The sequence below is a fragment of the Apteryx mantelli genome, chromosome 1 (assembly GCF_036417845.1).
Source record: "Apteryx mantelli isolate bAptMan1 chromosome 1, bAptMan1.hap1, whole genome shotgun sequence".
NCBI classification, from domain to species: Eukaryota; Metazoa; Chordata; class Aves; order Apterygiformes; family Apterygidae; genus Apteryx; species Apteryx mantelli.
The window spans coordinates 38,152,542-38,224,630 of NC_089978.1; positions in this window are offsets into that span (position 1 = coordinate 38,152,542).

The window sequence follows — 72,089 nt, forward strand, 5'->3', positions numbered from 1 at the left end:
CTTTCCATGAAACCCAATGGGAAAATTCATGAGATAATTGATTTTCTGGGTTGGAGTCTTAAGGTATTTCTGATTTTATTGAATATCCAGAATATTGCAGAATATTCTGCAATATATTGCAGAAATCATCGTGCAATAATATGTATGGTGGATGATACAGGGAAAATCATGTAGTCACATGTTCACTTTTAATTAGCTATGTAAGTTGCAAAAACACTCCCCCAATACTTCCTCTCTTTTACTATCATTTTACTATCATTTATTTATTACTAAATAAATAGATAATATAGTCTTAGGTATAGGTTATTCTATAATAGTAACCCTTTATAGTACATAAGTGTAATTTATCTTTTAGTGGCTCCTGATCACCATAGCTATTAATAGAGTCAAAGACTGTGACTTACTCAGGGAAATGACCTCTCCTGTTAAAATTTGACAAACTAAATGGACCAGAATATAGTGAGGAAAACTGAATTGCTTAAGGTCACACAGCAAGTATATGACAAAGATGAGTAAAGAATCAAGGATCTGTTCATTTTGGCTAGTGATCTCACACCGCCCCAAGCGTAAGCCTTTCTCCATTATCAGGCCTCATAACGTGCTTTCCTAGAGATTTCCAACATTAATTAATCTCTGTTGTGTGTTCCATTGATGTCCAAGAATTTTCTAAGGCATAGCTACGCGTGCCAACTACCACCCTTTGACATACAACCCTAGAGTCCTTCAATAATTTTATGCTAAAATAACAGGCATAAATACCTGCAGATTTTCTCTCAAAAACATTCAAGTTGCAATCTTGTAAAGATTTGTATTAGTGCTTTACTTTGCACTTTATGAGCAATGGAAGTCGATAGAGCTGAATATGTCATACAATGAAAGAAGCTAAACACCTATATCTGACTTCATTGCAAGTTACAGATTTATACATTATTTGATGTTTATATTCTAATAGTGAGGTACTATAGTATTCATGACATTACAGATTAAACATAGTGTGAGATCAGCTTTCATGATCATGAAAAGGAACTCAGACAAATTTTGCTAGTTATTTGAACCTGATTGTTTGTAGAGAAGGAGAGATAGTAGCCTTTCTGAATGCACAGCCTTCATCTGATAGCTTATAGGTATGTTGATGATTCATACAAAATGTTGGAATTTAATTTGCTGTATAAATTAAATTGAACCTTCAATTTTGGTAATTTTCATAGCAAGAAAAAGAACTAACAAAATCAAGCAAGTTTCTTATAATGTGAGACTGAAGAATTTCTATTTACCCTGAAGCCTTTTTAAAATACAGTGCATTTATTATGTGATATTCAAAGTAATAGAATTTGCTTTTTCATTTATAATAATTTTATTTAAAAACATAAACAAATAAAAAAAAACAACTGTAAAAGCCAGAGCAAATAAAATCTGATTTGCTGGCAGTCCAAGTTAATTTCATACTTTAGCTCCACTCACAGTTATGGAACAAGATTTTTAGGAAACATTAAGAAATATCACATTATCACATTTATTGGGGGGGGGAAAATATTGTTATTGTCAAAATAAGTATTCCATTGTAGGTTATTATTTGTTAACTCATGGCCTGTAGTATGAGTCAGATCTCTCAGATGATATGTGAATTCACATTTCAAACTTTTTGATAGTTATTTAACCATATTTAGGACAACCTGGACATGGTTTCATTGTTTTTTTTTCTGTGAAGAAACGTGTATTTTTGTGATATGTCTATGTTATACTGTGCATTGGAAATTTCTGAAGAACATGAGAGATAAATCATCTCTCTCTTTCTCTCTGTCTCTCTCCACCACATATTGTCATAAAAAGAGGTATTTGTGAATCTGTTCAACTACAATGTTAGAAAAGCTTCAATGGGTTTATGTTTGGAGGCACATTGAAAGACCTTATTTTGAGATGACATGTAACATACATCATGAGGTGACTTTGGAGTCTGATTTAAACCCTCCAAATAAAATTCTGATCAAACTAGGAGCAAATGTTTGCTTTACACATGTCATTTCTTGATTTTCCTTTTTTTTCCCCCTTTATATTTCTTCTGTGTTCTATTTCATCCTGCAAGATAAGTTGTAGTACTTAATAAATCAGTTATTTATAATATGAGTTCCATTAAATTGTGGCATTGTTTTCACTTCAGAATTTGTCATTAACAAGGAAACTTAGTTACCTAAGTACTTTAAACAAAAGGATATAATTATGTTGATAAGAAACTAATTTTGAAGCAAAGTCTGTGATGACAGTGAAATTTGATTTTTCACTTCTCTCGAAACAGGAAACATATCAAAAGCTTGCCATTGTTATGTCTTTTGAGGAAGATCTACACAAAAGGAAATTGAATTTCAAACAACATTATCCTATTTTGTTTTGTTTCTTAATTATTATTTAGCTTGTATTTTATTTAACTTGTTTTGTCTTTTGAAAATTATGTTTCCATTCGTTTTTCTTTTTTCTCATTCATGCTTCATAAATATAGACCATAGGTTTAGAAAGAAAAATATAGAATCCAAGTTTCCTAAAGAAACAAAGGTAAAGAGAATCCACAAAGTCCATAAAACAGAAATATAAAGAATTCACCTGTAAATCCTCCTGAAAATTCCAGCACCAATTTTTTTCTAATCATTCATTTATTATAGACATTGCCGAGAAGAAAGGTAATAAATTGTTTGGTAGCAAAAGACAGAGGTGAACACATAACCTAGATACTTTGGCTTCATAAATGAGCTCTTGTAACAAAATAAAGAAGGAAATATAGAGTCTTAAAAATGTCCCACGTTTCCCACATGTATGTTTCCCACATACAAAGGCAAAGACACCATTTTCTTGAAAGCAGCAGAGAGAATTTTGTTTTGAAATATGTGAATAGTAACATACCCTGGACAATGACTCTTGCCACAAGTAAACTAAAAAGACAATATAACAGTTACCTAGGAAAATACCAAATATTCATTACCCTTACAGAAAAGAAAAGAAGAGGAAGAAGAAGAAGAAAAAAAAGCTTCTTAGAAGCTTCATTTTGGAATTTGAATTTGAGAGTTGCATATTAATATGTAAATGGCACATAATGATCCAAATAAAGAAAATGGTTTCTTTTTTTTTGCAACTCATTAAGTGGAAATAAAATGGAGCAAAAATGTTCTCTTTCTCATAAAATTGTTCATCCTCATCATCTCTATCTACTTCCACTTTAGCAAAAATTAGTAAAAGGATTAGAGTAGAGCCATCTCTTCTGATTATGCAAACGACACAGGTCAGGGTTAACATTGCTTACTCTCATTGCATAGTCACTCTCAGACAGACTGTTAAAAAACTAATTTATTGGGATCTTTGAATAGGGTAATGCTCACATGCGGAACTGAAACTTTAGAACAAGATGGTCAGTTGCTGCCTGGGTGGTACTGAGAGTCTCTGCTGAGTCCTCAGCTGGAGCCCGCAAGACTCCCTGAACCGTACTTCTGCACAGTTCTCATAACCTCTCTGACCCATGGGTCTATGTTTTTAGGGTATTGCCAAATTCAGCAGCCTGATACAGGCAAGGCTGCTGCAGCTCCATGCCCCCAGGTCCAACCAGTAGCAAGACTGAGCGTGTATTCCCGGTATAGGCAAACACACTAATACACATATACAATATGCAGAAGCACATATACACACAGTTGGCCACACAGAACAAAACAGACAGACACACACAGCACTCACGTAAAAGCAAACAGCACCAACAGCCTCATCCTGGTCCCCTGCCTGGCTGGTCAGAGTGAAGGCCCATTAGTGGGAAATATATACGCATGTGTGTGTGTGTGTGTGTGTGTACACACATACATAATATACACACATATATTCATATGTACACTATGGATCCATGCAGTAGCTGGTCTTAGACACTCTATTCAGTAGCTAGCCTTGGATCCCTCATCTCCCCGGTTGCTGGCACCTGGGCATATGAGCCCCTGAGGCCCACAGCCCCACTCCAGCTGCTGCTACGCAGACCCATCACATACACACACAGGTATGCACACGCAGATACACACACACACACACACACACACACACACACACACACACACACTGTGGATCCCTGAAGTAGCTGGTCATGGATCCTCACTCTTCCCAGGTGCCTCACTCTTAGGGGCACATGTGCCCACGGTCAGACACACACATGCAAACAGGTCTCAGTCAAACCCCAGACCCCAGTCTCTCTGGCAGTTGGCCAAGACTGCTCTAGTCCCTCCAGTAGGCAATTTCTGCAGGTTCCTCACTCCCAGAGACACATGCACATACCTGGCTCCCAAGCCACTTGACCTACTTGCCAGCTAGTCCAGCTTGATATGTGCTAGGGATCACAAACTGACACATACCCTAACTCACTCCACTTGCTGGCACCACAAATACATAGGCAGAAATGGAGTTTAATAAGAGGAAAGGACAGACTGCTCTGATTATGCCTAACAGGGCATGGTCGGACAGGTGTACTGACCAGCCACCAGTTACATGTGACCAGAACCTTTTTATCCCCTTATCCTTCTATTTCCCCATGTTTGTTCCTCCCTAACCACCTCAGTTCCTCCCTTTCCCTGCCTTTAGTTCCTCCCTAAAACATGGGGCTGGTGTTCTCCTGGGACCACCCTGGAGGGCCACTATGGGGGCTCCTGTCTCTGACTGGGTTATTGGGGTTTTCTCTGCCTTCTGCTGTGCTCCTTCTTTCATGTGCATGTGTGTGCATGTGTGTGTGTGAAAATGAGTCTTTGATGGGCTGATCAGTCTCCTGTGATGACCCTGGGAGTAGCTGGGTTTTATTTGGGTTCCCCCACCTGCCATTGTTCCTCTGGGCTCTTTTGTCTGCGTAGAGACAAGCTTTCTATCACACAACCTAAATTAGGTGACCATCCCAGCATATGCATAAGCCATTGCTATTGATTACCTAAAAGTACTCACAAAATATCTCCTATCATGACTGTGTAAAAAAGACTGTTCTATGTAACCATTCCTGAATTTGAAGGAACTCTTGGAGCTTTTTCTACTATTAAAAATATCTGTGTACTGTTTGTTCGATTCTACAGCATGATCTGCCTGGGGGAGGCAAAGAGATGGCCAGTTCTCCACCTAAGGTGTTAATTGGTTCATTGAAGAACGCAAATGGCAGCTATCAATTGACCTATGAACTGCAGGAGCTGCATGGGGGAATCTCTGGGCCTACCTGAGATTCCCAGTCAGAAAGCTCTTGTAAGGACTAGTCAAATGCTTTGTTATGAAGGCAGTTAGGTGTTCAGTCAATCACATAGTCTCAAGTTGTTTCTTTGTCTCATCTGTCCAAAGACTGGTGGGGTAGTTGCTGGACCAGCCCCTGAATTGATGACTAAGAGCACTGGGTGCTCACACAGGCATAGACCTGATTCCCTGTGCACCACAGCTGCAATCGAAGGACTAGCCTGAGTTTCATACTTAAAATGCTATTCTAACTTTAATTCCATATACCTTGCCACGCCCCATGCTTATTTCCAGACTTTCCTAGCAACGATAGCATGTTACAGGCTCTACAAAGTTCATAGAGTCTGTGTTTTTCCAAACAGCCATACTTTTTCCATCTCTAATAACAACTTCTTCAAAGGAGATATACCGTATGAAAACAGACAGCTCAGCTGGTGACCACACTGTTGACTCCTCAATGCGTTGACTCAGTACTTTGTCCTGGACAGGTCAAACAGTAAGATTTTTACTAAGGTTGAAAGAAGTAACAACTTCAGCAACTGATTTTTTTTTTTTTTAAGCATATTAAATTCTGAGATTGAAGAGGACCTCAAAAATGAACAAATGGAAACAATAAGAGCTTTTAAAATGTTTTATGAGCCAAATGTTAGTGAATTGAAAATCACATTATGGTTAAAACATAATACAAAAGGAATAGTCATGATTAGTTTCTCATTGATTTTCCAGAGCCTTAATTCTTAATAATTCATAATAATCCTTTACTAGATCATTACGTAATATAGATTGAAGTCCTCAATAAAATTAAGATCATGGTCACAGAAAAATGATATTTAAGGTACATCAGAAAAAAAATTACTAATTTTGAGTCTGTATTTTGGGAATATTCATTTGATTAGGCGTCACTTGTTTCACAAAACAAAATAACTTCTACGTCTTTTTTTATGGAGAAAGGACAAAAGAAAAGGATTTCAAAGACTGTAGATAGATAAATTGTGAAGTTGCTCATTTTTGGTGCTATGTAAGAGGGAATATATATTGAAAGAACATAAAAAATGTGCCATGTATATGTAGCAGCTTGAAAATAAAAGAAGAAAAGAGAGTCACTGAAATATTTCCATATGAGAAAAAAATTGCATAGGAAGATCAATTTACAGTAGCCGAAGTATTCAGCTTCAAATAATATAGAATCCAGCACCACCAGATACAGCTATACTAGTTAAGACTGTAGCAACAGATTGCCCTTTGAGCTTACTACAAAGTCAAAAGCTGCAAAAAATAAATGGTATGCAATGACAGGCTTCCAACACAGTGGAGAGTCTTTTAGGGTCAAAATCACAGTTACTGCTTTTAAGTGAACTCCATGCTTGTGGATACTTTTCTGTTACCGTGGATACATCAAAAAAGTTAGATAACAAGCTGTTCTTATTATCTATGTAGTACTTCTCAAGCAAGCAAGGAGTCAAGCAAGACTTTCTTTTTTTTTTTTTTAATTAAGATGACAACGAAATAAGTAAAGCAATAAGGGACATCATTAAGGAGAACTCATTGAGTCTAGAAGTGATTTCATTATACTCTTTTAATAACAAATTTCTATTTTGAGGTAGTGAAATAGTTTAACCAGAGAGTATTAAAATGACTCATATGTATTTGAACTGTGCTAGCATCTAGATCTGAGCTGTCCAAGGGACCTAAGGAAATTATAATACCATGGAAGTTGCATGCCCAGCTTCTCCCAAGTCGTGAAATGTCCCATCTACTGGCTCCAACCCACAGTGCCATAACGCTAGCCATTATGTGGTCCTGAATACTCTTTGCCCCAAGTAATTTGACAAATACTGTGTTAGAGTTAAATACAATGCAGGGTGGTGTGCAGGGAGCACAATAATTGAAGACCATATAACTATCATGAATATTTCCTAAAATAAATGCTGATAATTCCATTTGAAAATTTGCACAGATATTTATATGTGGAACTCATATAATCAAGTACATGAATAGGAAGGACACTGATGCACCATATTTTATTAATATTGTTAAGTTAAAAAAGTAATGGATCCCTTACTTCTGAGACTGTACATCTGTCATATCCAAATGATGTGTCTGTTTTTTAACTTGTATTACACACTCTGTAGGTAAAGAATATTTTATGTTATAGTTAGTGCAGAGCACAGTTAAACAAGCTCTTGTTTAATACCTAAACACAGACAAAAATAATAATAATAATTCATAAAACTAAAAATATTTTCTTAAATGTGCAATGACAATCTTACTATGGAATTTGGATTAGAACCTATCACTATCTGTCATTGTTCTTAGAATTTTACTCTGCAATTTGTATTTTAATTTTTTAAACTTAGATCTTGTAATATTTTAGATGCTCACAAATCTGCAAAATGATGAGGCAGTAGTAATATCTCCTCCAGTCTGCAGAAATTCTAAAACCTCCACATTTGCTTGTAAGAACTTCTGCTTGCAGAAGCTATTATGTTTGTGAATGAAATCCATATATACTTCTTGGTAAACTGGAAATGAAAAAAGATCAAAACTGTAGTAATTCCATAAATAACAATTTCATACTGAACAGGCAACTTACTAAACAGGTAGTTCAAAACTTGTTCTTTTTACTGACGCCTAGTACTTATAGAGCCCTTATTATCAGTTGATTCTAAATTATCATTTATAAGCAATAACAGCATCATGTCATCAATTAAAGATCAGGAAACTGAGGTAGAAATTTGACTGATCAAAGCTCAGACTCAACCAGCAATTCAAAAACAGGGCTGGGAACAGAAGATACATCTACGATTCCCAGCTATGGGTACTGCTAGTAGGGCAGAAGTACTCTTGTGCAGTTTTGTTTTCTTTAATTATTGTTAAAGAGAAATCTATTTTTATATTATTGCTAATATCTATATTATTGATCTATTTCTTTGATAAAGTACTGAAGACGCATACAATCTCTGCAAGAGCACATAAGCATAGCCACCTACATCCTGAGAACACTGGCCTGTTAGGTGCTTACCGTCTATGTAATTATCTAAATCCTCTATGATTCACAAAATGTGCGTTGACTGAGTATTTTAGAGCCTGACTATAGTCATTCCATTCTGTAATGAATCCTCACATATCTGTTTAGTCAGAGGAAGAAGAATTAGTTTTCATTCTTGCTGTCCTATTAGTTCTTGGTCTAACATGTTTGTGAATTTAAAGGAATTAGATTTTCTTTATCCTACAGTATCTGCTACACTAGAGCATCATGTTTGCTCATTCTCTCTGGTTCATTGAATATTTTTTTTATTAAAATAGAATCACCTTCATTTAGTCATTGAGCAAGCGTCAGATCAGAAAACTCCGTTGGTCTGGGGTGATCATTACAGCTGGACACATAGTTAGCTCCATAGAACCAATGGGCTTGGATTCTTCCTGAGTGCTCCAAGAGACTTATTTTTTTCCTGCATATTATAATATTAACTACATTAATTTTAACTTGAGTATTTGATGCCTGCAATAGGCAGTTATAAATTCCAAATGCAGAGAAATGTCTCTTTATAGCCCGGAATCTTAAAGTACTGGGAAGGATGAGATTTAAATAAACGTTCTAACCACTTTCTTCTTCTTCTTCTTCTTCTTCTTTTTTTTTTTTTCTATAGGTTGTATTAGATGAGTCTTGATCAGACTTCTGAATTCAGGTGAAACCACTTTCAAAGATACCCACTTCCTTCTTCCATCACATTTGTAATTAAGACTGTCAGATGATAAAGTCACCTATGTGGAACAAAGGGAATATCTCTGTCCTTCCCTAATAGACAACATAATGTTATTCTGGACTCATGTCTGTGCTCTCCAAAGGTCCTTCCAACCTCAACAATTCCACGATTCTACAATTCTATGGTTTAATCAAAGTAGCCAAAGAAGAGAAAATAAGGAATAAATAGTTGTCCCATGTTCTTTTCATCTGAGATACAGGATACTTATAATTCTACACAAAGTTAAGGTCCTTCAATTTGTCTAATATTCAAGGGATGTGAAGTTCTGCTTTTTAAATCTAGACGAGTGTTTAGTATTTCTTGACAAACAGTTCTTCATGCACTGAAATGTATTTCTCATTGATAGAAGTTACTAATATCTGATCTACAATATTTTAATATGAATTAAAACTTAAAATAAAATACATCCCAAACAGACTAAGCCTTCTCAGGGTAAGTCTGTAACTTATTCTGAGCAGAACTCTGTTTTCTTTTAAGAGCTACTTAGGTCATACTGAGTAAAAGCAAAAAAGGCTTCAGTCTGATCTTTACACTGGTTCTGGGAAAGCATCTGCTTGAATCCCTTCTCTCTTTCACCTGCTGAACACAATTCCACCAAACCACGGAGTTTTGTCTGGCATTTTTTACAGTAATTGATTTATATTATGCTGACCAATGTATATCTATTGTACTTCACCTCATACTTTACTGGAATTATTACGCTGAAAATAAGAGTTCTTTTTATGTCACTCTTGGTAATCCAGTTTACCACTGTTTCAAATTCTTTGACAGGAAGCTGAATCAAAGAGTTATAAAACAGTGCTTTCTTTCAATTTGTTGTACTTTCTATAATTTAAAAACCATATTTCAAAAGCTACTACTTCTTGACAATTCCTAATGTCATATTTGTTTTGCTTGTCTGATTTTTTTCCCCACATTTTGCCTGTATTTTAAATGAGATTTCCAAAACTGTTTAAGGTCCTTTAGCTTGCCACAAGCAGATCTGTTGCTGGAACTGCAGAGACTGCTTTGAGGAATAAGCCTCAGAGTGAAACTTTAACTTTCCTGGGAATTTTTCAATAACATCCTGCTTCATCCAGCATTTCATTGTCTGAGAGGAAATACTTTATGTTTACAAATGAGATATATAGAGATTTAGTTTGGTTTTCTTCAAAATATAGAGTCTTTTAGAAGAAGTAGCCTGGCAGACACAAAGTCCTGATTCCATGTATCTTTTAGTCATTTTAGTCTGTCTCCTATTTTTAAATTATGTGAAATTTAGGCTTAAAAAGGTGATAGATAGTGTAGCTAGCTGTCTATCAATTTATCGTAACTGAGAACTGATTTACTGAGAGAAAAGCAAAAGATTTACTGTGAGAAGGTAAAGTAGCCTTGTGAAAATGTAAGAATTCAAGAAAACATAATATTAATTTTACAGGTGCTTTTTCAGTTTGATCCTTGTGATAGTAATTATATAAGTAAGTTACATGAAAATACTAAACAAGAAGAATTACTTTTAACTGCCATATTCAATATTATAAAATTTGTTAGGACTACACTTCAATGCCAAAAGTAGGTTGAAGAATTTGCATTAAGATAGTTTTGTAAGCATATGGAAAGTTTCCTCTACTTTACAGAAAATATTCCATTCATTTCAGGCTTTCATTTTACTGGGGTAGAAGTTCTCTTTTTACTAATTCTAAAGAATAGTTGATATATTTTCCCATAGGCCACCTAGATATTAGGTGTTTTTTTGCACAGTCCCAGGACTCTGACCGGCTGAATCAAAGCACAGTTCCAAATATAGATACAGCTATTAGCAGCATGCAAGCCCTGGTGTTTTAAAAAAAAAAAAAAGTAAAAAAAAAAGTTACAAAATTCAAAGGACCACTGTTTTGGTACGTGGTTCATGCAGGAATGGGCAGGAAGGGAAGAAGAAAATGTGTTTGTGACATTTCATTGAGGAAATGAACAAGTGGATTTCATTATGCTGAACAAAATATAATGCTAATTCCAATAACATCAGCTCTCTCAAAGAAGAAAGAGAGAATAAGAGTTTAACTGTGATTGAATCATAACCTTATTTTCAGTCTCTTCTTACAAGGGTACAGTAGAGCCATGAATAAATTGTAGTGAGGGGTCATGAAGCAATTTCTCATTGAATCAATGATTATTGTCTAAAATGAATGTATCTTACACATGTATAAATGCAGTACTCATCTGGCTCTGAAGACAACCAAAATATTCACTGAGTTAGTAATTCATTTATTATCAAACATTATAAGTAACTCCTCCTTCATACAGGAGAGACAATCAAGGAATCATCAAATAATACTTTTTTTGTAATTCCAAACAAACCGTACATCCTACTCCCCAAAATAAGAGTAGAATAAAAATAAAACGAAATGAGACACAAAGTGGCATGAACATGTCTAAAAGCTGTTGTGGTTTTATTCTTCATTATATATCTTATTGCCAGGAAAGCTGCATGTTAGTAGAAGATCTACAGGCTGCTTTACGGATACACCAAAAATGTGGCCTCAAAGTTTATTCTCAGAATGTTCTCAGGTCAGTGAAAAAGGCTGTCACTAATGAACATGTGCCTGCTCATTTCAGAAAAAGCAAACCCTGTGCCCCCCCCCAGCTCCCAGAGAACAGTGATATCCTAAAAACCCTTTCTGAATGCGTCACTTCAGCCCTCCATTCAGTCGGGGTGCTGGATTTCTGCAACTGAAATTGAATTGAGAGGACTCAGCATTTCTCAAGACCTTAGTCTCAATAAACAGGCTAAACTGGTTTTCAAAGGTAAATACAACTCTGACCTTATGCCACATATAAATAACATGCTATTAAGCATAGGGTAGGATTCCACCTCCAGAGCTGGAAAGATAAATTTAGGTGTCTTGCAATATCAGTGTTAGCTGCTTGTCTAAGTTCCCATTATAGCTGCAAGCATGAGCATTTGGTGCCGTTTGAGATACCCTAAAGTGTACTGATTGGCTTCCAGATGCTGCTCCAGAAGGGCTAGTTCTGCTGTAAGCCCGGTGTTGTATCCACCTGATCCAAATCCATATCTCAGATACCCTGGGGCATCTCAAATGGATCTAGCCTCCTACTTTTCAGCAACTAAATCCTGCCCTCCAGTGACTCTGCTAAGTAGAGACTTGATTCAGCACTTAAGTAACAACTTCTAGTGACATTTAGGATGTTCTAGGGTGTCTGAGACAATTGCACAGGGTTAGTAGATATGACATAGATGTAGGGAAAAAAAATCATCTTGAATTAGAGGTCAGGTAGAATAATAAAAGATATATCATTTGGCACTAGAGACCTATGTTTAGGCAACTGAATTGCACTTAAAATGTTAATTATTTTATAGAAATCTGTTTTGCTATAAGTCTTTCTGTCTATTCTGGAGAAGGTTTTACATTTGTAAAAATTTTAGTGAAAAATCCCATGTCTAAACCCCTCCAGAATTTTACACCAAATATTTAATCTGTAATGAATAATAATGATGATATGTTGCTAACTGTACAGGTGTTGAACTTGAGCATGCTGGCAATGGCTGCAGAGGCAAATATTGCTCATTGAACAGGAAGTCAATGAGACCACATGTGGAGCGAAAGTATTCTTCAAATAAGTAAAGATGACATGATATCACCCTGTATATTTAATGCTTCTCATACAATTTAAACATTTGAAGAATATATTATTGCTGTATGTAGATCCTGCTGTATAAATTTAATATACCTCAAGAGGACCAAATGTATGTATATGTAAACAAATTAAAGCTTCTATTGAAAAATATATCAAAATCTTACATATGTATTTTAGGAACATCTAATAAATGTATTTCATAATTGCTTTTGATAAAGGTTTCACTCAAAATGTACTTGTTACAATTTGCAGTTTTCAGAAGGTTCAGAAAGAATAATCTTGCATTCTTGCCCTCATTAAATCCTTTTTGCATGATTAGCTTTAATACCATTTGTTAAATGTACCACATTAATTTATGGTACATTCAGTACAGTTAGATAAATTATAATTAAGAGGTTATCTTGTTTACATTAAATCAAAATCAGTGTGTTGAGACTATTAATGGGCAATTCACTCACACCAAATATTATTATACACCTCACAGGAAAATAAAATGTGGTTATTACTGCTTGTCTATTTGTAGGTAGGCTTCTAAAATTAAATTTCAATAGCCGTTTTAGTGTAACTTAGATAATACATGGATCAGCTGTACTCAGATGAATTAGAATGTTTATTTCAGTAACTAATGCTAAAAGAAAACTCCAGCTGAATGTGGTTGCTATGGTCTTAGTCATTCTAAGTGGGTTTTCAATCTGGGCTAATATGGTGCAAATTTAATATTGCTTCAAAATGATCACTCTATTTCCTTTATTCTCTCCATCTTCTTTATTCCTTTTCTTTGGCTCATGGACATATCATTAGCATGATCCTGTTAATTAAGTGTTCACACTATAGGTTTTTACAGTCAGTAATTGTGTCTAGTGCTGTTAGAGGAGGAACTATATTCTGTTCTATTGTAAAAGCTTTAAATTACTTTCAAGAGGGAAGTCTTTCAGGGTTAGAACCAAACTTTACACAGTGTTCTAGTAGTGCTACCTACAGTATATCTAGAGCCTAAGCACACTGCAATATCCGAATAAAACCCCACAATGGATGTTCCACTTGAAAAGCCCAGGGTAGAGAGGATCCCAGAGATTGGATTACAGAAGCAATTTCAATTGTAAGTATAGATTAGATGGTATGATCTCCCCTTCATCTTCCTCTGATATGTATGAGATATATTACAGAGCACTTGCAATTCAAAGAGCATGTTTTTTTCAGGTAGCAGGAATTTACATGCATATAAATCTTATGAAATTGAGGAGCATGAGCCTTTCCAGCTCCTGGAAGATATTACAATTTTCTCTGTGTACTACTGATCTGGTATATATCTAACATTGGCATGATTTCATGAATAAGACATGTATGCTCAGAAATTTATTTGTAAATAAACTAAAAGATGCTGTCTACTAATCTAAATGACTGTCAGATGGGGTAAATTTTAGCTTCTACAGCAGAGTATGAGTATGGTAGTAGAGCTTGTTACTTTAACCCTTCAATCTCTGCTAATTTTGTTTTGTTTTGTTTTTATTTTTGCCCTGTGATGTTCAAGACATCAGCATTTTTCTCTATCATAGTAATATCATACAAGCACTGGGCACTGCAGTGGAGAAAAAAGTACACCAAAGTTGATATAAACACTGACTAAACAGCGTGAGACATATCTAGCAGCCAGATCCACATTAAAGCATGGATAGACATACTTTATACCTGATTTATGTAAATGCGAACATATGTGTAAGTTTAAGCTTGTATTTACAACCCACAGTTAGACCTGAAAGATTCTTAAAGGGTTTCAGGAATCACGGTCTATCCTTAGCCTAATTAAAGAAAATTTAGAGATAAAGCAACTGTTGTGATAAAAATCAGAGCTTGATTTATTTCTTTTTGAATCAATAAAACAAATAAAGCCCAGCCAAACAAATCAGTTTCATTGTTATTCTGTAAAAACAAATTATCCAGTAATCAACCTTAATTATACCTCCAAGTCAGTGCAGTTGCGAAATTAGTAGCTGGGTGAGGTCAATTTTAAATTTTGTTGTGTTTCTACATTTTGTGTGTGTGTGTGTGTGTGTGTGTGTGTGTGTGTGTGTTATATGTAAAAGAATAGGAATAATAATTAATAATGACTTTTATTTTCAGAATTCAGAACTACTATTATGGAAATCAAGCTAACATTTCCTTATTTTTGAATAAGAATTGCTAGTTTCTTTTATCCGTATAGCTAATACCTACTAGTCAAAACTACTGATAAAAATAAGGAAATACTTATTTCCATTTCTAAACAGAAATTAGTATTTATGCTTAGATCTTCAAATATCTGAGCATAATCTTCTCTTTGTCTCTACTTGAAATATATTGCTCCAGTCAAAGTCTTCAAAAAGGTTCCTTGAGCTTTCAAATATTTCTGTGTAAAATAATAGAAAGATTTCCATAACACTACAATAATCAGCAAATGCAATATACAAGATATTTTCTTTCAATTATTTCACATTTTAATTGGAGTTGGGAAAACAGCTTGATGAATTGAGTGACTTTAAGTAAGTGTATACATAAATAAATAAATAGAATTTTCCCATCCTACGAAGATTACTCAAAGCTATTTGGAGAAAACTGAGGTGTAAGAAAGAAAAAAAGATTCATTGTTAAATTAATAACTGGTTTTGCTGGTGATTAAATCATTCATGATTTGATACAGCCAGAGAGCAGTTAGTGATATTTTCTCCTAAAACTATTTATTTTTATGTTCTTTGTTTGTTTGTTTAATCTTCCAGGTGTCCAGTTACTCTCTTCCGTGAGCAAATCCAAAGTATGAAACCAAAGAGCAGGCTCTACACCAAATTGATACATCAAGATGATTAACTGAATGATAAAATGCATCTGAATGGAGTGCCAGGTTGTATTGGCTGAATCTATAGGTGTAACATCCTACAGCCATGTCCAGAGTGAATCAAGCCCTATGGTGAAACCAAGGTTAGCCAGAGTTACCAAAGGGAGAATGCAGAATAGAAGAAAGTATAAAAATGTTTGAAATTTAATAATAATAATAATAATAAATAGTTGAATTTCTTCAGGTAATTCACTAATAGTTTTGGTCTTCTCTAACTGCAAAGACGCCAGCAAACAAACAGTCTACCTGAGGAAAAGAAAAAAAGTAGCAAACAAACAAATAAGCAAAAAAATGCATATGTGTTTCTGACATTTTGTCTGAGAACCTATTACCTTCTTCATCTTTCCTTTCAGTGTTGTAGGATAGTGGGCTAGACTCCACAGTCTCCATCTATTCAGAAAACAGTTTGGTTGCAGTCTCCTTTGTTCCTCACCAGCCTTCCATCTCCTCTGGAATATCACATGAATACCACATGAATATCACTAAGTTGAAATCACCACAACCAGAATATCTTTACAAAAGATTCACTCTAAGTCCATATGCAATATACAATAAAGCTGTAGGTTGCAGTGTGTCTTCAAGCAAAGCAAATTTGTTGTAGCATGTGCTAGCAAAGAAAGGGAAAAGAATATTTCTCTGGACTCAGGTTGGTCTTAATTTTTCTAAAAGGCAGAAAAAAACTGAGCACATTTATAGACCCGTTAGTTGTTGGCCTTAATGTACATTTAATCTAAATTATTTAAATCTAAAGAAATTGTCATTGTCATTGTTCAGCCCATTTGTGGGCACGATTGGGTACAATAGTAAATGGAGACTGCATCTAAAGTGTAATCTAGCATGCTCAGCAATAGAAGTGAAGATGTGGCACTGTAGGCCGTGCTGACTACTACTGAGTTAACGTGTTACCTTCCACTGTTCATAGCAAGTAGTTCTTCCTAGCCCATCTTTGTCAAAAAGATCAAGCTAACCCTCCTCCCCCAACACACACACACTATTAAATGTTTTTAATTTAACTCTCTGAGAAGAACCAGTTGAGTGAGAAAACACTTACGCGGTTTTTCTGTCAGATCTGAAAGGGTGAAATATCTCAGAATCACAGAACGGTTGAGGTTGGAAGGGACCTCTGGAGATCATCTAGCCCAACCCCCCTGCCCAACCAGGGTTACCTAGAGCACATTGTACAGGAACAGGTCTGGGCAGGTTTTGAATATCTCCAGAGAAGGAGACTCCACAACCTCTCTCGGCAACCTCTTCCAGTGCTCTGTCGCCCTCACAGTGAAGAAGTTTTTCCTCGTATTTAGGTGGAACTTCCTGTGTTTCAGTTTGTGCCTGTTGACACTTCTCCTGTTGCTGGGCACCGCTGAAAAGAGTCTAGCACCATCCTCTTTTTTTTCACTTTTTTACTTTTTTCTCCAGTGGTTGTGGGAAAGAGATACGTGAAAATTCAGCTGTTCAGCTTTAGCAAAAATGTATTTGAGCAAAGCCTTAGTACTGAGGGTACTTGGGCATTGGTGCTATTTGTCTAGCAAATAGTTAAACTTATTTCACTGGTCTTCTTGAATGGATACAATCAAGAGAAAATGATTAAACTGACTGGACTGGAGCTCAGGGCTTTTCAGCAGTGTGAGTAATATGCATTTTGCTGCCCAAGGATGAAACCCTGGGCCACTGCTGCCACGGAAAGGGGAGAGTTAGAAGAGAGTGACGACGCAGCTCATTTAAAAGACATGGCATGAGAGTCCCCGGACAGCAAATTTGCTGAGAGGAGTGTGGAAGCTTTCAGCAATAGTTTGATTGACACACTTTAGCAAAAGTCAGAAAGGCGTTCTACATCCTAGCACAGGAAAAATAAGCTTTTGTCATTTTTCTTCCCCTGGAATGGTTCTTCTAGGCATTTACCCACTTTTTGTATTCCTGAAGCTAGCTTGAGGATGGATGTTAGCTCATGCAGAAATCACATTTACACCAAAGTAATTGTTTCTAGATTCTTTACATTTTATTTCTATTCTGCTCCTTAGGAGATGTTCTGTCTTTATCTTTTTGATGTGACAGTGTTTTGGAGGCAGAGCTCTTTTTATTGCATACAAGCATTTGATGGTAAATATGGAACTCCAGAATGTTGCCAGGTAAGATAAAGGGATGGAGACCAGAAAAATATATCTAAAATTCCTTCTCTGGGCCTCCATGTTAGTAAGGAAGGCAGAGGTGAGAAGGGATAAAGTGCTGTAGAAGAGATATATGGGACTGAATGTATAACTTGCTTGGACTTGAGCTGAAAGTTAGTCTGAGCTATATATAAATGAGTACCATGCCATGTGTACTAGGGTGCTGAAGCTGACAGAGTGACATGCTATTCATCTTATTCTTTTATGTATTACTAGGTGCTTAAAATGGTGTTCCTTGATTACACTTAATTACATCAAGAATAAGTCTCCCATGACTTTTTTTTTCTGATGAAAACAGTATGTTTCTCTAAATTCAGAATAAACTTGGCTTTCATAGCATTATTGGACAATGGGCTTTTAGCATGAGTCAGTCAAAATTATCTTCAGCTGTTTTACATATCAGTTCAGGGTAGCTACTCTTCACTGACTTGGGTTGCTTTTTGAGGAAAAAAACTTGCCACTCCCCAAACAGACCATCCCTGGCCAGCTAATTGAGAAAATACCAGCTTACTGTAAGACACAAAGGTGAAAACAGAGTGATACTGATCACTGGTCAACAAGTGTGCAACTTTATCATCAAAGACTGTACTAACTTTATTTGGCATATAACTGGTGTACTGACCTTATTTAGCATATACAACAAATGAACAAAGTTACAGTTAAACAAAAGTGATTAGATTTTACAAACCATTTCAGGGGAATCCCTGACCCTGTGTCGTTTCATGATGTGTCAGACCAGGACCTTCTTTATTCTATTTTCTTCTCCATTCTTCTACCTTCTTTGTTCCTTGCAGGCAGCTAGTTTCTATGGAGAAACAATTTTCCTGTCCAAACAGTTTTGTTGTCTTCACCACAATGCTGATCTTTATTTCTCTCTTCTTGTCACATCACCCATTCATTATTCCTTTTTTTTTTTTTTTTATGGTTTTCAAAAAATCTTCTCTAGTCTTCATTAATACTGGGTTAGACTGGATACAAGTCAAATATGCTGTATTAGAATCAGCTTTTCCTTTTAGTTCCTTGTCTGAAAGATCTCCAGTTGGGTTACTTGGAGGTCTGCAACTGGATAGATTGCCATTCCCCTTATCATTACTTTTGTGGATATTCAGTCATATTCAGTCATATCTACAAGTGGTTTCCAATTTCCGGTTACTTTTGCTGTTACTTTCAAGTTCTCAACTATTATTCTTCTTTGCTCCTGTGTATGCCTTAACTATATTTCATAAGGACACTATTCTGTAGTTCTGCACTGGACTTAGAGACTTTCCATATTCTCACATTTTTATTATGCATAACTCCCCAGTCTGTAAGGCTAATTGTACTTTATTCCTTCTTCCTGAGTAACAATTCAGCTGTAAGATGAACTCCTCTTTCCCCTTATTCCATTATGATTCTATGGACGTTCAGAACTAGTAGCAAGGAGGAGTTAATGATGAAGCCTGATCTCTAGAGAAAACAGGATGTTCAATTTTTGTGACCCTCAAAGGGGACACATGGTGACTATGACCCCATTTTGAATAAATTGTGATCTGTTTTGGTACAATATATTTAGCTCTTTCTGTTTGCTATAGCTTTTCTTTCTTCACATTACAGCAAACCACTTTTCTTCAGTATGCTTAGCTCACACACAGAGTGAATCAATGGATTTCAGGAATGTGGGCTGTATCCATGCATTTAATAATGTGAGTATTTTTCTTCAGAAGGGAATAATGTCATGAGCTGGCAAGGCAGAAACAGCAATTATTACCTTAAACAATGATAGAGGAAATTTTTTAATTCTGAAGACCAAATTCTGAATGTTCAACTCAACTGTTATTTACATACTAACATAAAGATACAAAAGCTTGATTTCTCCCAGAGAGCACAGAGACGTTGGAATGCCTTCAAAAGCAAATGCCTTCATAAAATGTTAGATAGGAAAGAAAAAGAATTTATAAGAAATTACAAAATTAATCTTTTTTTTTTCCTCTCTCTGAATTTACCCAGAAAAGGAGATGGAAACATTTGGGCCATTTGTTAAGAAAGAAGCAAGACCATCTGCTATGGGAGGCATGCCATTGTGCAAATCAATGGGAGAATAGCTTTAAGGGACATTCAAAAGAATTTCTAACTTGAACTGAGTAATGACACACAAAGAAGAAAACTCATGAGATTTAAACAAGGGGGAATATGTGCAAAGTTAGGTCTAGGAGAGAAAGGAATGAGAATTTTGTTTATTCTCTGACAATGAAAGAACCACATGTTTCATTACACTGGAAGGATTCTAGTTCAGATTTTCCCTTTTTCACATGATCCCTTAAGAAGTTTTTCTTGCTTCAGTGGATTTTTGTTTGTTTGTTTGTTTGTTTGTGTGAAACCAAAATTAAAAGGCAGTATCTCTTGAAGCCATCATTTAAGCATTTCAAACTGTTCACCAAAAACTGTTGCTGGTCTTCAGTATGTGCATCTAGTTGTGCGAAATGAAATAAATAGACTTTTAATAGTTAACTAAAGGGAGATTCTCATCTCTATGAATTATATCTGTTACCTGGTATTGCCAAGAAAAAGGGGACTAATGCAAGAATAGCAGGAATATTTGCAGTATTCTTTTCATCATCATGTCAAACTTCCTAACATCCATCCAAGCAACATCACAACAAACAAAATGAACTGTAACCCATCAGTAAGCATTGCAAAACTAAAGAAATGCATTTAATATTTCAGAATACATCAGCGTTTTAATATGAGACAGATTTCATGGCACAAAAAATGCCTTCTAAAACACAATCACGTCAGCTCAGGACCCTGATTTCTATATTTTAGTGGCAGAATCCATCAGCAAGCAGAAGTGGCACTGGCTTTGTTGCCTTGGCAACCTGTGTTGCCAAACAACAGACTGGGTAAGTTGTACGAGGTTTAAACTTTCAGGCTGCTAAGAGACTGACTGCAATGACAGCAGAAACAATACCTTTTGCTGGATGATTTCCTGATAGCAAAACAAGATAACATTTTGCATAATTTTCACCACCCATGAAACTCTTTCCTGTTTGCTTTGTGTTATGTTTGTTGGTAGTATTAGCTATAATTGACCTGAACTCTAAATCCTGCTCTAAGTCTCTTACTCCAGTTGCTTAATATTTTCTCAAAGTCCCTCCTGGTAATACTTTTTCCATGCATGGTCTTTTGTACAATGGTAAATTTTGGTGAAAAAGCTTAAGAGAAAGAGGGATTTTATTATTATTATTAATTTGTTTAATTTTGTTTTAGTCTGTTTATACTTTCTCCCCTTGTAGATGCTACAGTTTTAAAATCCTTGTAATAGTAAGATATCTGGACAGGATTTTGTACCTCCAGCTACAGGGAAAATTTAAGGATAAATACATCTGTTCCTATAATTGGCATGATGATCAAGGCTATCTCTAGTGGGGCCGGAGCTTTAGACAAGTCTGCCTGGAACAGATGGTGCAGAGCTTCTCTCTGATCTAAGACACACTATTATCTACAGACACCCAGGTGGGAGTCCTCTGATCAAATGTAGATGCCTGAATTTAAACTAGTCATCCTAGGTTCTCTTTATAGCCAAAGAAGAAAAACAGATCCTGTTAGGAAGACATTTATTTCAGCCTAATGTAGACTAATAAACTAGGATAGATGAACTGTGCCCTGTATGTGCCCATTTCTCTCCATCGGCTATAAAAGAAGCATAACAACTAGCTTCTTAGTGACTAGTGACAGAGAAGTCTACACAGTAGCTCTCTAAAACGGGGTGAACTGAGTCTAATTACTGATGTTTGTGGAGACTACCAATTTTCACTGTCCTGACCATTAACTGAGTCTCATTTTGTGACTCTCCTGGCCACACCTTTTCTATGCTCAGTTAGATTAGGACACTCATTAATTACTCTCAAACAAGAGTTTACCTAATTACAAGTCACTCAGCCTTCTTTAAACTAGCAGGCATCTGGGTTTGGATCAAATTGCTCTAATGGAAGGCATTTCTATGCTGCTGTTTATCTGAACCATTTTCTGTGAATTCATCTTCGTTCTGTGTTCGGGTTGTGTTTGGGCAACCTGGGTAGGACAGACTCAACTCACAGTGTAAATGCAAAAATGAATATGCCTAAAATGCAAGTGTCTACACGGGAACTGAGTTTCCATTATGATTGATGGAGATAAGGGACTCAATTCTGTCCAGTAAGCATCCACTGCCACTTCAGACTGCGTAGGGTAACAGAAACATCCACATTGGGGCAGCAGATAAACACAGCATTAATGGGAGGTCTGTCCCGTGTTGGATCCAGCTGGAAGCCAAGTGACACACCCTAGGACATTTACAATGACTCTGGGTATGACATTAGACACCAACTGAATTTTGTCCCTAGTAAAATGTTCAGCTGACCAGTTGTAGGTGTATGTTTTCAAGTGAACAAAGTAGCTCTTTCTGCTTCCACAATGTCATACAAGAGTCCCCTGGCAACTGGTAAAAGGTAAAGGCAATATAATTCAGATCAAACTATAAAGCAAATAATGATGTCCAATGGTTAAAATTTTCACTAGTTTTTGTTGTGTACAATTTTATCCAAATGGGTTTGGTGACAATATTTGAGAAGGAGGTGAAGAAACCCTTTGGAATAAATTACAAAAGCAGAGTGCTCATGCCTTAGCTGGGGCATCTTCTCTAGCACAGGCAACTGCTCCTGAAATCAGCGAGTGTCCCAAGCACTGCGTATGGTACTGAGCCTACAGAACCATAAGCTCCTCTTTTTCTTCTGTTTTATTTACGGAAGTCTTGACTTCTGTTTCTTGAAAGTCACAAATAAATGAGTCACATTTGGTGTACTTGTGTTGAAATTGGTTCCACTATTTTCTATTAAGTGGTTAATTGTATTAATTTGCCTTACATGAATCTTATACTATTGCTATAATGAACAGTATCAACTAACTTTTTGTAGGAAGCTAGGGAGAAACAAGCTGGGAACAAGCTGTCTCTGGGTTGCTGATATGCTTTTGTGTGAATTCCATTTTCTCTTCTTTTTCTTTCTGTATTCTGGGACACCTGGGTCATTTCTTTGCCCTCCAGCAGGCTTGGAACCTCAGCTGATGTAAATTGGCAGAGATTTGTTGGTTTCATTGGCACTAAATTAATCTACACCACCTTAGAGTAGCTCTGAGTTCTAAGAAGTGATTGTGTAGAACCAGGCACCTTCAGTGTACTCAGGACATCAAATTTCTATGTCAAAGATATGGATGCAGCTCTTTCCTCTGCGAGAAGAACTCGCCAAATATGCACAGTGTATCCCACATATATTTCAAAAATCTGCTGTCAAAAGTACTGTGTCTGGTCCCATTGGGCCCAAAGTACTAACATTTACGTAATTCTTTTTCCTTTACCAAGTCAGTGATCATGTCATTTTTTAGAGCTGACTAATTGTGTCTTCTTTTATTTTTCCTTTTCTTCCTCTCTCTTATCCAGCAATAATAAAGCTTTTTTCTTTTCTTTTCTTTTTAATCTATTTATACATTTTTAATCTCATCCCTCTGTCTATTTCTCCCTGTAAGTCAAAGACCAGCTTATCAACAATTTTCACTGCCTCTGACAGGAAGTGAATCCAAAATCAAAAATAAAATGAGTCATGGTTTGGGATTTCTCTCTGGAATGACAAACAGAGAGGATTCTCGTTTATTAAGATGAAATTGTAGCTCTATAAGCTCCTTTTTTTCTCTTTTAACTGCCATAGGTGCCAGCATGTACATTTTGGCCAGGAGGAATATTTTGTACCCCTCTTACCTAAGGTCCCACACAAGCTATAGCTTTCTTTTAAGCATTCAGAGAATTTTCTCTCAAAATCTGTGTACTTTCCTTGCAAACTGTATAAAAGAAAAGTTGTACAGATGCAGAAAGTGTATGGAATCATTCTCAATTTGTGTCCATTATAAGCCTCTTATGACAGAGTACAACAGAATATCTGTGATTCTTGTTAAACACATCAGTAAAACATTGGTCCAAATAAACTCTAATAAGGTTATATTCTTCCTCTAATATATGGAAGTTAGTTTCAAACAGATCAGCAGAAGTTATTCACATTCTTTATAAAAAAAAAATCAGAAAGCCACCAAGAAAGAATGCTCAATTAATAAAATAATAATGATTTACTTGTAAATAATGCATTTTTACAGAAGTCTAACTAATTTGCTGGCACATGTTGATTTTGTTTATTTTTTAATGTGAAAGAGGTCTAAATAAATTCTTCATTTCTCTTTCTGTGCTAGTAACAACAAAAAGAAAAATTGATAAAATAAATGTCCCATTTAGGGTTTCCCATTTTGCTTAATCAGTTTGCTATTAAATTCTATCAAAATATCATGTATTACATCTCATTAAATATTCATAAAACATGTCAGAGGTATATGGAGTTCGTTCACAGTTGACCACGTGGGTACTGTATGCTTTGTAGACAACGAGTGAGGGGGCAGCGCAGCCTGTTTGCTTTGTTTGGGCTAGTGCGTCTGGGGGAAGCGGGATCTCCCAAAAAAGGGGAGATTGCTTTGATCTTCCCTTTCGAGCACCTCTGAAAGCTTACTGGAGGGGTGCTTTTGGCGTGCAGTACGGGGCAAATAGAGAGAAACCCATCAACCACAAAGCATGCAGCTTGCCTTCAGACTTGCAGACTCAGTCTGAACTGGCCTGACCGAGGCCGGATACGTTGAATCCGGCAGGGCTGTCTGTGGTTACGCGGCCAGTCAGTGAGCCAGGCTTGTTTGCTGATCTGGCTGAAAAATAATTGTGTTGAAAAAGAGCAGTGCGTATTCAGACAAGTCTGTTTGCTGATCCGATTCACTCTGTAGCCACGCAAAGGCCAGAGCAGGAGACGACGCAGCCAGAGGAAGAGGAAAACCTTTCAGCAGCACTGCGCTAAGCCTGGTTTTGAAAGCCTCCTGAAAACACTACGTGTAAGCAGCAGGAGGGCTGTCTTGAAGCATGGATCAAATCCACAGTCAAGCCTGACAGATAACAGAGAAGGGACTTTTTTTCTAAAAATCAAGAGGAGACTTGCTGCAATCAGAAAACCATTAAAAGTTACTGGACTAGCAAGCAAGTGTGGAGGAAAGAATTTCTTGCAAGGACATGGTGGACTGTCATTTTTAAGCTTTTTTGTTTGATCTGTTTCACCTGACAGGTGAGAATTTTCTCCATTTTAAGAATTTTCTTGTCCTTGTTTTGATGAAATAAAAAGTAGCTTAAGTGATTAGACACGTGTGGAGTCTTTCAGAGTATTCATTTATAGAAGAAGACAGGTACTTCTACTTCAGAGCTCTGGTCAACATTTCTGATCAACACTTCTGAGAGGTGTCAGGCCCTGAAATTTTATATATTTACCTAAAAAAAAAAAAAAAAAGACCTCTTTCTTCTTCTCTCTCTTCTGCAAAAGTTGGAACTTCCAGAAGAATTTGATTTTTTTTTATATTGACACTAAGCATACTTTTGCTAGTTGTTTAACCTGTATCTGGGACATTATGCAAGCTGTGTTTCCAACTGAGGTTTTAATACAAGAAAACTTAATAGGCCGTTATTACCAAGACATGGCATTTAGAGAGCTCAGAAGTGTTAACAAATCTCACCGTTCAGGTGTGCTTTTTCTCTGCCATGACAACTGAGAACTTTTGATCTTCATGACAATTCATGAGCATTCTGCATTTTTCAGTTCAATAAAAACACACAAAAAAATGTGTCAATATAGTATGAAGATCATAGTTATGGCACCTAAGGCAGAAAAGGGCTATTGAACTCTAAGTTATTTTAGTTATTACTTATAATCCACTAAGGACAGTATAAAAATAATGCAAAAAGGTAAAATAGAATGATACAAATATTCTTTAATGACTTTTTAAATATAATAATTCAAAGACAGAGCTGGTTGAAATATTTGAAGTGATTACTATATTAAATGAACTTAAACCATTTATTCCTTCATGAGCAATAAGCTATGATTCTAAATCATAAAATAATAATAATAAATAAAAATAGGTGACAGACTATTTTGGATCCAACTTGTAAAAAAAGGAGGAGAATGAAAAGCTGAACTAAAGATTATTATGAATTAGAAGAACTGGAAGAATTACAGATGGGGAATAGAAGGAAATAAAGCAGAGCATAGGTTCCTAAAGGACAGAAAAATAAGAAATGAGGGAGGAGAATTCCAGGTTTGATAGACTAGAGAGGGCGGAAAAGAATGAAAACAAGTAAAAGGAAAAGGAAAAGTACTAGCATTATATTAGAAAATAAATATGCTATAAAACAGTATTTTCTTATTTCTTTAAAGCATATTTTTAAATAAATGTCTCATGACCAATCTTCCTGCTGATTTCTGAAAAAAGCCTTATTTGGAATCTTCCACAACAACTCAAAAGATTAATACCAAGGATAAAAGTTACTGAAAGATGCAACATGAATACAGGAACCATGGGGATTTTAGAAATCAAGACAGTTTCAGTCAAAATGAGAATGACTTTCACCATACAAAGTTCTTAAAAGACTGAGACCAATCCTTTATCATTTACTGTTATAATATTACCATCCCTTAACATAAGGTGTTGCCATCCTTTCTTTGGATCACTTTGATCATCTTTAACCATGCTCAAAAAGGTTCTACAAGCAGAGTATATGCAGTTAAAAGCATAAAACAATTATTTATTGGCTAAAACACAGAAAAGTTAGCTAGGTTTTAGTGAGCTACTAGGTTAAGCATTTAACTGTGGGGTGCCCATCACCCCCAAGAAGGCACCTGAAAAGTCCTTCCTGTGCAGAAAGGCATCAGTCAGGAAGGTAAAGGTCAGGCTTTGCTGCTCCCTGAAATGTTGCTAAGTTTTGGTTGGTTGCTGACCCAACAGTATTGCTAAATTACCATCTTCCCCTGAGTCCACTGAGGTCAGCAACACTGACTGACACTAATGACTGCAATCAAAACCTTTTTTTTTTTTTTTTTAGGATTACCATGTCGTTGTTCTCGTCCTGAATCCTTAAGCTACTAACGCTCCCCATCTCCATAACTGTTCCTCTATCTGTGATTTTGCTTATCTTTCACGGCTCCCCTCTCTGGACTTTCTCAAAGCTCTTTTTTACACCTTAGTAATTTCCTCAGAAGTCTTAACCAAGGTTATGCTGCTGGGCCACATCAGAGCTGGGTCTGGGGTCCTGGCAACACAGGCAGCTGAGGACCTAGGAGGCAGGGGAGACTAGAGCAGAGCTTACAGTGAGAGCAGGTTACACGGGGAGTATTTCCATAACTGGCCTGGACACATGGAGTCGAACTGAGTGCACTGTGACTCAGATTCATCCTACTTTGCTGCAGTGCATAAGTTAGGTTCCTAATTACTGGAAACTTCATTCCTGTCAGGAGAGACAGAGAAGCTTCTCCAGGCAGAGAATTAGACCTTAATGGACTAAATAAATATCTGTAAATGCCATTCTTTCTCTCCTATCTCTCCCTCTCCCTCTCTCTCTCTGTGTCTCCCTAGAGAGGCCTTAGGACAGCAATCCAAGTTAGATATTTTAGTAAGGAATGTATCCGTACTCCTTGGGATGAATCCAGGTCTATACTCCCAATATTTTTTTATTAAAGAACACAGTATTTTCTGACATTTACTGGTAAATGATTTATCCCCCAACTCTTACTCATGCGAATAATTTTTTCTTCCGAGTAGCTCTGCTGAAATTGTTCAGATCATTTACGTAAGTAAGAAGTACTTACTGCGTGCATGTCTTTCTTCACTGTCACTGCTGTAACTACAGCTCATACAGGTGCATCCAAATGCTTTTCAAAGACTAAAACCCACTCCGCTTGCTCTGGGATGTGAATCCAGTGCTGTTGCAGATACATTGTGAGGCACAGATCTGACTTGAGGCTTCTCAGAAGTATAGCCTTGGAAAGGATGCAGCTAGGATGCACATGGACCAAGACTGGGACTGGATTCCCAGTCCAGAACTAGGAGCCTTGGAAAGTCAGCTTCACAGTTTTGGTCCTGCTCTTGAGATATGATAGGTGCTGACAAGGATGGTGACTGATGTCACTAAGAGAAGCCACTACCTAGTTTTCGGGCAAAGGTTCCTTATACTACCTGAAGAGGGTCAGAAACCAGTGGTTAGGCTTATGTTCAGATGTGATTCCCTGATCCACTGGGCACGTCAGCTGGGAACTGCTTAATGAAGTGGTGAGCATGGGTATGTTTGCAATTTTTTTTTTTTCTCCAGGGTTCCTGGAGGAGTGTGTATGGTGGTGGAGAGTCCTAGCCACTGTTGGGGGCTTTTTCCCTTCCCTGGTGTCATCAAATCCCAGGAAAGAGCGCCCAATGGCAACTCCCTAGATACTTTCAGGGAAGGGTGCTCTGTTTGGTGTTTCCTTCCTGGTTTCCCATTCTTATACTTTTGATCCTGTGGCCCACATACCCCTCCCCTCTTTCTTCTGTTCTGCCTCATAGTTAGCTGGTTTTCCAATTTTTTCTTTTTTTTCTTCTTCTCTTTCCCTCCTCAGGGAGACTTAATATTTTGTTAAAAATTAGATCCAACATTAGGAGCCAGTCTGGTTTGGCAGGGCACAAGCAGAGTAGGCAGCATACCCGAGCACGTTTTGCTACCTCCAGATATCTGCTGCCATACACAGCTACCTACTTTACTCATGGCTGCTCCTGGCTAACCATGTTGCAATTAGTTACTTAAAGCTATTCTTGGTTATATGTTTATGAGCTTCATTTGTTACTGAATAGACATAGACTCTGCAATTCTTATTCATGCAAGAGGTCTGAATGATTATAATCACAAGTAAAAATTATGTGCATGAGTAAGGGTTGCAGGATCAGATCATTAATTAGAAAATGTCATGAAAGTACTTTTAGGTTCTACAATGAAAGATGTTGTGGGAGTACAGCATATTTTAATTAAAACATCAGATTTATTTCTGCAAGTTAGTCATGGCCTTTATAAGAACACAAGTACCATGTTTCCAGAACCTAAGAAACTTGAGAAACATTTCTTTTTCACAAAAGCTTTTATATATATATATATATATATAAAAAGGTTTGTATTCTATATATTAAACAAAGATAAAGAAAGATTTCAAAAAATGTTAACTGATGGCTTAAGGCTGCCTGGAGGAGACTTTGTGGTCTATCCATTTATACTGCAACTTACTTTACACTGTTTTCAAAGCCACTTGTGACTCAAAGGAGATTCAAAATGATGAACAGTGTTATGAAAGTTTTCCAAGAAAATAATAAAAATGAAATTCCTTCAGTCCAATGCACTACTTGGTAAATTCAGATTTTTGGGGAAAAAATATTTTAAAGAAGAATTGATCCTGTCTGTTTTCTAAAACCATGCACTTTTCCACAAAAGCAAAAAAAAGAAAAGGAAAAAGCAATATCTAGAATAACTGGTTTGCTTCTGGTTCTCAAAGCCAGTTATACAGCTGTGATTTCTGTGTATGCTGGAATAAAAACAGAAAGTAAGAGGACCGTGGTTTAAGCATTCCCGCTGGAAAAAAATAAAACGTGTTATTTTGTCACAAAATCACATCATTTGCAAAATATTAGCCTTGGTGGAACATTCAGATTCCCAAAAGGGTATTTTAAGAGCTTTTGCAGAAAATGTTTTCCTCTTCTCTTCCAACATTAGCAAGAAAGACTGTCAGATTGACAGAATAGAAGGAGGAGTATGAGATACATTTTTTTGATGCTAATAAATACATGCAACATGTTTTTTGTGACTAGAAAAGCAGTTTATTTAGCATACAATATTTTAGAAACTTATTTTGTCTCTAAAATGGCACATTATAGTATCCGTCTTTTGAAATCAGTTCTCAGATTTGTATTTTTTCCTCATCATTTTTTTTTTTCTATTTTAAATGAATGACCATATCTCTGGAGCTCACACCAGGTAATACCTGTTTCACAAATAGTGACACCACTATCAGTGGGTCTATTTTAAGAATGAAGTGCTACTTAAGAACATTATTACTACTACTACTACTACTACTACTACTACTACTACTACTACTTTTTTTTTTCTTCTTTTTTGAAGGAAAAGAATAGCATTTGCATGCCAGGTGGGGTTTTACAAGCTCTCACAGTTTTATTCTACATTTCTCATTATACAAGGATAGTTCCCATGGTAACTATTACATCATTTGGCACACACGCTACCTGAGGGAAACAGAACAATTCAATAAAGAAACACACATTCACCATTGTGCAATGTGAATTGATTTACTTATTGCCTAATTATGTTTCCTAAAAACAGGACACTGCATCAGTTTTCAGTGTCAGCATGACCACTTACATATCAAAACTAACAGTTCTGCTCTCAGGTTCTTGCAGCTCCAAACCATCCTCTGCCATTCACCTCTTAGAAACCTTAACAGTGCTCAACTATTTTAGAAAAAAGGAAACTACCTCCTCTACCTCTGGAATTTCCTCTTGTAGACTCATGTTCTTTCTTCTTCTAATGTGGGATGATATTGGAGATTTAAAAAACAAACAAACAATTAATTGCATGCAAATTGACACCTAGAGATCACTGTTTGTGCTGAGAATATTTGTTTAAAAATTATTTTCACAAATCTAACTGGTTGCTTGCAATGAAATTTTAATTATAGATGATCTTTACATGAAGATGGGAAGGACAACAACTTTTTGTGTGCATGTCCTCTACGTAAGACCCACTCACAAAGGCAAATCCTACACATTAAAAATCTATAAGCAAGAATTAATGTTATCCAACATTCAGCTTTTCCTATTGGCCAATAATTTTCTCTCTTCCCTCCTGTTTTTCACATTCTGAGTATTTTCTTTTAATTTCTGTGCTGCAAACTGGAATCTCTCCTGAGTACCTGTCTCAGTTCTCTAGAATATTAGAAACCTAATTCTTTCTTCCTTTCCTAACAATCAATTATTATCACCTATTATCTGTGCCTAAGCTTGAAGTAATTCTCTGGACTCCTTCTTAATTTTTTGTTGCTGTATGAGTCTCTGCTTTTTGATAAAACAAGAAAATCCTCTGTCCTTCTGATTTATAATTTCTCTGGTGGTTATTTGAATTCTGGCTTTCTTTTACTAAATGGAATTGGGGAAATGGACATGTCTGTGCTTAAAAATCTGGAGCAAATGTGGGGTCATCATTTAACTGCATTTACTCATGATGCAGGCAAAAATTTTTTTTTTTCCTCCAAGCTTATGCAAGGACATATAATTTCTAAATATGTAAACCACAGTATAGAAACACTAAAATGGACACACAATCTGCCCACAAACAATGTAACTCTGAAAAACACTGCACCAATTCCACTACTGTCTGTTTAAGATAAGTGCTATTTAAATTCATTCATTTCCTGGGAAATGATTTTCTGATCTATCAAGGTAAATAGGTACTGAGGGATGCAAAATTAATCAAGAAAAAGGAAATGAGGTCTTTTTTATGTTGCTTTCTATCAAAGAAGACTCTCATTATTACAGCGGACTGAAGTGAAGTCAAGTGGCCACAGATAAGTGAAGAAACAGAACTTAGAAGCAGCCAGAAAAGGGCTTGACTGGATAGCTCTGCTCTAAGAAAGCGGCGGAGTGGATATTCTTCTGTGGGGAACTGAATTTCACAAACATAAATGATAAGGCAATCTGCAGAAAGTTCTCTTATGTTTGTCCTCTATATAGGATTTACAAAAGAAGCAGAGCTTGTCAAAAGGAAGGTAGTTCCTTAACGTTTCAAAGGGGACTGTGCACCTGAATTCTTCAGGTGCATTGAAATTCATCCTTCTCAACACTACTTACGCACCAAGTTAAGGCAGCTCTGCTGTCCAAAACTGCACTACAGTAATACCACTGTTTAAACCTGTATGTGATTATATACTCAGAAATATCTGACCAGCTTCTGCTTCCTAATTAGAACAAATCCTTTATATCACCATCTGTTTTAGTCAGGGAATGCCTTAGTTTCAATGGCTTTTATTTTTCTTGATGTTATCACATAGTTAAAAGCACTCAGACAGCTTTTTTCAATTTCATAGGAAGGTTTATAGGAAGTGATATCCCTATAATACTCCTTGTTTTGCTTTTCATTCCTCAGTTTTTATTCATGACCTTTCACACTGGAGAGAGATTACACCCAAACAACTCCTCAGTCTCAGAGAAGACTTTCACCTCAGAAAAGATACAACTCAGAACTAGAAGTGGAGGCACTTTAGGACTTCTGTTACTTTCAAAGGTCTGCAAGTCTCTAGTGGTTTCTTAGGGAAAGAAGTGTCTGCCAGCAAGAGATCTATCTCTCTGCTGAATTCCTGGTCATGCACTCATGTGACCTTTGTAGTGCTCTTTCTTTTCAAATAACAAAATCCATTAGTTATTTAGGAACATTGCTTGATTCAAACATTATTAATCCCACTAAGCACGCTCACACTTGAAAGCTTGGCTCTGTTGCAGGCGGTGGATACTGTGATGTTTAATGTCTCCTCTGGTTCTAACCCCATGGGCCTGACGATTCTTGTACCCCATGTCAGGAGTTAAAGAAGGACTCTGTGTTGGTGAGACCCACTCAGCCTGGCTCTCATGAGACACTTAAAAGTGGGTGCCTGCAACCACTGAGTGACTGCCAAGGCAATAGGATGCTGATCTCTGTCACTCGAATCCAGCATCGCTCTGCACAGCTGTTGAAAGAAGCAGTCTGGTTCCCATATTCCCTGGCATTAATAGCATTCTTCCAGCCAGACTGTCAGTTTGTCACTGATCATGTTAAAAAATGCTCTTTTGTTTGTTTGTTTGTTTGTTTGCTTGGATTATGTGTCAGGTAGATCAATATGTGTAGCTTCATGAATGCTACTGCTGATGAAATGGCGACAGTGGGAATATGTGACTGGGAGCAAGAAGAGTGTGACCATCCCTTTGAATAGCATCATGAATTTATGCCACTTAAAAATGTGTATGCAACTGTGACCTGAATCAGGCAAATAGATTATAGCAACTTCTATAGACCCTTACTGGTAAATTTCAACTGTTCTTTACATCCTGAGAAGAGCACAAGATTGACTTCTTTCTGAGGATGAACGTCATCTCTTCTGCAGTTCCCCTTTCTATGAACTGAGAAGGTAGGACTTCTAATCTTTGTTCCATGAGGTATATGAAGCCAAATGCCTTTAACATAAGCCATTGTTTTTATTCATTCAAAGGTCAGTGAGACCAACTGAAAGAGTACTCAGTAACTTTGTCCTTGCTAGGCTTCTATCATCCAAGCTGCTGCTCTGAATACTTTGCTATTCAAAAAGTTAGTAAACTGATGTCATACTTCAGTTTAAAGGAACTAGAGAAAATCTAAAGTGAAATTCAACGTGCAAAACATTCAATCAAAAACTAAATCACAATCTCAATTGTGGAGCAATTCCAAGAAAACGCAAGTCACTGATAACAAGAATGCGGAGTCATGCAGGCTCACCAATTTATTTTTCTTCTTGAGGGATAAATGAAAATTACATTCTCCGTGACAGGCACGTTCCATTGTAAGCATAATTAAGGCACTGATCCTGATCTAACTTGGAAACCCTGGGAAATCTGCAGCACTGGACATTTGCCTTTGACTTCATTGTAGTAAGTAATTCACTTTTGAAGTTTTTCCTTTTTTTTCTTTTTTTTAAATTTGAGTACAGAATCCTTTCTTCCACAGCCTTGCAATACAAGAGATTAAATCTGAAGCATTTTCAGATTGATTCCAGCATTAATGGGAAGTACTGAAGAACTGCCTGAGTGTCTATGGCTGCTTTGGCGCTGTGGGACTCAGGAACATTTCCCATATCTCTGTTTTGTACACACTCTGGCTTTGTTTTGACTACGTAATGGAATGAGACTTAGATGAGCAACAGCCATCCAACACACACACTAAAAAAAGCCTGTGTGCAAGAGCAGTTGTGGAGGTGGAGTGTGCTCCAGCAGATCCCTCTGACCACATGTGCACATCCTCAGCACAAAGTAGAGGCAGCCTCTGTGAGCCAAATCCTGGACTTTCTTGAAGAGATTTAAAATCTCAGTCTATGAATGAGTGAGTGAGTATCTAGATGCACTGAAAACCTGCTAAGGTTGGGGTATAAATCCCTGACCATGAACCTGTTGATGTAGAATCACAGACTTGTGAAGTGTCCCTTCCATAGGTTTGTAGATAATCACAAAGATCATACAGATTTGGTAGATCTGAGTGCAGGATCTTTATTTACCTCTAGTTATACTTTTTTGTTGTTGTTTTGTTTTAAATTCTCTCTTGTTATCACAACCATAATCACTTTTGGCTAATTTTTGAAGATGTTTTCAGCACCAAAGATACTGAGGTTTCTAAAAACACCCATTGGCCTATTTGAAACTGACTCTCTGAATTTTTCTTCTGACATGCCTTTTCAGCCAGGTGTATTCAGCTGAACAACTCTGAATTTCTCATTTTACTTATTACTAAAACAAGATGAAGCATCCGCATAATATAGTATTGACACTAAAGCATGAGGAATAAAGGAAAAACATAGGCAAATATTTATTTGCATTATTTAATGGACTGACTTTGGCCATGATCTCTGTTCTTTTGTATTTGCTTTCCATGTTCATTTGAACAATCAGATTTTATTGGAACAAATACTCAGAGAGAATGAAGTTAAAAGTCATGAGTATTTGTAGAGACCAAACATTTAATTCAGACAAAAATATTCCATGGCAGAAATGTTATCTTACTTACTGTTTGAGAGATCACAGTAGAACATACAAAAGGAGCCTGCAATACAAGGGGATATTTGACCGACTTGAAGTCATAACAAGTTCCAAATAGTAAACTAATTTAAAAGAATAGATATTCAAAGATATTATAATCTGTTTGATAGAATATATAAAATAACAGAGCTGACATTCAGTGAAGCATAGACCTTATTAAAGAGAATTAGGATTATTCAAAAAATTTCTGTTGAAACTAAATTTTGAATTAAAACTTTGCCTTCCACCAATTTTTGAGTATACCTTGAAATGTCTTATTTCTATTGATTTCATCAAATTATGTGAATACTCTAATCTAAGATATTTTCAGTTGTTAACTGACGTATTTATGACAGAGACTATATGTTTTGATTTTTGGATGAAAAAAATATTAGGAGTCAGTATTTTTCTTAAAGTTTGATATTTTCCTCAAGAAAATGATGACAACAGCAACTTTTTTTTTTTTTTAGTTAGTCTTAATTAGATATAATGATAAGAAAGTCCTTTAAAACTGTTATTTTGCTGGTTGTCTGTATTTCTATAGGCAGGCCAAGCTTCTTTTCTTGCCAAGCTTTTCTCTTGAGTGGGAGAGCTGATGAGTATTGATTCAGTCCATAAATACAGATTTGTGGTGCTGAAAAATTAAGCATTGTCATTTAGTACAATACAATTATGTGATGCAAAAATGTGTGGGGGGGTTGTTTTTTGTTTGTTTGTTTGTTTGTTTGTTTGTTTTTCAGAACGAATGATTTTCTCTTAAATACTCTAGGCAAAACCTAAATCTTTCATCTTAGTGTGAAAGGAAAAAAAAAGTGTATTTTGTTGATTTTATGTTACATCTAAAACATGTTTTCTACAGCTCTTTCCAAGGCCACCTATATTTTAACTTCTGCAAATAATCCCTGTGTGGCTTTTGTTTCATTTTCTTTTCTGTCAGCTAAGTCCGCTACAGAAGAGATGCCTCTAAAGCTTTCCCAGAAACAATTCATACACATATAACAGCTGGGAAAAAAAAAAGTATTTGTATTTGATTAGGTTTGATTTTTGAGAGCTTCTCTTTCCCTTTCTAAGAGTAGCTGAAAACCCTCCCTCATGAACTGGCAAGGTGATTAGCTCGTATGCAAAGAAGAGCTGGCTAACTAATCAGATTTCTGCATAAAGCAGATATCAGGCTCGCTCTTTTTTTGGGGGGGTAGGGGTGGTTATTGTTCTTTTTATATCTTTTTTCAAAGAAGCATATTTATTTAGCCACATTCTTCTAAGTATGTAACAAACCTTATTTTACACCAGAAAATAATCAAGGCCAGTACAGATAGTGTGCATTAAGTTGTTTGTTTAGCACTGTAAGCAGGAAGAAATTAGAGAGCGAACTTTTTAGCTCTGTCTTGCTGACTTGGTTAGAAGGGAATTGAAATAAGCAGGAGTTTTAATTCTTTATGTTTTCCTATCAGTTGTCTTAAACAGATTAAAACAGGAGTTCAGCTTTGAGATGCAATGCTTTTTCTTTGAATTGTAGTATTTGCTGGAGTGACATAGGATTTGTTAGATGTTCCAATGATTTGATGTGTTTATTGCTCTTGTCTCTTGTTGGGCACCTGCAGGCAATATGTAATTGGAATACATATTTTGAACTTTTAGGACTTTTACTATATCTCAGTGTTGGATTATCTGGTGATTTGCTATTGATGTATTTTGCTTTTAGGGACTTCATTTTTCCTTTTGTTGTGGTCATTTTCTCTTACCTCCTGAAGACTGTGTATGTTACAGCAACATCCAATCTCCTGCGACTCAGACCTTGAGCATCTGCAACAGAGCACAGTCATAGCACAGAAATCCACATCTTTAAAAAGTGGTGTTCTAGGAGCAGCAATTAGCTGTGCATGATTACCTTCTAACCTGCTAAATGGCTGGTTCAGATCTCCTGCTGTCAGTAAACAACCAGGGGCTGATTAAAAGTCTTGTTATCATTCCAAAACCCTTTGATGTATGCATGTGCCAGTTTTGACCTCTTTTTTGAATTCTATGTGTATTCCTGGAGTAGGTTACCAATTTCAATACTGGGAAGAAAAGAGTAATTCAGCGTGCCTGACCTACAATGGAATATCCCTGCTGAATATAAAGGACTTAGTGCCTTATCTGGCATTACTTCATAACCCCTTTTTTAAACCCCCACAACATACTTTCACTGCCTCTCACTGTGAAATCCTGAAAGCTTTTTTTTTATTATTATTTCTCTTTAAATAATTCTAATGTTTATAAAAGAGAATGGATTGACACTATCATAAATAGAATAGCCACAAAGCATCCATAACACTGCAACAGGAATAAGGTTGTTTTGTGATGCCTAAATAATACCTTAGTCCTATTCTTAACAGAGTTGTGTTGTGAAAAGGATATTAGTGCAGTTCCATTTTATTTTCTAGTTAGGTGATTTTTATGTGATGTCTATCTTGCCTCCTATGAAGTAATGGAAATTATCAATTAAATTCACAAAACCCACCAAAAAGCTGACAGGTTGTGGAGTTTCTGGTTATTAGTAGCATGGGCTAGATTTGGACCAAAGACCTGACATGGAAATTTTTTTTTCCATTTTAATATTGCTTTCCTTAATCTGTTGGTCTGCAAAAAAAACAAAAACAAAAACAAAAAAAAAAACTGGAAGTAATTGTTTTTTTTAGTGCCAAAGGAGCAAACAGGTGAAAAAGAAAGGTAAGGAAGACAATCTTTATCTAGTACTTTTAAAACAAAATTAAAAAAAAAATATATGTTAAAAACCTTTGGTTTAGTGAAAATCAGATGGAAAGCCATGATTCCATTAACAGGTCTTTTTTGTTTTGGAGTCTTTGCTTGTTTTGCTGTGGAGACAACAAGTTAGAAGGAGGGGATGATAGCACTCATTTAAGAAGCTCTAGAGCAACTTGAATGAGGAAAGCAAGAGTCCATTTTCTGAAATTCTTTAAAGATATACATACACCTCAAAGACAGTTTGTAGATAATACACTCTACTGAATATGTGTGAAAGTAGGGTATTCTGGTGCTTTTGCATCCAAGAAGTGTTATACCTGTCTGAAGGTCACATCTTTACTATCATATTTTATCTAGATTTGTGCTTAGTTTCACCTAATGCTTAGAAGCGATCCTACAGAGATAACAAATGCCCCTGCTGAGTCAGACCAGTAGTTTGCACAGCCCGGGGTATGTTATTTAGGGAAAGCATGAAAGTCTGGTTATTTTTATAAATTCAATCTCCTTGTACTCCCCCAGCATACAAGATTGCCATATTAGAGCAGTTAGAAAATACATTCCTGCCTAGTTCTTTTCATGTCCATTGGGAAACCTTTTGCCCATGAACTTATCTAATCCCTTCCTGAGCCTGGTGATGCTGTCTGCCTCTACACCTTCGTGTGGCAGAAGCTCTCCAGAAGTTCACTACTGGCTTTACAGAGATGTTTTTTAAACTAGCATTCTGCCACCTTTAGAGAATACCCCCTAGCTCTGTGTTGCGTGTCTGTGATAAAGAGCTATTAAAGTTTAAAGTGGCTAAACTCGGACATAACATGCATGAATTTCTACCTGAAAAGGGAGCACAGTCTTTGCCATGTGCTGAGCTGCCTGAGTTAAAACCTGCAGACATAGGATACTGAAGTATAGTGATAGCTGTAGAGAAAACTAGTCAAGAGCTATAAGGACAATGTGAAGAAAGAGGATAATTACCCTCTCTGACAGCCTGTCTGTGACCATGGAAGTGACCACTAAAGGGGAGAGGTGGAATTTCCCAAATGGAAAGCAGAACTAATGCACTCACAACTGCTCAGCTCTCAGCCGTGGGCTGAGCATGGACAATATCTCTTCATACCATAAAAACATCAGACCTGCCTTTTGCTCTCTATGCTATCCATAAGTTTTAATCAGCTTAAAGAGGGGTCCTTATCTACCAAGCAGTGATGCCAGAATCCACTCCCCCCCAAAAAAAAAAAAAAAATGTGGGGTAGGGAATCATTTAAAGAACTGGGATGACATGTCTTGTTGGTGTAAGTCCTCCTTCTGGCAGAAGGAGCTCTTCATAACCAGAGTAAAGCTCACCTGTGCAGGAGACCGACTTCTTCAGGGCTAACTGCAAAAAGTGGGAAAAAAAGTGTTGTAGAAACTGAGATCCATCACTGTTTTGAGTGCAAGGCATATTTCTTTGACCTAGATTTCTTTAACACAAACACAGAGCAGTATTAAAAAAAGAAAGAAAGAAAAAAAAAAGGCAGACAAGCAAATAACTTTCAAAACAAGACACTTCATTGCACGTACTGTTCATGCAGGGGAGACGATGAAAGAACAATCAGTACTTGATAGATATTAGTCAGGTACTGGATGTTAGTCAAGATGCTTAGATACGATGACAAGTATGGTGTAAGAATCCATTTAAAACGGAATAGCTACTCCAGTCCCTGAATATTAGACAAAATGATGTGTTATTCTTCTTCACTCACCAACATAGAATAGATGAAACTTGTGACAGATTTCCAATTCAGAAACCCAGGGTCTTCTATAACATAGCTTGGTAGTCAACAGGATAATTCTTCATAGAAAATATCTGGGGGTATAAATTCAAAAGATTTAGGAGTTCAGTTCTGTTTCGATCTAGCACAACTTTTTCAAAGCTGTTTTGCACCTCTTTCACTGATTAATTTCTCCGTATTCATTTCTCACACTCCGACTTTCTAAACAAACCAGAACTTTCTCCATCTGCTCACTAAGAAATCTAAATGACAAATGTCACATTAGAGATTAATAGTAATCATTCTTAAATTAATGACTTGTTTCCAGTAACTTAAATCTCCCCTCCAGACATCAGAAATTCAGTGGATAATCATTCGAACATGGCCTTTCCATTTGCTATTCACTCTCCATTTCACATTGACACTTGTCTCTTCAGAACTCCCGCCCTTTGACTTGGTGGGGGAAATTACTTTCCGATAGATTGAAGTTTGTGTAGCTCTGTGCTTAGAAAAATGTAATTGTGCTTCCGAGGGCATAGCAGTATATTTTGAGGTCCAAAGCACAAAATGGTGACCATTAAGCAAGTCAAAGAGGTGACCCAATAATTTCACAGTGCAGGAAGAAAATAAATGGCTATTAGGAGATATTGATGAAACATCAGCTTTAGATGTATGTATTCTGTTCTGTAGGTAGAATGCTGAAGAAAAGTCTTTGTAGCCTGCATTGTCATAACAAACCAAAAAACCTTTTTGGTCAATACTAATAACTTTAAAAATATTTCAGCATGATCCTTATTTAGTCTGAATATTTAAAAATTAACCATTGACACTGAATTTTGAGTGAATACTATTTTTTTTTACAATGAATGAAAGTTTCCTTTGTTTAAAACCACATGAATCCAGAAATAAACAGTATTCAAGAGCTCTGAGTAAACAGAAAACAGAGACTCCATCAACTCGTCTGTGCTTATCACAACTGAAGTATATTAATGGGATGATCTACTGAAAAAAAATAGGTCATCAATAAACAGCTTGAGCTAGAAAATTAAGGTTCAAGGAGAGATATTGACAACCTTAGAAGGAACACTAGAGGTTAGAAAGAAAAATTAATGCTTGGTAGAAAAATGAGTAGAGATGAATCTTTAGGAAGATGCTATAATCTTTAAAAATGAGACTAAGAAAGAAGGACCCCTTCCCACTCCCCCAAAAAACAAACAAACAAAAAACCAAAAACAAAACCGAAGTGTAGATGCTGCTATGAAAACCTGTAAAAAGTGGGACTTTCTGGATGACAGGGTGGTAAATTCTGTAAATATTATTCCCTTTCTGACATAAATTTGAAGTGGAAATATGTCTCTCTCTCTCTTTTTTTTTTTTTTAAATGACATTTTTCTCCATTAAAACAAAATGAAACAAACCAGTTATGCTAAAACAGCCTTTTGCTGTTGTCATGTGTCATGTCAGATGTCATGTGTTTTATCTTTTCCAAAGTCACTCTGGTCCCTCTACATGCAGGAGAGAAAAGTTGGCAGATTTTGATCTATTGCCAGTGTCTAAGCCATGTGCAATTTAACCTTGCAGCAAAGCAGCAGAGAAAAAAAAAAAAAAGTAAAAAAAGTAACTTTGTGGCAGCTGGAAATGGGCAGAGCAACAAAGAGGCAGGCAGAGATAGAGCTATACTACACAAATTAAAAACAACAGAGGAAAAGAGGACAGAAGGCAAGTGATATGAACCAGCAGTTCTGGAGTTAATAATTCAGGACTTTCTTTTACTGCTCGCCTCTGCGTTCTGTAGCTGACAGCACCGTATCCTGTCCCCTGATGCTGCATGCACGCAGCTGAGCTAAGAATTATGATAACTGTATAATTATTTGATATTCAAGCAAAAGGTGGATTCTCCCCTCTTTCCACTGCAGCTGATCACTTTTACTGAATTTTAGTCAGAAACAGGCCACGTGATGGCCCATTACTGTGCTAAATGGTAACAGGCAGATTATACGTAGTACTGAGCTTGAATTTCATTTCTATGAATTCACAATACATTACAGTAGACAAATCTAGGCTATGATTGAGTGGTGTCTTAATGCTTTTTATTATTTTGCAGTACGCTGTGTAACTTAACTGATAACTGAGGGCATGATTATGCCAGTATACCCACAGTTATGTTGATTTACTTAATCACTATGTCAAATATAAAATTTGTTGATAGTGTTAAGATGAAAGTATGACATAAACTTGTTTGTCCTACTGTTGACTCTAACACTAAAATCAGAACTTCATTTTCAAAAATAACCACTATGTTTTTAGGTATCTGATGGTGTTTAACTGGAGTCACAGGTCTATTTTACACATTCTGAATGTTCTGTTCTTTCTGAACATCAAGTCCTTTAAGGCTTCTCAGGTTGGATACTCAGAATTGTCAGGTGCTTTTGAAAACCTTGGCCTTGCTCTCAGTAGATATTCACTAAGCTCAAGTTACCATTAATCTTTCTAGCTTCATGTTCACAAATTAAAATTGGTATGACCCAATTTGTACAAATGTCGCACTTGAAATTTACACCTCTCTGCAGAGATGTCTTTGTATGAAAGAACAGCAGATCCAGGATGACTAATATTTCTTCCAGGAAAAGGAAACTTTTATGACTGCTATCCATCTGAGGGGTCTATTCCTTCTAATTATTTTAATTATATATATGTTTTTATATTCCTATTTTTTTTATTATTTTACTATTACTGTTATTTAGAAAACCAAATTCAAAGTGATCACAGGGTAAAATGCTACTTGACTCATTCTCTGCAGTAATGCCATTAGAGACTGAAATACCTGCATTAACACAGAAATCATTGTTGCCTTCTGACACTGAACCACACACTACCTGCCACTCTCCTGATTGATTGTCACTTTTCTAGATTCTTTTTTTAAAACTAAGCTGAAGCATCTAATTAAGTTTAAAATAGAATGGCCCTGGGAAGAACTCTTCTGAAAGCTGCAGTAGAGCTAGTAGTTCATCTTAACTGGAGGCTAAGACTTGCAATAGTATGTTCTTTTATGAAATCGTGAAATTTTTATGCAAACAAACCGGAATCTTTTGCAAAGTCAGCTAACACAAAGCAGCCATGTAAAAGTAAAGAAGCCAATCTGCATAGGGAGGAGAAATTAACTTTGGGGGAGAATGAGTGCCTGGTGAAAAGTAAATGGAAAGATGAGCAGTATTTGCACTGGAGTGGAGTTCCCAGTGCTGGTTTGGCACTGACATGGTTAAAGGGAGAAAAAGAAGAATGGTTAAAGAGAGTTCAGCAACAGGTTCCGAAAAATTCAGCTTGGCTTAATGGCAAAATCTCCGCTGTAGTTATCACAGTCAATGTAAAACCCTAGGCCCTTGTTTCAAGGAAGCCTTCTGCATCAGAAGCTGTTAGGTGCCTGAGGGATGAGCTAAGATGAGGAACTGTGGCTGAATTTCTGTGTGTGTATGAACTACCGAAAACAGTCTCAACTGCATCTAGAAGGCCTGATCCTGAATGCCTGTAGTATCAGTTGAATTAATAAGCTTCAGCCAGTAACTCACTGAGGGTCAAATTCTGATCCTGAGGTGCAAAAACCAATGAGCAATGTGAAAACTACAGCAGCTAAGAACAGCCCAAGGACTGCAAATCCCATTCCCCCTGCTCCTTCTTATACCCAGTGAAAGAAAAGAGTGATTTACTCTCACTGTATACCAGCAATAGTATATTATTGTTTTCATGCTTTTTCAGTTGTACTAGCCAGATAGAGAAGTGAAGGAAAGAAGCCTAGAGTTAAGATCCTTACCATCCCTCTGCATCAGCTGTAAGAAGGAAAAAGACAGAGAATTCTGTTCATATATACCTCCATGAAAATCCTAGATATTTTTACAGCAGTTTACAGGAGCATTTCTCTTCTTTGCAGCCTTCCTTGCATTGGATGTAATCCAGGTAACAGTCTAGCCCCAAACTGTCATTGTTTCAAAAGTTATGTTCATAATTCATAAAAGTCAAAGATCATTCCACAAAATACAATTTAAAATAGACAAAAAGAATCTGTTGACTTTCCTATTTCAAACATTATGCCTTTAATATTATTTTAAAAAATATATTTTAAATTACTGTGCATTTTAATATTCATTCAAATTAAGAGAAAACTCACTTTGACTTCTAAAAGTCTTGGACTGAATTTTCATACAGCAAAGATGTTATAACAAAAAATGTACTTTTTGAGCAGCTTTCAAAAACAGAACCTTTGAATCCCTACCTAGAAGATTTATCTACTGAATTGTTGATTTTGTTGAAACTAACAGTGTTACACTTCCTTTTTCTTTTGATTTGCAGTATTTTTTCTTCTCACAGCAAGAGATATTAAACTAAACCAGTAGGTATTTGCAGAAATCATTGAGAGTTAAAACCAATTCATTTTTCTTTGCAGTATTAATAGACGAGAAATACTTTCTTCCCTGAAATTGAACCTGCTCTATTGGGTAAATAGCAAATAGAAGAAGCAGCACATAATCAAATATCTGTAATGATAATTGACTGGTTTCTCCTTTAAATTTAAGCGTATTCATTAATTTGATGCTTTATCTCTGTTGATTTGTATATTTTTATACAGATAGCATTTCTAAATGTATAGAAATATTTTCTAGTAGTAATGCAATCTGTTGACTGTAGAAGAATTTTAGTTGGCACAGTCACAATATCTTGATTTGGCTTCTCAGGCGCCCCCTTTAGAAACTAACAAATTCCACTTTTCTACCCCATGCCTGTATTAATGATCAAGGTGCATTCAGAGAATATAGAGGAGAAATATGTACCTATTTTGGAACAAATCTTAAGAAACCATCTTGTTAAATCATGAGTTTGGCAAGATGGTGTCAACAACAGCAAACAACAACAACAGAGAGGTTGGGGATCCCAAGAGAGGTGGGATTTACACTGGTTAGGAATCTGAACTGAGACTATAAGGGTAAGAGCTATGCTGATGACAGGAACCACAAGACTTGTTTGCTTTCCAGAGTTACTTGTTCTCCAGAGTTAAAAGACAGCAGGGATGCTATTTTAAATTATGTTCCCAAGAAAAGCATATTCAGGAAACTTTACAGAAAGATGATCCACTAACAGCTGAGGCTCTGAAACCCTCTGTAAAATCTCTATTAAAAAGATAGTAGCCATGCCCATGCGCTATATGTATCAGCTTAGCAGAAAAGAATAATTTCCTGTTTAAGTGTGTTCTTGACCAACATTAAAGTTTCATGGGAAATACGGAATATGAGAATGCTAAAGTGAAAAGGGACAAGTGGAGCATCAACTACATTTTTATTCCTTAAATCCAGAGATTACTAGCTGGGGTAGTTCAGCTAACTGCAGCGGTCCCATAAACTGGTATTGTTGCTAAGAAAATAATGCTTAGAAGTATAAACTTTCTGGACTGCATCACCTTTAATTTCAGACTGTTTGGCTTTGACATTCAGATTTCAAGGTGTTTTAAATTGGGAAATTATTATGCATAAATGAAAAATAATTTGCTATTTATACTTCCCAAATGCTCTTTCCTTACAGGCTTTTCTCTCTAATGACTGGAGATCTGTGATTAGGTGTTTCTTATGTGTTGAAAGTTCACCGGGGGGTGGGCAGCAATGTTTCTGGTGACAATATCTCCTTCTTTCCCTGCTCTCCACTTCCTCTTTTCTTGAGGGAGCAGCTGGAAGTGGGAGAAGGGGAGCATAAGTTATATAACAAAACAACAGCATATTCTATTTCCCTTACATCTATTTACCACTTACAGCAACATTATATTCTTCATGTTGTATAATAGGATTTCCTTTTTATTATTCCATTCCCCAGAGCAAAGTATTATAAGCACTTTTTAAATTTATTTATTTTTCTTGTTTGGGCCTAGAAATAGACCTAAATTCTGGGGGTATGATTAGTAAATATATTCCCAGAATACTATTATCATCCAAATTGGGGGTGTCAGGGTGTGTGTGGGGGAGAACATGGCTACCATTAAGATGTTCTTTAACAAAACATCTCACCTGGAGTGCTTTCACATGAAAAAAACAACAATAAAAAAACAACCAAAAAACAACCAAAAAAACTCCACCTACCTAATAAGCATCATCTCACATTATAGGAAATGCAAATGTTATATAAAATCTGCATGTAAAATTATTTATTTTTCCATTCTCTGCCCCCCCTCCCTTCAGTTTCTACAGCTTTTCTAGAAAATGACTTCCCACATAGAAGATGCCCCTCACATCAGCTTGCTATCAGTGTTTATAACCCTGGAGCTCTGCGCTGCATGATGATCTGGCTCAGATCAGCCAGGTGCTGCCCTAGATAGCAGCCTTTCCCTGTGGGCACACCCTTGTTTGTAATGTAGGCACGCAACCTACTTTAAAAATTTCCCGCCCACATGCACAGACACACTCGCATAGACTTAGCTTTTCCTTGCTAAAAACAAGGCCTTAAGGAAATACTCTCTCTGGAGTATTCACATTTCTATTTGAAAAGTAAGTCAGTGGCAGGACAGCCTGTAATTTGGCATAGTATGACCTGTCTCTCAAATATGCAGCCAATAATGTTTTCTTTACTAAACAATAACTGTTCTGTGAATGTTATTTAATAAGCAAACATCTGCCTCGTTGAAACATTCCCTTTTCCAAACTTTCCAAGAGGTGATACAATTCAGCTGATATGGGAATTTGTAGCCCTTTATGGTACCTTTATAAACAAATAGTATGACTAGAAAAAATATTTAAAAATCATATATATAGCAGCCCATAGAACACTCTGCTATACTGGTGCCTTAATTAGAAAGATGAGTATAGCAAAAAAGCTATGAAAGACTGAAGTAGAGTTTCAGAACAGATTGCAAAGAGTATGTAGTCAGCCATAATTTAATAATAATGTGAGTCAGATCCTGAAAGTTACTAAATGCTAAAACACCTTAAAGAAGTCCCTGGGCATTATGGAAGCTCAGTATCCTAACATTAGACTTCAGAATAAAAGTCACACTTAAGCTAAGCTGGCAATCAGCAAAAGGCTTGCAAAAGGCTGTAGTTTAAGTAGGACAGAGGTAGTGCATGTATGGGGCTTCAATGCTTCTGACCTCCCCACAAAGCAGTAAATTTCCTTCTACATCCTTAATCCTATACAATCCAAATCTCTGTAACAATGCCAACTTTATTGTTTTGATCATTTTCTTGGCAGCAATGTTAGAGCTGGTTAGCTGCAAATTACTCTGTCTGAGCCTCCAAACATGAATATGTTTATGAACTATAAATTTGTTCAAAGACATGTCACTCCTGCCTTCCCAGCATTGTACAAAGAAGTCCATTATACTGTATATAATATGGGCTTAATGCTATTTCCTTTGATGTCAATAGAGAAAAAGGCTGACCATGTGCTTAATGCATTGGTTAGGATTTTCATGAGCTCAGTTCAGAGTCTGACTGCTGAAGTGTCTTCCTCTGTGATCCAGGGAAAGCCAGTAATTGCTAGAACAATAAACATAACCTATAGCCATATAGGTCCTGAATCCAAAAGATGCACACCTTTGGAGTATTAGGCTAAACTTATCAATTTTTGCTAGCTTGAGTTTTGATCCTCATTCTCCCATGATTTAACAAATGCATTTTATTATAAGGAGTGAGTGGGATTGCCTCCTTTAGCTGCATGTAGAAGGGAAGTTGCAGTTCCTGCTTTGGTGCACATTTAAGGCTTTAAAGCCTTAAATGGCTCTGCCTTCCCATTGCTCTGAAAAATGTATCTAAAGACTGGAGGAAAATGAGAGGCAGAGAGGGACCAGTGGGAGGAATTTATCTCAGCTAACTTAGTCTGATGTAATCATTACTGACTTTATAGTCTATGGAGAAAAATAAGCATTTTAGGATACGATTCATCTAAACTATTTTGGATTTTTATTTCTATTTTTGGGATGCTATGACTTTTACCACACTTTTTTTTGCCTATTTCTCTTGACTGACTATCATAGGAGCCTAGTTCAGATGAAGCTGCCTCCAGTGTCTTCATCCAGTCCGATGGACCTTGCTCAGGGTGACTCTCAATGCTCCTGTTGGCTAAGGCAGATAAATCTCCATTCAGCTAACTCATTTTATGGGTTCCCACCCTGAACTTCTACATGAGGAGACAAACTGAGGGGCTTCAGGGCTCTAAACTGTCCTGGAGGAGCCACACACTGAGTAGCTACCTGTTGTGGTGCTGATTTTTCCATCATTACAGTCTCTGAGGCTACGTGTATATTGTCGAATTAACTCAGGATTTAAGATCACACTTGATTTGAAACTCTGATCATCAACATGCTTCAAGAAGACTAGATCAAGACCACCTGGATCTTTAAGCTGGAAAATGGAGGCAGAGGGGCCAACCAGCTTATGCTTGAACAGAAAGAATTGTCGAAAGTCCAGTTCCCATTTACCAAAATGGACTGTACAGATGTAGCTGTTGTCCATCAACACTATAATCAATTTTAAAACATCTTAAAATATATATATGTATATATATATATACATATATATATAAAACAGAGAAATGACTATGTCCTTTCTCTCACTTTCTTACCTACATTCAGGAGCCAAAGCTATCTATTGCAAATTGAAGTTCACTGTTGGGTTCCTGGACTTGTTTAGGAAAAGGAGGTGATTTAGCAGTCCATAATAATTAATATTTTTATGTTTATTTCATTGGGAACAGAAGAAAATCGTCTGCCTTCTCCCAATGCATTAACTATTAAAAAGTTGGCATTTATGAAATGCCACATAATATTGCCACAAATAAGACACAAAAAAACACATAATATTTAAAGCCAGTATGGTATGCATATATGACAATGAGGAATGATGATAGAAGGGTTCCCCCTCACACAAAGCAGTCATATTGGAAGACTGCTGGAACTGCAGGTCTCTGAGATCCTTTCTCCCCTCCTCCAAGCTCCAGCCCAAATATCTTTGATATTTATTCCATATTGTAAGTCAGTATCAAAGTTGTTTTCAACTAGAATTATGTGACAACTTAAAGCTTTTCAACTCATACCACAGAGTGTACAATTCAGTGTTTTACTCCAGTCCTGAAGCTATCCTAGCTGTGTTCTGTTGCCACCTTTGCATTCTACCTGTCTTGAAAACTGCAAGAACCTATTTCATTATATTTTTAACACTGTTTTACACTGTACGTGAATGCTCTATTCATAGCATTTGGAAAGGATTTCTGAATTTTAAAAATTCTTCTACGACAGTGAAAAAAAATGCTATTTATCTGCCGCCTTTGACTGTCCTTCTAGCCACCATCTGCTTGTGTATTGTTTTATTTCCAAAACAAAGGAAAAACAGATGATATTGTTTCTTGCACAAAATTTATTTACATAGGTGGGACTTGCATTTTAAAACTGAATGCTGAGAGTATCCTGTATGCACACACAGCTTGGTGTTTTCTGCCAAGTCTGACTATGACTCTTTGTAAGAATGTAAAATAAAATAAAATAAAATAAAATAAAATAAAATAAAATAAAATATTTAACAGAAAAATTTAAATACTAGATTTCCTGAATGTTTTGATGTTCCACAGAAAGTCTCAGTGCTATAAGAGAGTGTGCAAACTGGTTATTTGCACACACAAATATGCCAAATCAGCTGTTGATGTTCTCAGCAGCAGGACTGCAAAGACATATTTAATGCGTATTTATATGATGTCTGAAATGATACTCATGTATAAGCATTTCATACCTAGATCCCAATCTGGCTGTGCAGAAAGGGGTCATCTTTTTGAATGAGTTTTTCAGATCTTGGATATGGATGCACATGGACACAGTAATTCTCATTCATCTGACTTCTAGAACAGGTTAAAAAAGGGTAAGCAGTCTCATAAATAGTCTCTAGCAGTCTCTATTAAAGTTTCATGAATAACATACAGGGAAAGGGGAAGTAGGTAGAGAGTAATACTGAGATTTCTTTCTTTGTTTGTTCTGTCCTTGAAAATGATACAGTTATGAAATGTTATATACAAATTGACAATCATAGCATTGTATAATTCTAGATACCGTGAGGACCACTTCATGCAATTCTGCAAAAGGTATTTTAAAACAGCAAGTGAATCATGTTGTACAGCAACATATGTAGGCATAAACAATTTCTAAAGGAATGTGCCATTACATTGGGAAATCTGTAGTGACTGGAAAAAAAAAAAGAAAAAGAAAAGAAAAGAAAAGAAAAGAAAAGAAAAGAAAAGAAAAGAAAAGAAAAGAAAAGAAAAGAAAAGAAAAGAAAAGAAAAGAAAAGAAAAGAAAAGAAAACCACTGTTCTAATCAGTATCATAAATATGTAACCTTTTTGGAGAGAAACTCATATTAATTCAAGAAGGGGTCGCTGATGCCAGATGGGGAACCTCTGTGCTACTGGAAGATTAATGAATTGTTTTTACTACACTGTGCCATATAATTGCACAGTACAATTAAAACTGTGCAATATTGAGCAACATGATTACAAAATTTGACATATGATGAATGCATTCATTATTTTCTTTCTATTTAAGATATAGAACACTTTTTATTATTGTTATTATGTAGTTTCCAAATTTTTAGACACTGCTTAAATGGAAGCATTACAAAAATCTCAGTATCAACTCTAGCTCCCTGACAGCTTTTATAATTCCCTCCCCTAATTTTAATATTGTAAGGAATTTTGGAGTTGTTTACTTTCCCTTGACTTACAAATAATCACAATGTACCTTTTCCCTGTTTCTTCAAATAAACGCTTCTCAGTTTTTGTCTGTTTATTTGCAGTCTGCCCATAGTGCTGCAAATTGTGGGCTTACAAATTGTTCACATTTCAAAGTGCAATTTCAGCTCCATCATCACAGATGTTCAGCCTCAAATTACTAATTCATTATATTTCTCCATCAATGAATGGTCAAAAAAAAATCAATCCAATTCCATAAACAAAATAACCTCCTCTGTCTACATCTACAAACACACACACACATAGCTTATGCCAGCTGCATTACCTTGCGCAACCTAATAAAAATAATCTATAAAAATGGCCTCCATTGCCACAGCATTCTTTCCAATGCAGAAAACCAAATCTTGTGAACTGTTTCAAGAGCTTGGCATCCCCTTTTGATCCTCTAGTGTCACAGCGCACTTTGGTACTAGGCAGTTTTCTAGAATATACTGTAAAAGTACTGTGTCTGTAAAATGTCTATGTTTAGTATTCCATTCTTAAGACAGTATCTAAGCTGTATATTACCCATTTTAATAAATAGTTGTGATACATAACTAAACAATATCTTCACTGTGCTCCACAGCTGTGATCTAACCGTAATACACAGGACTACCACCCCACAACCATGAAAATCAATAAAGTAGAAATAGTAGTCAGCCTTATCTTTTTAATACCGGAACTGCATATACACCCTTATCTTATCACACAAACACTAGAGAGGATTTGAAGCACTTTTTTTTTTTGGGGGGGGGGGAATATTAATGGACAATGTGTTCTTCACTCCTTCATGTGAAGTGCAGCAGAATATTGTTAAGTAGGTATTGCCTCAGATGACAATTAAGTGAACCTAGCTCATGGCTTCTATGAATGCCTGTTAATAGCTAAAACTCAAGTTTCAACTCATCAAAATGAAAGACACTTGAGAAAACCTGGTCACAGTGAAATCAATAGCAATAACCTCATCGACATAAGTGATGTCAGGTTTTCAGCCGTTATGACATGCAAAATGGCTTTAATTAAAGCTACCATAATTATAATGCTGTTGATGATGCAAAGTCCTAAATTCTTTATTCTGTTACTTTGAAACCTAAAGTAATGACCTAATAAGACTCAATATGTACTTCAGAATTTGGACTAATAATAAAAATAAAATATAATAACAAATAATGTACTCCATTTACATCAGTACTTTCAGCCTTTAGCCACAGGCTACTCTAAGAGTAATGAGAGCTAAAAGTAACAGTTTATTTTCCCAGTTTCTTGTTAGAATGGTGAAAACAGAAACAGGCAGATAAACACACATCCACAGACAGTGCAACTGATTAATTTTCCAGCCAGCAGACATTCGTTAAGTGAGTATCCTCATTCCAGTGTGCAGAGTCTGAGAGCAGACCCCTAGAGGGCATTTCAAAAGTCAAACAGGCCTGGTGGAATGGCTGATAGAACTGTACAGCAAACAGCAGGAGATCCATATTTTGGAATAACTCCAGAATTTCTTCTTCACGGGACAATGGAACTGAGCAACATTGTAATTAATAATTTCTATCTGGAGGGATATGTGGAATGGATGAAAACAAAACATTCTTATTCTTGTTCTTTTGGTGATGACTCTGCGGCTATGTACTAGCACAGTAGCTATTGCTTTTTCTTTAATTTTCATTTCACTTCTGTACTGCCACACACAGACAACAGCACATTCCTTGTTAAAGAGTCCAAGTTATGGCCCTGAAATACGAGTTATAGGACTTACACAAGTTAAAACTGCAGAAATGTTTCCTCATTTCAGGAGTGTGAAGCTCTAGCTACGTTTATCCGAAGCTGCTGACATTTCCACTTCTTCTTTAGTTCTGCAGTCCACAATCACATATGTCCTGCATGCGTGTTACCATACCACAGACTGCAGAATTAGGTGCTAAATTAGATAGATATAGTGCTGAGAAGTGATCCAGATGCCTTTTTCTCTTGACAGATGCCTTTTTCTCTGGACCTTCAAATTCCTCCTTAAAAGTCACCTTTATGGGAATGCATACAAAAGAACCTGCATTCCAATAATGTCTAAGCAGGTGGTGACTTGTAATTACTGTGATTACTGCTATTGACTAGCTACAAATTGCGCACACAGTGTGCCTGTGCTAAAACATCCTATTATTCTTGTTATCCCTTCCCCTTGACATCCCACACTTGCTCTTTTTTTTTTTTTTAATTCTCCTATAATGTCATGTCCTTAAATTTTTAAGATCTGTAGAGCAATTTTTTTTTTTTTCATACATGGGTCAACAGGCTCACTGTTCTGGTACCCTCTAAAACAAGAACAGATTCAGTGGGACCCCTTGTAAAATAAAGGGTACTCAGTAAAATCCAGGATATCCCATTCTGTCCTACATGCATCTGTATATACATGGGTGTGTACATGTGCTTGTGTGCACACAGTTATATATATGTATATCTATACACATATTAACCTCAACAAAACTAGTTCTTCCAAATGCTCCTGCAACAGAAGTGGTAAAAGATAATAATCTCAAAGGAAATCAAAATTAATTTTAGTCCTAAAACTTTTGAAAGTCTGAACTGAAAGAAAAGATTGAATTCTTAGAGTTCATTCTGACCTTTCTCAATGAGAACAGGTGACTAAAAGGTGAATTCAAATGTGTTTCTTGATAAAGAGCTATCGCCCCTCTAGGTTGAAATCCCTTTATTTCCATTAGCAGGAAGTTACACATATGACTATTTCTAGTGCAGTCAATAGGAATAAGGAGCTCATAATTTGGCACAAGTAGCAATAATTCTTTTTTTTTTCTTTTTCATCCTCTGAAATTTCCACAGTATGATATTCGATCACACTTTTCTGTCCAGTGGCAGTAAAGCACTGTATGAGGCATCTAATTAGTCATGACTTAATGAAGACTGCATTAAAAACAATAAAGTAGAATGCAACATACCAGAAATAATTTCATCCCTTAAGCTACAGCTATCATTTAATGTAGCACATGGCTAGCAGAATTGGAATAAAATGTTAATTTTCCCTTTGCTGACTTTTTGCAGAATAACAGAGACTGCAATAACCTTTATTCAGAGAACACAGGGGGGCAAAGTCTTTGCTGGAGTGCCTCTACAAGTGTGAGCCAAAACAAAATCAGAGCTGCAAGTGAGATGGGGAGTTTGGGCAAAGGGGGAAAAATCAGCAGTTTTCAAATCCTCAGATAATCTTTTCTAGCAACTGACTTTATGATCATTATATGATAACAACCTTTAGGTCTGTCTAAACTGTGTATACTTTTTTTTTTTTTTTAAGAGAGACAGTGGCAGGCAAAATGTGGCAGCTTTGTTCTGAAGTGCACTATAAAGACATCTCTTTGGTTCTATTGCTTTCCTGTTCTCCCAAATTTCACTTCAGGTTTTTCAATTAATGAAGTGCATTGATTCTGAGTTAAATTTACTTTAATGTGATGCCTTTCATCTGATTTTATGATGAGCATTGATTTTTATTTAGCGTCTACTGTGTGGTTTCAATAAAAATAATAAAGAATGTTGTTGATGCATGTTATTTACCATTTGATTTGAGTTTTATAGCTTGGGGACATTCTTGAAGGCTTATGCTATGTTAACAAAAAGCTTGACTTGCTCATCCAGTTCAGTCGTTAAGTATGGAAGTGCTCCTGTTATATCAGAGTGGTTTTAAGATTGGATCTTTAAACTGGAGGGTGTTGGTGCTTTAAAACAGGGTGTGTTTGTTTCACTGATCTACCACTACCATTTGACATCAACAAGTGGCATATTCATCTTTTGTGTTTATTTAGCTTGCTTTTATTTTAAGATATGATTGCACAGTTAGAACACTAAGCAAACCTTTTTGCCACATCTACACTGTTGAGCCATAAAACCAAGTCTGAAGGGAGACTCACTCACACGACTTACCTGCTCATGCTCTTCAGCTGAATTTGGGGCAATCCAGCTGCTAGAAGGAACGTCTGAGTTACATTACGTAGTTTTCTCCTGGATACACACAGCTTATCTGAAAAATTTGCACCCTGTTTACCCTTCTAATGGCATCTCATGACTGACATCAGGTACAGTAAAAGACCAGATAATTATCTTTCCTAGAAGATTTTGATATTACCTGCCTCAAGGAGAGATAGGTAACCTATTTAAATCAGAATGCTTGCAAAGGAAATATAAGGAATAATGTGTCATGAGGTCCCTGGCTTTCTGGATGCTCCTGAACCCTTTAGCTGAAGTGTCATGATGTTATAAACGATTGGACCAAAGCCCTATTTATCTTATAGAAATCCTGTTACAACAATACTTGTTACATCAATATTCTCAGATTTCTTTATCCAGGAGGCCTGGAGCAGGTGCTTGGGAGTCCAAATTCTTCTTTCAACTTTTCAGTATGAATCACAAAAAAATGTGCTGAAATGTTGGTCTAATTGCCTGCTGTGATTAATTGTATTGTATACTCAAGGACTGTCCACAAGCTAACCTCAAGTTTTGCAAAAAATATTAAGCCTTTGTTGATACGGTATGAACAAATATAATTTAATAGGTCCTCATTCACTGTTCACATCAATTATTCATAAATTATTATTTGTTAATGATTTATTTGATAATTAGGTACAGCTTATAGATCACAAGGTACTATTTCTCTTTCCTGACATAAGACTGACATTTGTTAAGCTAGAAACAAGAGCATGTCAAAAGTTGAACATATGAATTTTCAGGTAAAAATTATAAATAAAAAAATAATGAAAAATTCAGAATTTGTAGAAATCTTAATTTTTAAATGTTGTCCTTGGAACAAGGTGACCCAGGAATAAGAATCATAGCATTTATTCCAAAATTTGAAAATAAGCCACGTCGGTCAATTCTCTTTACTGATGCCATTATCCCATTGTTTTATGGCTAGTTGTAAGCTTTGTAAAACTGTCTTGCTGACAAACTGGATATCAAATTAGAAAAATGATGATTCAGATAAAATCTTAACAGAAGTTATAGGTGAATTTATTTGAAATATAAAGCTGAGGTTAACCTATCCAGGGTACACTTAAATAAAACAAACAGCAGGAAGAAAAGACATACCTTCTTTTTTCTTTGTCTTTTTTTTTTTTTTTTAAGCTGATTGACCTAATGGTTACTTCTTTCATTATTATTTTAGCTTGGAGGACTATTCTTTATTTTGAAGTTTTTTCCCTGTTTAGAATCCAGAGTTCTAAAGGTCACTTTTGATGAAAGAGTTTTTGAACATCCATTATCTGCAGGCACTGAAAGATTAGAACTGTCATTTCCAGAAGTACATATTGACAGAAAACTGCTATTTTTTAGTCTAATTTTGCTTTGAGAAACTATTTAATACAGTGCTGTCCATCAAGTGGGTATAGAAGGCCTAAATATGAAAGATAATTTGAAAGCACTCAGTGTCAGTGTTATGTCACCCACCAATTACAGTATACGGAAGGCAATCTGAATGACAAATGTTCATATTTTATCAACACAGATACTGCGTGCAACAATATGTATCCGATGAACACTTTTTGCCCTCATTTTCTAAGAAAATGAGATTCATGTGATGATCTGTCTTTGTATGTTTACATGTGTCTGTGTCTATCTGTCCTTCCATATGTCCCCTCTAAAAACCTTTTTTAACCCATTGGCAGATTTGAACGAACAAGGGCAAAAGGCCATGAAGATAATGAAGTTTCTTGAAGTTTTGTGAAAATAGGCATTGGGGTAAAGGAAATAAATTCAGTGTATTCTTCAGCTTCATATTAAGCAATAGATAATCCATTTTTAAAATGCCTCAATCACTGCAAAAAAACTTCAATAAATGCTTGCAGTCAACCACAGGACGCAAACCTGAAAAAAATCCGGAGCTTGTTAGTACCATGCTCACAGAACTACCTGTTTACAGCTTGCGTAAATACTGTTCTGTGAGGCATACTGCATCTGCATTACTGTTGTGATTGTAGTCACTTAAATCCTGTCATGTTAACTTTCTAGCAAAAGAAATATACATGAAGCAAATATATGCATACATAAAATATAAGTAAATATACTGACACACATGCATGCAAATGCAAACCCCAAATCAAAACCTGGAGAGAGAGAGATATTTACGTATATATTTATATATGTATATTTGCCATCCAATTTAACTTACAATTAAAAGAGAAACATTTCTATATTTCTTTAATGTTGCACGTGAGTAAGTCTTATGGTTCTATCGTTTCTATTTACACTATCTTAACACTCATGGAAATAAATTATACCAGAAAAATAAGAAAATCCCCCAAATATTGATCCAGTCAATTTCATTCTTTTTTTTTTCTTCTGCTTCTTCTTTCCCCTTTTTTTTCCTATTGTTTTTGACCAAGTAGAAAATTACAAGGTAATGATCTTATTGTAGCATGTGCATTCCTTTTGTCCTTTGAGGACATAAACTAAACGTGAAACCACCTGAAACAGAATAGCCAATGAATGTTAGTCTTATGTCAGATGAAGACAAAATAATTGGTTTGAATTAAATAAATTAATTCTTTATAACTGTTTCAACAGAATCTTCACTTGGCCTTGAAGTGTGGTTCAGCATAATAAAAGGCTAGAGGAGTGTGATGTGTCAAGGGAATATAATCTGATTCTTTTTCAACACTGAAACTAGCCTGGGAAATTTGTAAGGTAATAGAAGTTTCATTTCAGATCATGCCTGGGAAGCAGCTAAATCTCCTTTTTTCCAGGAAGGAACTATCCAAGATGAGGATTTCCAAAGCATTTGATCCCTAGACAGATAGACAGATACAGGAAATTATATATGTATACACACACACACACATATAATATGTTACAAATACATATACATAATATGATATTTATATATATATATATATATGGATTTATATAGAGAAATTAAGTCACATCAGTAACTGAATGACTATTCAACATTGTTAATAAATTCTCAGTATCTTAGATCAAATCTTACAAAATACTCGGTAACCACTGCTCTGAAATACGATGAATTCCTCAGAAAAAAATATCTGGTGTGAATTCTACATGTGTGGTTTTTAGTACCTTCAGCTTTTTCTTTTATATTTTAGTATAAAGTATTCCTCTATTTAATTAGTATTAGTATTAGTATAATTTATTTAGTATTCCTCTATTTAATTAGTCTTTTCAGAGTAGAACAGTTTTAACTGGAGAAAGCATAAGTTCTCACTCCTTTCTAAATATTCTATCCATCAGAATTTTCTTTTGGAGATATGACTTAAGTATTTTCAAACAAAGGAATAATTGCAATAGGACCTGGGAGTGCTGGTAGACACCAAGTTAAGCATGAGGCAGCAATGTGCCCTTGTGGCCAAGAAGGCCAATGGTATCCTGGGGTGCATCAGGAAGAGTGTTGCCAGCAGGTCGAGGGAGGTGATCCTCTCCCCCTCTACTCAGCCCTGCTGAGGCCACATCTGGAGTACTGCGTCCAGTTCTGGGCTCCCCAGTACAAGAGGGATGGGGCACTACTGGAGCAAGTCCAGTGAAGGGCCACAAAGATGATTAGGGGACTGGAGCATCTCTCTTATGAGGAAAGGCTGAGAGAGCTGGGCCTGTTTAGCCTGGAGAAGAGAAGGCTGAGAGGAGATCTTATCAACGTGTACAAGAATCTGAAGGGAGGGTGTCGAGAGGATGGAGCCAGACTCTTTTCAGTGGTGCTGAGTGACAGGACACAAGGCAACGGGCACAAACTGAAACACAGACAGTTCCATCTGAACATGAGGAAAAACTTTTTCACTGTGAGGGTGACAGAGCACTGGAAGAGGTTTCCCAGAGAGGTTGTGGAGTCTCCTTCTCTGGAGATATTCAAAACCCGCCTGGATGCAATCCTGTGCAACGTGCTCTAGGTGATCCTGCTTGAGCAGGGGGGTTGGACTAGATGATCTCCAGAGGTCCCTTCCAGCCTCAGCGATTCTGTGATTCTGTGATTCTTATCATTGCTGAAACTTCTGTCTGCTAGGCTACAAGTACAGAGAAAGGTATCACTTCCACTTTCTGTCACAATCTAGAAGAGAAACTGTCTTAAATGCTGAATTCCAGGGTAATATTCAAGGCTATGAACCTAGCAGAGCCTCTAACAGCTACAGAGAATCTGAGGCTAAACTGTATCTTTCTCAGCATTTCATGTTTCTTATGGTAGGTGGCTTGTATTTCTCATGTTGTCTTCTGTATGTCTCATTCATAGGTGCTGAACTTTTGTAGAGAGCCTGAGTGTCTAGTTTGCTGCAGTGAAATCAGTCAGAAAAATATTGAAAGTTTGGGTTATTGTTGAAATGGTCAACTCCCTTAACCTCTAATTATCAGAAACTGGATACGCAGAAGACATTTAGAAGGATTCAACAAGAACATACCTAATAAAATCATTCTTAAAGGTTTCTTCATACATGCCATTAAATGTCATGTTTTAGCCCACTGAATTAATATGTATTGAAAATGTATCTGCACTACACAGTAAATTTCTTATTCATTTTCATGAGCTTTCTTTTCCATTCATCATTGATTTAGCAATGTGCAAGTGTGTGGTGCCACTGCATAATTACAGGTGTCTGTTTCATTTTTACTAGACAAGTTATAATTAATATGTAAATTCTTTTCTTTTTTTCTGTGGGAGAGAAACATGTTGGAATACTGAAGAGCAGTGTGTGAGCTATGGGACAGTGACATGATAAATATAAGGAGAGTTCATTTTTCTTGTGTGCTGAGGAAAGTAAATTGTAAGCTTTGATATCCCTTACTACTGACAAAATTGTGTAAAGTTCTGCATCAGGAGGCAGATTCAAAAACAGCAGAAGCTGAAGTGCAAATAGAAATATGAGACAGGAAGAGAGACACAAATGGTTGCCCTGTACGCAAGCATGGTAGAAAAATCATACAGAAAAGAAAAAGGACACAGACAGAGAAATAGGATCATACAGAGAAGTAAAGTAAACATATAATAAAAGTGCTTATTCTGAATTTGACTTAAATATACGTATATCAAGAATAAAACCAGTTTAGCTATTCTGGGTGTAAATGAGAGTAAATGGGAAGTGAGTCCAAACCACTGTCTGAGAAACCAGACAATTCCCATGTCCACGGCTGTGAGATACTATCAGTATCAATTTTGCCTTCTCTGAAAACTTTTCTACTCACTCACAACTTCAGTGAACCTAGGACCAACCTCCTCTTGAGGATAAACAAAACAACACAGATTAGATTCTAGAAAAATAAGACTAAAACAAATATTGCCTGGATTTTTTTTTTTTTTCCTGCTAGGAGAGCTCAGTTTAGCTTTTATGCAAGACCTAACCTGACAGTTGCCAACGTAGGTTGTAAGTTGCACTCTTATGTGATTAAACTGAATTTCCCAGGAATTGAAATTAAGATCCCCTTCTCAGCACTGAAAGAATCAGAAAGTTGACACTTTATTTGTTATTTTCCTCTATTCATTTTTCTGTACCCAAGATGCGTGATGACAAGAGATCCAGTCTTACATATTCTTGCAGTACTATATGGAATTCCAAGGACTTCAGTGGGACACTTCCAGGCTGCATGTTCACCACACTCAGGAGCTAGAAGATTGTCACTGAGTGTAATGCCATGTTAATGCAAGCAGCCATGCCAATTGATCTTTTTCAGGCTCCATTTTAAAATCAGTTATCTCAAATAGATCTCTTTGTTCCTGCTGTTTACCCCGATGGATTTAATATCATCTTCCCTCTCAGCCTTAGTCTACAAGATATTTTCATCTCTTCTTTCTATGAAAGGTTGTCTATTCCCTAATCATCCTAGCATGCATATGTTCCAGTATGAATTCATCACTCTTGAAGACAGGTGACCAAAAGTGCAAGCTGTTGTCCATGAGAAGCCTAACCTCCAAGTGCTTCCTCCAGTCTGAAACTTTTCAAACCCAAAAGAAATATATAAACTGAACATAAAGCATACTAGTTTTCCTATCATACATAAGGTACATTAGTGAGGTATCAAAGGAAAAGGTAAAGACCAGATACAGTAATATGGAAACAAGGAAACCCTTTTTAACGCAAATAGTACAAGTAACACATACCCTATATAAAATGGTTTACATAGTTTACTGTTTTAGGAAATTAAAATCAAAGTACCTAATCACCTGCTTTTTTCATACACACAAGTTTTTTGCACCCATGACAAGAGAAACTGGAAAAAAACAAACAAACAAATCTCACATACAAAGCACATAGTCACACTTTCAGAAGCGCTTATTAAAATGGAATATTACACCAAAAGTAATACACAATTTATTATACAATAATCCACAGATATTATTTTTTCTAGATATAATTAGGTTAATGTTCAGAGGAAAATCTATCTAGTTCATCCAGATTCTGGGAAGAAAGTTGTTCCCTCATTATCAGAACTTCACTCCTCCAATACTCCATAACTCCTTCAATACTCCTACACTGAATGTGATATTGTCTAGTTGATTCAGTTCTACATAGGCTATAGAATCTCTAGATAGGAAACTTAGGAGACCCTAGGTGAAAAACTTCATTTTTCATGTAAAGTCACCGATTTCAAACAACCCATCTTCTCTTACCTACCTCTTTTAAGCTCTCTTCCTAACACCTTTCAGAAGACAGTGACTCACTTTCTTCAGGGTACTATTGTGTATATAAATGTTGAAATACTTTTATATCACAATGTAATCATATTCATATCTTAGAATCATTCATAAAATCAAAACATTAATAAATTTTCAATAAAGTAACAGAATACAACTCAGGGAACACCAAAGAAACAAAATTATAGGATATAATAATCAATAATAAATTATAGCGAGATATAGAATTCCATCTCTCTAAGCTGTGGCCTGGAGGGTTATACACATGTAGATGTGTGTTTCTCTCTCTCTGTGTGTATAATGAGCCAAAATTTTCAGCTACTAGAAGCTCACAATCAATTCATTTGTATGCTTAGCATTTTTAGAATGCAATCCATCTCTTTACATACTTAGTACAAAATTAGGATATTAATTGCAGGCACCTGTTTCTGAAAATATTGGTTTAGATTTCAAAGTTGGAGATAAGCAATTGTGGTTCTTTTTAAAGTGCATAGACAAACCTCCTAAGAAATTTACGTCCCATGTCACTACAGAGGTGTTTGGCCATCTTCCCTAAGTTGTAAAAAAACAAGTGCACATAAAAATCTATGATGACATATAATTTGCTTAGAACTCAGAGAAGTGACAAACAACAAATCAGTTCACAGTCCTTCTAAAACTGCCTAATTTAGGTGCTGTCTCATCTAACTGTTAAGAGTTTAGTGTTGGAGGTACAATGCATTCTACTTTGCCTAACTCTAAATATCCTACATGGAGAATAAAAGAGGTAGCAGTTGGGGATTCAGTGCACTTACTTTAGGCACTTTTCTCTCCATTGTCTATACAAGAATGATAAATCCTCAGAGGGTCATATAGTTAGCTGAATCTCTTTCACTGAGTTTATAGGGAGCAAACTGATGATACCAAACATTTTTACTTGGATTCAGAGTGTTTAAGATAGATCCCTATTTGGTCATTAAAATACTTTCCTCAGATTTGAATTCAAGAATGGAGCCTAGAAACTTTATCATTCACTCCACCAGAAATCAGTGCTCAGTTATGCACAAGCTAACTGGTATAGTCCTATTTTTGTAAGACATTAGCCAGACTGGATCCAAGGTGGATAAAGGCACCACACATTCCTTATTAGTCTACTTTATTGTCAATAGAAGACATCAGGAAATGAGGGTTACAAAATTCCCTGTGAGTGTAATGGCATCTGACCAATATTTCTTTACCCTGGTAAATTAAAAAACAAAACAAAACAAAACAAAAAAAACACACAAAACCCCTTTTTCCTTCTACTACTCATCACTCATATTCAGAGAAGTACCATTTGATCAGCTGTGCTGGTAAGACTGTTTGGGGAGATCACCCATCAAAATAGTCTGAGGAAGTGATTCAGGTGAGAGATAATGAAGTTCACTCCATGGCTGCCTAATTTTTGTACCATCACAATCGAAGGAGAAATGCTGGAAGAAAGAGGAAGACAATCTACTTAAGCCAGAACCAAACCAAAAAAATTGTTTCTCAAACTACTTCCTAAATTACGCAGATTGTGTTATCCTCTGACAGTCCACAGAGACAACAGTGACTAGCCATTGACTCATGTAGATCACTCTTCTGGTGGCCAGACACTTAAAATTTTAGCGACAGAGTAAAATTTCAATGCAATAGTATCCTAATGGGTGGGACTGTATTACACTCTGAATTTCTATCAAATTTATGAGTTCAATTTTATGTGTTCAGTCCTAGAAATAAAAACTTGCAGTCATGCATTTTCCAGTAAATATATAATATGTCAGAAGATCCAGAAAATACAAAGACACAGAGACATGTGGGCCAAAACTGCAGACTGTTTTTCAAGCATTGTTCATAAACTTTCACTTTCTACTATCTGAACTCCTCCCGTGGGTTTTCCTGTAGGAGGAAATGAGCAAACCCATTGCTTTATGTGTACAGCCCACTTACATCTATAATTAAAGTTCATTCTTTTAATACACAGCAATTCTAAGATGAGCTTACAATAGATTTTTTTTTTTTTTTTTTTTTTGCTGAGTACCAGTCATTCGGTGAAAAACAATTGTCATTTCTAAGTTATTTTAGTAATTTATGTCTTTAACCAAGTATTTTAAGCCTTTTTAAACCTATCATTCTTGTAGGTTCACAAGGTCTACTAAAGTAGGTCTACTTTTTGGGTAGTTATATTTTGGGTCAGAATTTGGATTCCTCAGAAAAAAATATCTGGTGTGAATTCTACATGTGTGGTTTTTAGTACCTTCAGCTTCTTCTTTTATATTTTAGTATTAAAGCTTAATTCATATTGTTGTCATTTGTTGGTATTTCATTTATGTTATTTATGTTCATTTTCAAGTTATAATCCTTCTGCAAACTTAATTCCAAATTGCACATACATATAAATACATACAGGATTAGATAAATGTAAATTTGAAAGACAAACAGTTTTCAAACTGTTCTTGAAACCACAGGTATTCTTTATATTTAAAATAGGAAACTGACAGCACTGCACTAGCTGAGAAACGAGACAGCTTTCTGAGCTACTTTCTCTGTAATTGTCTATAAAGATATATTCATCTGAACTTAACAGACTAGAATTACTTTATTGCTTTTAAGTTGGTAATAATTATATGAATTACCTCTGAGCTGAAAGTCATACACTTTCTGTACAAACAACAGTATAATTCATATTTTAAGGAACAATGCCCCTTAAGTCATTTGCAATATCATAATATGCTAAAAGATTTATTTTACATACAACTTCTATCTTAAAATTGCAGAAAAAAAGTAAAAAAACATACATATACCAGAAGGTGAAAAATAGGACTCTCCTTCCTTTTCAGTTGGAACTGGAAGAAATGTAAAGAAATGTTACTAGATTAATCAGGGAGTGGAAAGCCTTTCATGCAAAAAAAAAAAAGGGGGGGGGGGAGTTGACTGCAAGCTAATATGAACTCTTCCTATCCCTTCAAGGCGAGTGCACTATAAACCCTTAAAGGGAAGTAAACAGCAGGGAGGGAAAGCAGAATTTGCACTAAAGAATAATGTTGTCATAAGAACAATATGAGTACAGGAATCTGTAAAATCATAGGTCTCTAACTATCAGAGTAGTGAGAATATGGAGCGGCCTTCCACTATAAATAACAGGAATATAATAATTAGAATCATACGTGACTAGTTTATAGAAAGATTTATATAAAAGAAAATGCTTTTTCAAGATGGCGAAGATTGAACTCGATGGTTCAAAGGACCCTTTCCTTTGAAATCCTTTTGGTTCATCTTTTTTTTTTTTTTTTTCCTCCCCAAATCTGGAGTTCCCCATGTACTCTGGTACATGTTTAGTCCAGCGAACATGATGCCCAAGAGTAGGGGTTCATAATATGTCCCAAATTAATTTTTAAAAAAGGTTATATCCTCCATTCAGTTTGCTATTCCATTCAATCTCAGATCAGTACCCAAATTGTCTTACACTTCTCTATTTTTTTCTTTCTTCTTTAAATCACATTGCCTTAATTTAGCTAAACTTCAAGAAAATAGATTTATTCTCTTAGAAGGAAGATGGATAATTAGATCTTGCTTGAAAATGATTAAGTCTCATTGAGAAAAAAACTAGTGAGAAACATTTAATTGTAATTGACTGAGACTGCTACATTAAGAGAATATAGATCAAAATATTTGGCATGCACAACTAATATAGCTCTAAACAAAAAAATATAGGGACAGGCACACAGTGCAAGTGATCTCTGCTATATTATCTGTCTTCAAGCACATGATAGCAAATATTACCAGGAATGACACTACAAAATCATCATGCCTGTATAATTTTGGTACTTGCATAAAGTATGCCTTCTATTAGCACCTTATAAGCTGGTATATTTTCAGTTCCTCCCTAAAAACAAATCTACAAATGGAAGAAAAGCCACAAGGACGACTATTGTCATGATTCCACTTATAATACCTTTTACAATGCCCTTCTGTTCCAGAGGATAGTAATGATGTCCCAAGTCTTTTATACCCATTTTTGTCTCCTTTTTGCCTTTGCTGTTGGGTAGTGTCAAGCTACTGTTTCACCGGGAATTAGCTTACAAAGGCTGTTTTATGGTTGTTCAGAGAGCACCTTCCCACAGGGACCTTTAGTGTCACCTCAGTAATGCAACCAGCTGCCTTCGGCCCAGTGCCTAGAATCCCACATTTATTTTTACCTTTGACTGGCTTTCATTTTCACGTGATGTCAGAAAATATTTGCAAAAACTCAGTGTGAGTCCTAATTTTGTAATGTTGCACCTTCTGGCAGATGTCAATTAAAGGTTTGATGATGGGGAAGAAGCAAGGAGAGGAAGACTCTGCAAAAAAAAAAAACAAAAAAAAGCTGATGTGTTGTCAAAAATTGGCTATGTTTACTTTTAAAATCCAGCATGTATTTAGTTAAAGTAATAGTGTGTGGAATGGTTCTAAATAAGGCAACGAGTTATAAAGCCTGAGGCCAAAAGAATGTCAGTTTGCTCATTATTGCACATTTCCGAGAGGGAAGCAGAGCTAAGTAAGGGAGGCATAGAGAGCGCCTTTTTAATTTAATTCTGAGTACAATCTGTATCAATTTTAAACAATTGAATTTAAACAACAGACATGGGAACCCAGCGCTGGATTAAAGCTAGGTATTTATTCCATAATACTAACAGGAACGCACATTTTTAGACAAGCTTTTGAATCAGTTGCAATTAGTCTCCCGATCATGCCAGAAGGCAGATATTGGATTTGATTTGGATTTAGATACTGATATTTACACAAATCCACATCTGTATTAAAGATGACAAAATACTTCTATTTCTCATGCAAGCTATTAATTTGTGGATCACTAATAGGAGATGCTTCACAGTAGAAAGAAGCTAGATCACTTGTAGCAAGACTGACAGTCAAGTGAGATAAATGTTTTGTGACCTTACAGTGAGTTTTCCCCCTGTGGGTGGTTTGTTTGCTTGTTTGCTTGTTTGCTTTAAATTTGTCTGATTTGAAATCAGTTATGGAACTGCACTGTCATGCACAGGAACAACCAATGTCTATATGACTCGTATCCATTTCCCAGTCCTCCTAGTAAAAATAACTTTGAAAACTAGTGACCAGCCCAATATTGACTTTATCCTGGTATTTCTGGCACTTACAAAGTGTAAAGCAGCAGTGCATTTTTGTGCCAGAACAGGGATCAGATTTCGTCTCTCTTCCTCAGTATGAGAGTTTCTTAATATGGCCATAATTTCAATAAGACTGTGATAGCTGCACAGTCACATTTCTCATCCCAGTGTCCTTTGTTTCAGAGGGGCAAACCAAGAAATGTTTCACTGCTTTTTTGGGCCTGCTCAATTCTGCTCTGAATACTAAGACTCAGATCTTTTCCTGAGTCCCTTTTGACTAATCTTTTCCCACTCTAATTCCAGGATGCAGTATGGAGAATCACACAATGTCCTGTTTTTCTCTCCATCCTAAGAAGAATAAAGCTGAAATGAGAATTAACAGGGAAGGGAGATTATATTAATTCTACATGGCCAAGTCAAGGCTGAGACAAGCTAAGCATCTATTTATATTCAGAATACTTCCAGAGTAAGTTATTACTTCTAGTAGACCTGAGGGTAGGGTAGGATCTCACCTAACTTTTGACACCTTTTGTATGGATACTATGTCTGATCTCAATATGTAGCTTCCACATTTAGTTAGTGAAGAGGAACAGACACTTCTAGGGTGCAGTTCATCTCATTGAAAAGTAGTCATCTAAAACAGGTTAGATGAAGTATGCTGTAGATTCACCTATTTCTCTATTTCCTTATTTTTGACTATAGAGATGTTTATGTGACTCTCTCAGATGAGGAATTCTGCATGTAAACAATTCCAGTGTCAAGGTAGATGAAAGCCACCCTCACTGTTTTAGTTATACTTCTCCCCCTTGAAGCCAAAAGGAAATCTGTTCTGATTTCAAATGGAAAAGCATTGCATCTTTTCCTTTTTTTTTCAATAAGACATAGTTCACATAAATTTCCATAGTTAAATGATATGTACACAGGAACAGGATCCTGCTAAGTACATAGTTATTGACCAGTCCAGTGTTTGACAAAAACAACGTATTTTCCCTATTTTCCTCTTGTCCTTAATGCAGATGCTACAACAATATGGCCCTACTTTATAAATCTGTCTTAGAATTTTCCATTCCATTTGTGGTAACACCAGTCAAACAGTCTACATAAATGCTTATTATTCTGTTTTAGTACAAATGAAAATGCCCACATTTTATATTTAGCCTAAACGGTGTTGCTGTAGAGTTATAATGCAATATTAAAAAAGAATAATTTAGAAACTGTGGTTTGTTCCTGTGCGGTAAGGAACACGTTATTTCAGCCTCTGATACGTGAAGGTCTAAAAGGTCACTTCTTTCCTTACACATGCAAGTTCTCCACAAAGCTAATGTTTTTTTTCTGAATTCCATTAGCTTTTTATCAAAGGCCTGCAGGTGTTTTGATGTATTCAACAAAAGATCTATTTAGCAGGCATAGTGGCTGCAAACATTAGCAGGGATTGAGAACAAAATTACTGAAGATGTGCTTCAATGCATCTTTTTGCTTCAGTATATTCAGTGCTTAACTGTGTATATGTTGTTGTTTCAATCCACAAAACTCTTAATTAACACCTAATGGGTCTTTCATGTTACATGGAAACCTCACATATGCTTGTTGTACAATCTTATTTACATAATAATGCATGAATTCATTTTACATTAGCCTCAGCAATAACCAAGATGGGATTGCTCATTTCCATTAAGTCAAACCACCTTGCTACTAAGGAAGTCTAATGCTACAGATTTATTTTATATGATTTATTAATGAGCTATTTATAGTACAAGGAATGTTCCTAGAAGCAATTTTCCCAGAGTATCAAAGTTGGGTCAGCCCCATATTGATGTAACATTTGTGATTTATTCTGCAAACAAGGTAACATTTCTGAGCAGCATTATCAAGTACATCTTTATGCAGAATATCAAGACATCTAAACTCATCATTTTTTTCTCCTGATTACTTTCCAGAACACATCAAATGATTTATAGTATACATAAGGAGCACATATTATCTAGGTTCTATGTAAAGATCAGTACCTGAAACATGCCTATTTAGAGTCAACTTTTCCTCTCAGGCTGATATAAATCTGCTTATGACAGTGGAGCTCTTTCTGATTAACTCCTGAGAAGAATCAAGCTCTTAATGTACACATTAAAAAAGAATATGTTAGTAATGAATAACCTTCAACCTGTTTAAGCTCTGGCTATTAACTTCATTGCACAATCATGGCATATGCTTGCCTGTGTTAGATATACACACATAAAAATAATACAGATTTACAGTGAAAAAGGAGGATTTGGGTCTATGAAGTTAATGCAGAAAAGACAAATAATGCTTTATTTAAATAGAATTCAGAAAATTTTAAAACAATTTCTATAAATGCAAATAACATTTACTAAGAATCAGTTCTGTCTTTTACTGAGCTCTTTGAAACAGTAGATTTAATTGAGAATGTTTTATACATGTTAAGGCTAAAAGGACTGGGTAATAATACTTTAACTTGACTTTTGCAGTAGCATAGACTTTAAAATTTCACCCAGTCCTTCCTGCAACAAGTGAAATGTGCTTCTATTTGAAACAGAGAATATCTGTTGGAGATGGAGGTTATACTATGTTTCTTGACAATCTGCTATAATGACTAATTATACAGGTTAAAAAATTTGCACTTTTTCCTTTTTTTTTTAACTTCAACTTCTAACATTGGTGTTAGTTTTGCCTTCCCTGCAAGATTAAAAGCTTTTCTGTATCAGGTATCATCCTCCTCAAATAATATGCTTAGGTCATATTTTCACATGATTTTTGATAATATATTTATTTATATCACACTTCCATTGTTTCCAACATTTAAACTTGTCTAGATTCCCTTGATAGATAAATAAGAAAATTAAGACCACTGTGGAAAAAACAGTGGCAAAAGTATTCTAAGGAACAATAATAAGGAAAGGCATTTGACTATGAGGAAACAGGAATTTGAGATTTGACATTGTTTATTGAACTGGTCAGACTTTTATTCAAAACAGTGATTTATTTTTTTTTTCTTTCCTTTATACTTCTTAGCAAAAGCAGTAAGGGATTTGACTTTCAAATAGTTTCATTTGCAAATAATTTCATGGTGTTTAATAGGTGTTATATTTCTACCTGATACGTTGAGTGTTGTTTGTCTAATTGTAATAAATTTCCTAGGAATGGATCACAGGAATCATTACTCTTGACATCACTTTGTGAGATAGTTATGGAACATCATGGGAGGCATAGTCTGGCTTTATATTCCAGCCCAGGAAGGATAATGAAACATAGAAAATCTAAATTAGTTCCATGATACATCAGAGCTGCTGAATGACAAATATCTGTTTTGGTTTTGTTTTCTTGTTAAACTAATTTTTCGCTGGAAAGAAGACAGTTTTCACAGAATGGCAGGTGCTTGAATTACACTCTTTTCTCCCAGGCCTATTTGTGCATTTAAGTAGTCATTGGAATAGTATACTAAGATACTGCTGAGATTTGGTTAGGGTCACTGGCTTCTCATACCCGGAATAGTAACCTAAAAGTTAGATGACAATGACATGATACTTAGGACTACTTTTTCTCTAAACCAATAAATCATTCTTCCCCTCATAAATAAAGAAATTCTTGGTTCTGCAGTGACTTGGACTGATTTGAAGGGATTAATTATGTCTTCTTCACTCTGTACCCAGATAGTTCTTAGAACTCCAAAATATGTACAATGAGGTATTGAACTCATCTGTCACTCCCTATGCGGATTCTGTAACCTTTAGACTTTCATGCAATACTGTCATCAACTGCTGTGTTTAAAAACAGGTTAACCACTAACTGTGTTTTCTAAGGACCCATTCCAGACCAGTTTTGGGCATACAAAAAGCAGAATTTTAGGAATTTAGTGAACTCTGTGACCATACAGTAAAACTCTGGATACCAAAAATTGTGGAATACCATAAAACCATTTTAGATAAAGAATTATTGCATTGGATCAAGGGTTTTTGTTTGTTTGTTTGTTTGTTTGTTTTTTGTCTTCTGATGTGAATATTCGAGAAGAGAGGATCTTGGACGGCTCATCAGGAATATGGGTGGAAATACAAGTTTGTTAGATAATACAAAGAGTCTTGATTCAGGTGCTCACATAGAGGTGTTTTAAGCTGTTTAATATGCTCTAATCTGATTTTCCTCTGCCACTATGGATGGACACAGGTTTCCTGATGAATTTGTGCCTATCATCTAGTCCTACATTGATATCTCAGATTCATCTAAAATATATCAGAAACCTTTATGTGGGCTACTCAAGTGTTTAAATTATAGATGGCTATAGATCAGTAAGAAGATTCTAAATACCTTTGATACATTTTGCAGTATTTTATGTTTTGTACACTACAAATCTTAGAAAGTAAAATGAGGCTCTAAATGTGAATTTGGCAGCATTCTAATATGAAAAAAAACATTGTTTAGAGTACTTATTAATACACTACATCTCAGACTTTGACATTAATGACTAGGAAAACTACTGTGAATTACTGTGCTTTGAAAGTGAGTCAACAAAGTGGTAACAATAAAAATGCCTCAGAAACTCACCTTTGTAAGTTGTCATTTTTTCTTAAGCATTGATGATAATAGCTTTTAATTATGCTTCAAGATATTTCATATGAAGAGTCAAGCACTGGTAATATGAAACCTTGCTTACTGTGTCCGATGTTAATTCTTTGCTGATTTGAAGAGTGACATTATCCAAGTTTGTTAAATTGTTAAAGACATGGATTAATAAATCTCATGTATTTAATATTGCCTTCAAAAAGAAAACGGTTTCTTCTCTCAACATGATAATGGAATGATCCACTATACAGAGAATTTCAGAAAACAAAATGACTCTTCTAAAGAGAAGTACATAAAAATTCAATCTATAGGTACAGGACAGTAGGGGGAAAAAAAGAAACTAAGATTTTCCCACTCCCTCTTATGAGTGTGCATGGAGAGTGGGAAAGGCATTGAATTAAGATCTGGATCATTTGGAGTGTTTCTGAAAAAAGGCTTCATTCTAATCCATTGTTGTCTTCTATCTTAACAAGTGTAGATCTCGACAGTGGCTTACTGCAAATATCATTAATGTTATCACAGTTTTTAGTTCATTGTCTATATTAAGAATGAAGAAGCTGCTCTAAATTTATGACTGGTTTATATGCACAACTATATGTGTATGTATGCCTGTATGTATGCGTAAGTGTGCATATGTGTGGGGGGAGTAAGTGGAAGTTAATGCTTTCTCTGATGCTGGCTATCTATGTAAGCTCAGAGTAAAAATCCAAATAATTACCTCCACTAATGTGGGATGAAGGTTCTGGCTTATCTCACCTGGCTACAAGGAAAGCTTGTTTACTAATAGGGAAATTCATGTAGGACTTCTTAAACAGAGAAAAAAAGTTAAAAAAAAAAAAAAAGTTAAAAGCTGAGATCTCAGAAGCTATTTGAGATGAAGGGTCTTCAAAGAAGCAATCTATAACTTCATTCCCAGGAGAACTGCTTCATATTAGGGCTAAATTAGGATTGCTTAGCAGCTTGAGGCAAATGTCAAGCATGGATAGTTATTTTGGGTTCTGTTCTTTTAACCCCTTCTTTAGCTGTTTTTTTCTGTCTACATGAATAAATAAACCTTTAACTCAAACAAGTTGTTATTTGTTACCAGCATTTCATATAGCTCAGAGAAGAACTGGAAATAATCTAAGCAGGGAAAAATCCAGCTGGACTTGGTTATGTCAGTTTAAACACAAAACTCATCCAATTACTCAGTGCCATGGTGCTGAGTTTTTGAAGCTTTGTCTGTACTGATAAACTGGGCCAGGACCCATAATCTCTGAGAGCAAACTGCAGGGCCTGGCTCACGTTCATGCCTAAGTTCTCTTTCATCCCTTCAAAACAGAGCTGGCTCTCATGCCAGTGAGAAACACTTCCTGCACAGGCTAACTAGTGAAAGGATCATATGCGTTGTCTGAGACACAATGATTGCATGCCAAAATCCGGTCAGGGTGATCACGCTAACAACATGAATGAATCAGTATGGAAGACCACTCAAACTGATGTCTTGGCCCCCATTCCTTTATTAAAACAGAAATAGACAAATCATTTAGAATCTAGAGAAAGGTAACAAAATTGGTGAAATTATTTTAAGTAACATACAAACATACATAATACTGTCTACTCTAGCTAGAAGATGGATCTGGGACTGCTGCAGAAAACTGAAGCCTAACAGGGAGACGAAGACAGGGCTCAAATGAGCTCAGGTTGGAACTGCGATGGCATCCCTCTATGTTCAGCATACTTGTGTGCAGCTTCGAAAGAGGGAATTGCTCTCCTCAGCCTTGCTCACATGGAAAATATGAATAATTTTGTCAGTGTAAACCAAGCTGCATATTCTGCAAGTTACTCCACTAAAACTTTTCCATGCATCATCAGTATGAACTAGACACTTGTGTTAAAACTTTGGAGCAACTCCTAGTGAACTATTTTGTTCCAAATTTTAAATTCAATCCTAGTATGATTGGTGCTTTATACTGAATATGGCTAATGTTGTTCAGTACTGGAAGATGGCAGAATTAGGTTTACAGAAAACAAATTCAGGTTAGGTTTCCATCAAGGCAAGAAATGAACATTGGTTTAGAAAGATCTAATTACCAACACCAAACTAAATTATTATGCTTTCTGCTTTTTCAGGTCTCTGAATAAAATGTAAATGTAAGAAATATTTC